The following is a 72,089-nucleotide window of genomic DNA, read 5'->3' as shown; positions in this document are numbered from 1 at the left end:
TGGAAAAAAAAAAAGCAAAGCAAAAAAAAAAAAAAAAAACACCATAAATTGCATACTTGATTTGGGGTTTTTTAACAGATTCTTGATGGCAATATAGGGTTTTAGATATTCATCGTGATTTGGGGTTTTTGAGCTGCTTTTGATCTTCGATCCTCTACTATTGCTTTTGATTTTAGGAGCAATGAGCAAGATGCTTTTGATTTTGGGAGCAATGAGGAAGAAGATGAGTGAGAGAAGAAGAGAGAGGAAGGTCGTGCAAGAAGGAAGAGGGAAGAGAGAGAGACAAGATAGAGAGAGATACCGAGATCTGTGGGTTTTTTAGATCGGTGGGTTTGGGCTGTATAGGGCAATAGGGTTTTAGACTTGATCTGTGGGTTATTTAGAGAGAGAGAGATGAGAGAGAGACGATGTAGAGAGAGGAGTTTCTGCAGCTTTGGATATTAGAGAGAGAAATGAAATTTTGAGAGAGAGAGAGAGAGGCACTTTGAGAGAAACATAAAAGGAAAACAAAAGTGTTGAGGGTGTCATTTTAGTTTTTGTTTGGGTAAGTAACAAATAGGCCTACGTAGAGTGGGCAATTTAAAATTTATGAAGGGCGCGGTTTGAATAGAGCCGAGGCTCTAAACAATCAAAGTAAATCTCACCTTCAAATAGTGTCGAGATATATGGTTTTCATACTGGAATCTTTGTGAAAGCTTTAAAATATATTTTTATATTTAATTATAAAATTTAAGGCTTAAAAAATAATGTAGATCAAGCAGATCTATGAAAATTTAAAAATCTTGAAATTGACGGTCCAAAAATGTGTTATAAGATGCACTATTTCCTAAACTTGAAATCCATTTTTTTCTTATGTCCATGCATCTTGATGCCGAGATGATCAATTTGAGGATATTTGGGTATCAAAACAACCTCTTCTAATGAAAGTTTTGAAGTGGGCTCTAATTTGATTGTTTAGAGCCTCGACTCTTTATAAACTTTTTCCATTTATAACTGGTTTGGTGTGATCTGCCCATATAGCTTTTTAAATAGTTGAGAAAACAAAAGGTCTTTTATGGCAATATTATCCATTTTCTTACTATCTAAGTAAGAGATTAATCTCTTAAGACAAAAGACAAAATAAAAATAAAATAAGATTTGGAGCCTTAAAATGTTAACAATTGTCTGATCCGCCCCTAATATTTATACATGTTGATACCTTGTACATTATATACATGACCCATTATTTTTATCACTTGGGCCAGCAAGGTTCTAAAGAGCTTTAAGGCGTTAATGGAGAGTTTAGTGGGCTTTTAGATATATTCTAACGGAAGGGCTGTGTGGAATGGTCTTGAACCATGTAGAGACTAGAAGGTTCCTAAACATCAGATGCCATCGGTTGAAAGGCCTAGGGCCTATATTAGGAAAGGACTCCTTATTTGTAACATACCTCAAAAGAGTGAGAAATACTTGGATTTTGTTAGCATTCTTGAGATATAATGGAATTCTAAAGGCTATTGAAACTCTTGTATGTGTACCTACTATCTCTTGTGCATGATGCATATTTGGTAGTGGTGCTAGTGTGGTTGGGGCGCACTAGTGCTAGACTTGTTGGTGTATCATTGTGCTCTTAGTAGGAAGGTTGGCTCGTCATTAACAAACCACAGGACAAGTGTCACATAATCGAAGCGGGGGCTTCAACTAGGGCCATGACAAGTGGTATCAGAGCAAAAATTTGAGGGAACCATTAGGCTTGACTCATGGGAGCTACAATTCATGTGGGCTAAGAGAGGGACACCATGGTTTCTGAAGTGATCAAGGATGACCTGGTTGGTGGGCAAGGTTGTGGCAACACTAGTAAGGAGGGAAAGAGGGAAATGGGTGGCGCAGCCAGAGCCAGCTATGGGCGATGGGCAAAACCGATTTGAGGAGATCGGTCAGGGCATAGAAGGCCTCAAGAACCTTAGGATTGGCATGTTGTTGACCCTGAATGAGATGTCAAGATACAAATCAAAACGAGAGGGCGTCCTTTGAGGACAAGATGATGGTGATCCTGATGAAACTACATGATCAAGTGGCTGAGCTAAAGGGTGACTTAGTCGTGCGTAAGAGGGCTGTGAGCAATGGGGGCGGCATGGCTCTTAAAGCTCTTAAGGTACGCATACCTAAACCAAAGACTTTCAAATGGGGTAAGGAATGCCTGGGACGTGGACAGCTTCCTATGGCAAATGGAGACATATTGTTAAACCATTTCCTTGAGGGATGAAAGGGCCAAGGTGCATACCGCCACTATGTACCTTTTGGATACAGCTACACTCTGGTGGTACGCCGATATCGAGTGGAGCATTTGCACCTTTGATACATGGGACAACATTAAGAGGGAAATCAAAAGGCAGTTCTAGCACAAGAATGTGGAGATCTTGGCTCAAAAGAACTTGAAACGGTTAGGGCACACATGGTCGATACATAATTATGTCAATGAGTTCTCCACTCCGATTGATACATGGGACAACATTAAGAGGGAGATCAAAAGGGCAAATCTGTCATGAGAATGTGGAGTACTTGGCCTGAAAGAACTTGAAATGGTTAAGGCACACAAGGTCGATAGGTAACTATGTCAAGGAGTTCTCCACTTTGATGCTAGAGATCCCTGACATGGCTGAGAAAGATTTATTCTTCAACTTTATGGATGAGCTGCAACTGAGGGCTGAACAAGAGCTTTAGTGACCTGGGGTACAAGACTTGGTATCGACCATGGACGTGGCTGAATAATTGTTTGAATTAAGGAGGAATAGCCCCTCTAAGCAGCGACCCTACAAGGATGATAATGGCTATGGTGGGGGAGACTAGGAGGAGCCCTCCAACCCCAAATATAGACATGGCAAGCCCTCAATTTGGAAGGACCACCAAGAAAGACTTAGCAAGTCCTCAGCTAGGAATAATGGCAAGGACCAAAGGGATGGGTCCAAGCGACAAAGCATAGAGTACTTCATATGAGATGGGTTGCATCAGGCACAAGATTTCCCTAAGAAAGATGTTCTTAATGTTTTAGTGGCAAAGATGGACGACCTTAAGGGTGGGTACGGCTCTTCAATGGTATGAAGGTTGAGATCGAGAGACCAAAGGCCCCAAGCAAGGTTCTCATATATACAAGGGTCCAAATCAATGGGAAGGCCACGAAAGCCATGATTGACATGGGGGCTAAACACAAATTTTTCTCCAAGGATGAGGCTAACTGGCTAGAGTTGTGGTTTGCCAAGGTGACAGGTTGGGTAAAGGTCGTTAACTCATAGCCCAAACCCATCCATGGTACAGCTCGTTGGGTGGATGATTACCAAGTAGTCTTTGGGATGGACTTTCTGAGCTGGGTAAGGGTAGTGCCCATGCCCTTCGTGAATTCGGTGTGCATCATGGAGGAGGACACTCCATGCATGGTGCCCGTGGTGCAAGGCACCAAGACCGCACTCAAGACCTTGTCAGCTATGCAGCTCACCATGGTTGGGGAGCTGGCTCATGAGGTTGCAATAGAGGGAAGGCCTAAAGAAGGGGGCTCTAAGGTAAAGCTGCTAGCCAAGGATGGACATGCAACAGAAGGATGCAACAGAGGGATTCGAGGATGAGATGTCACCTGAGCTATCTACAGGACTATCTCCTACGAGGGGAGTAGTCCATGACAAAGGGGCTCCTCTAAAATTGAAGGAGCCAAGGAAGAGACCTGGTCGGGATACTAAGGATTGGCAAGAGAAGACCAGATCAGCTCGCACCAAGGCTCTCAAGAAGAAACGACTGATCGAAAGACGCATAGATAAGGATCACACTGCGAGTATGTGACTAAGCGGAGTTCATCGGTCACCAAGGCAATCTGGGAGCATGCAGAGGCATCATGGGCAACTCGAGGACTAGAATGCATCACGGAAGGACTGTGACGAGAGCATCACCGCATTAGGTGGGGGAGAATGTCAGACCCCTAATATTTCTATGTGTTGATGTCGTGTACATTATGTACATAGGCCCATTTTGTTTTTTATCACTTGGGTCTAGAAGGTTTTAGAGAGCTCTAGGGCATTCATAAGGATTCTAGTGGGCTTTTAGATGCATCATAAGGGAAGGGCTATCTTGGATGGTCTAGAACCATGTAGAGGCTAGAATGTTCCTAGCCATTAGATGTATGTCATGTATAACAATCATGACCATCGGTTGAAAGGCCTAGATCTTATATAAGGGGAGGGCCCCTCATTTATAACCTATTTTATAAGAGTGAGGAATACTCAGACTTTATAAGCATCTTGAGATACAGTGGAATTCTAAAGGCTCTTGAGCTTGCTTGTGCGTGTCCTTCTCTTATCTGTGTTTGGCTACTATCTCTTGTTCGTGGTGTATATTTGGTGGTAGTGCTGGTGTGTAGGTGATGTGTACTAGTGTTAGGCTTATTGGTTCATGGTTGTGCTCATAGTAGGAAGGTTGACTTGTCCCTAACCGACCAAGAAATGAGTGCCGCACATTCAAAGCGTGGGGCTTCAATTGGGCCGCGATATGTCTGTATCGATTCTAAGCTGCTTAATTCAATGCAAGGTAGCTCAATAAGGTTTGCAAGGTAGCTCGATCAGGTTTCGAATTTTTAGAAACTTCAAATTGATTTGGAAGTTATGGAGTGACTTTAACCTTTCCTAATATTTTTGGGTTCTCAATCCATTAAAAAATAGAGTCTAAGGTGCACCTTAAAGGATTTAAGTTGCACCAGTGGTAAGCTTTCTTGTTTCTTTTTTTTGATGATTCAACGTTAGGAATCGATTTTGAGATGTCCCAATACTGATGCCAACTTCTACACTCAAGCCCAAGCCCAATTCTTAAGCCCAAGCCCAATTCCTAACTCGTACAAAACCCTAAATGCTCCTTTGGTGCAATATGAAGTGCGAGCAAGGAAGGGGCCTCTTTGTATCAATTACAAAAGATTTTTTTTTTTTTTTTTGTTTGTATTTTTAAGTTCTCATCAAATAGTTTTTTGATTAAATAAAGAAGGACAAGGAGAACTCTAGCCAGAGAGAGTAGAAAGGACGGATTATATGCACTTGAATATGTGAACCAAACTTTATTTTCTAATAAAAACAAGAGAACATCAGAAGATGTGTAGCATTAAAGGCTATGACATACTCAAAATAAAGTAGTCCATTACTTAGAATCCAAACAATTGATTAGTGTGGATGCATGAAATAAATATCATTTTATTTGTGCTAGTTGTCAGATGAGAAAAAATTATAAACTCCCGTTTAGTAGTACTAATAAGACCTCTACATAACCTCTTTTTAATATTCATTCATATTTATAGGGTCATGCTCCAATTCTAACTAATCAGAGTTATCACTTATATGTAGTATTTGTAAATGAGTATACTTGTTTTTCTTGAATTTATCTTTTGAAAAGAAAATCTGAATTTTTTCTATATTTATGAAATTTCTTCGTATGGTTGAAAGAAGATTTGAAAAACGAATTCGAAAATTTTAATGTGATGGAGGTGATAAATTTTCTAAAAAAGAATTCATTGCTCATCTCAGTGATAATGAAATTGTGCAACAAATATCATATCTGGGAACCTTGAACAAAATTAAATAGCTGAAAGGAAGCACAAAAACATTATAGAACTGGATCTTACAATGATGTTTTATGCAGGAATTCTTAAACTGTTTTTGGGGTGAAGCTTTTCGTATTGCAGTCTTTGTGATAAACATGAGTCCCTTTGCCACTTTAAAAATGGATTCACCGTATTCTTTATTATTTGATCGCCTACTAGTTCATTTTGAGTTTTTGAGTGTCGGTATTTTCCATACCTTTGAGACCACGTTGCAGATAAATTCAATCATCGTTCTCATACATGTGTATTTTTTGGAACAATATTCAATATAAGGGTTACATATGTTTGCATCCACCCATAGGGCAAGTCTATATCTTCATGCATCATGTACTTGATGAAAATGTTTTTTCATATGCTAATCTAAGTTATTGCATAAGTTCAGGGGGACTTGATTACTAATGCAGAATGGTCTGAGTGTTATGAAAATGATATACATATTTCTTTTTCTTTTGATTCATCACCTCCACATATACTTACTATATGGGATGGACAGAATGTGTCTATTCCTCCAACTGATTTGCCTCTCAATAATGATAGCTCTCCAACTTCTCTTGTAGAGTAAGATGCCACCACTATGATGCCATTACAAGATGTCCAAGACGATGCAGCACATGCTCATGGTGATAAAAATATTGTCACCCAAGAGACCAACCAATCTAATTTTTCACCAGCCCCTGAATATCCTTATCATCACGTGGTCACAAGAACTCAAGATGATAGTTGAAGACTTCGGATTCTCCCATCCATGGCAACAGTGTCATATGCACTTACTTTTAAAACTTTCCCTATTGAACCTAAGTCCATCAAGTCTTTCTTAAGTCATTCGAGATGGCATCGCACAATGGAAGATGAAATTGAAGCTCTATATGATAATTCTACTTGGAAGCTATTTCCTCGTCTTTCATTTATAAATGTTGTTGGTTGTTGTTGGGTCTATAAGACTAAATTAAGTCTAATGGTAGTCTAGAGAGACTTAAGACCAAATTACTTGTCAAAGCATATAATCAGGTTATTGGAGTTGATTTCTCTAAAACATTTAGTCCTGTTATTAAGCATGCTAGTATTCGAATTGCGATCACCATAGCTACTATTCGTCAATGACCTATGAAATAGCTTGATGTGAAAAATGTAATAAACCTGTATTTATAGAACAACTTCCAAGCTTTGTTAGCTCAAACTATCCAAATCATGTCTGCAAACTGAAAAAAGTTTTATATGATCTCAAGCAAACACCTCGGGCCTAGTTTGATCAATTTAGTGCCGACTTACTATCATTGGGGTTTTATAGCAGTAAAGGTGATTCATTTCTATTTGTTTGTCACACTCTTCAAGGTATCCTTCTCCTTTATGTTGATGATATTCTTGCTAAAAGTGATAATTCAAGTAATCTAGAATAATTTATTTCCCAACTTGGAAGAGAATTTGTAATGAAAAATCTTGGACCCCTTCACTGCTTTCTTGGCATATAGGCATCTTAGTTTTCAAGTGGAATCTTTCTGTAACAAAGCAAATATGCTTGGGATCTTCTTGCTCATGCCTAGATGCTAGGTGCTAAATTTATTTCAACACCAATAGCAGTAAAGTACAATGTTCATGGTAATTCTGATCCATTTCCTGATTGGAGCATTGTTGGTTCACTCCAATACATTATCATAACACGACCTGACCTTTCCCATAATGTTAATATAGTGTCAATTTATGCATGCCCCTACAATTGTACATTTGTAGGCAGTTAAGATTCTTTGATATCTCAATGGTACAAGTCTTATAGTATAATAATCTTATCTACTAGTTCCCTTGAGTTATGCGCATTCTCTGATGTAGACCAGGTTGGGTGTCAAAACACTCGTCATTCAACTGCTAGTTTTTGCATTTATCTTAGTTTCAATTACATATATTGGAATGCTAAAAAATTGTTGACTATGGCTCGTTCAAGTTCTAAAGCTGAATAGCGATATATGGCATCTACTGCTACAGAATTAACATGACTTTCTTTTATTCTTCAAGACATTGGGGTGCCACTTCCTCAGCCACCAACACTTTTCTGTGACAATATTAGTGCCCTCTACATGATAGTTAACCATATTTTTCATGCTAGGACGAAGCACATTGAGTGAGACTATCATTTTGTGAGTGACAATGTTGCTCTTGGATTTTTTGTCACTCAATTTGTTTCCTCTCGTAATCAGGTAGCTAATATCTTCGTCAAGCCATTGTCTCGAAATATTTTTTAAGATCTTTGCTTCAAACTCAGACTTCAAATGCCTCCTCAGTTGAGTTACAAGGGGAGTAATAAATCAAAAATCATAAATTCTAGTTAAATTCAAGAATCCTAGTTTTTGGAAAGGCAGCAGCATAAATATTGTTCATTCCTTTTGAGAGATTTTAAAAAGATAGGAAAGTGTACATTGCAAGTAACAAGATAGGAAAGTGTACATTATACTATTGTTTCACCATGACATAAACAATGAAAGGACCACCACAATGCAAGTGTAGGGAACAATTATTTTCTCAAAGAATTCCTCTCTCTAAATTTCTAGTATGCAATTATTTGCATAAGTGCTCATTGTGTTACTACGTACTTTTCATTGCATATTTACACGATTAGTTATACGATTTGCTATTTCATTTCTACAAAATGTTTTTTGGGTAATTCAATGGGATGACGAGCCCGCACAAGTGATGCTACCCACCACGGCTCCCTACTCTTTTGGGTAATTCAATGGGGATGACGAGCCCGCACAAGTGTTGCTACTACCACGACCCTAACCCCATTCTCAAGCTAACTTGTACTTTTTTCTTTTTTGGGTAACTCAGTAGGGATGACAAGGGTAATTCAACGGGGATGATGAGCCCCCTACTTATTTTTTGAAATCACTAGTAGTTTTTTAAATGAAAACTTAGACTTTAGCTGGGCACAAATGGTGTTACCACCTAGACCCAACCCCATTCTCATTTAATTAGTACTTTCGATACAAAAAGGTCACAACTACCATTACTATTAACGGTATATGTAAATTTGGTGTATTGTTGTCAACAGCTCCCAAAAGTTTTAAAGACACATCTGGAACAAACTATTATGAGGGCTAAAATGATTGTGGCAGTAGTACTAAAACTAAAGTGTGTGGTATTTAATCCCCAATACATGGAGTCGCTGGATGCCAATAGGCATGATTGTGGCCTTTCCCTAGTGTTTGCTCGATAAAAGTTGGCATGTCCCCAAACCCAAGTCACACTTATTAAATTTTGGTACCTCCATTAATTACGGGTTAGAGGGTGCATGATTTATAAATCATAAGGACCACGTATGGTTAGTATTTGAATGAGATAGCTTATTAAATCGTTGGGGGTGCTAAAATTATAGGGAAATTATCAAAAATGTATTTAATTTTATTTTAATTGCAAAAATCTTAACTTTAATAAATCTCGTCTACATGTTTCTATTTTTTTTTTGATTTTTTTTTTTACCAAAATAACATTCTTGGTAGTTGTATTAACGTGAAAAACAATATCGTATTTTTAGTACCATAATGTTTAGTTAATTTTATATGATACTTTAAGTATTGCAATGTTTAGTGCATTTTACAGGGTACTTAAAATACCCTAATGTTTGCATTTTATATGAAACTTCAACCATCTTTTAATGCCATAACGTTTCGCTCTCCTCTCATTTTCATGTCATATTTGCCAATCTTATGGCTATGAGTCCTCTCTCGCAATCATTACACAACCTTCAAATAAGCCCTGGACCAGAGCTTAGTCTTCGTTTCTCTCTCTCTAACCAGAGCTTAGCTTTCCCTTTTTTTAGAATTCCAAGCAAATTAGGCAGGTTTCACAAGCTTTCAGCAATGGGCTTTTAGAATTACAACACATAAAACCAAAACCAAGTTTGTTTCTCTCACATCATTATCTCCAATTTCATAGGTTTCCTCTCTCTTATCGCTATCACCAATTTCATAGTTGTTTTTCTCTCTGATGACTGGTTTTGATGGAATATGAAGGCTTCGAAAGATGGGGAGTTCTCTTTGTTCTTTCCTTTTATTTTTCTTCTTCTTCTTTTCTTTAATTATAGCCTTGTGAAGAAATTGGACCTTAGTTTTGATTGCAGAGGTGCTCCGACAAGCAAAATCCAGTAGTGGATAGAAGACAGAGAAGTCCCTGTTAGAAAGAGAAGTCCCTGTAATTTCTCTTATTATTTTAGAACTCCCTGTTAGAAAGAGAAAAAAATAAAGGACGAGAGAGAGACAGGAGAGGGATATCAGAAAATGAAGTGGTTATAGACCCACTGAACCAGGTCTTCACAGTTTAGGGTTTCTTTTCAGGTGCAGTTTCTTCTTCCTCAGATTATGTAACCCATGACCCAGCTCAGGCTATAGAGCTTCTCTGTCTATAAATCCTTTTTTGTCTCTCTTGTGTTGTCGGCCCTGTCGTGTACATCAAAGAACGCAAGTGTTTCTTTCGGTAATAGCATCACCACGTAGTATTACGGTAATTTGAGTACCGTAATACATAAAGGTTTTCTCACGAAATTTTAAATACTGTATAAAATAAGCTAAACATTACGGTACTTAAAATGTTTTAATCGTTTTTTATAGTAATATAACTACCGTGAATGTTATTTTAATCACAAAATGCCCAAAAATTTTTTAAAAAAAATGCGTTGATGAGGTTTAATTGAGTTTTTTTCTTCTAAACAAACAAAAATTAAAATATATTTATGATAATTTTCCTAAATAACATATGCTTAAGATTTAGTGGGGCTAAGAGTGGCAACGGGCTGGGCCAGCTTTGGCCTTTGCCCTTGTCCCAATAAGAACGGCCTAGGCCCAAGCCCGGCCTTGGCCCTATTAAGGCCTGATCGGGCCGAACAAAAAACAAATAGAAAATATGAAAAAAAAAACAAGAAAAAAAAGAAAAATAAAAAAAAATAAAAAGACCAAACGAGCCGAACAGAACCAGCATTGGCCCTAACCCGGCCGTCGGTCCACAACTCATGGCCTAGGCCTTGCTCTTTTAGGGCGAGGCCAACCAAGGGGTGCGGAGCTGCCCAGCCCTAGTGGGGCTAGATTTAAGACGAACTTGGTAATAACAAAGTTAAAGCAGATCCACATCGTTGGAAGGAGATGCTGGCTGTTGCAACACAACAATAGTTATTGTTATATCGAGATTACCAAACTCTATTTACCCAAAAATACGATTACCAAACTCTTGGGTAAGTTTTCAATTTAAACCATTTTGGTTTAAATTTATCAAGTTAATAAAATTAAATGAATGTCATGTTTATAATGTTGCATGTAATTGAGTCAATAGAAGGATTGCATTTTTATGCCATAACTATGAAGGGCTGCTTTGTTATTTCATCAATTTTCATGAGTATTGTTTTATGATGCTTTGTCATGCCGATCTTTTTTTCTTTTTTTCTTTTTTTGGGGGTTATTCAGTAGGGAATACAAGACTTTACCCGTTTTGTAAATGGTTAGGTTTTCAAAACTGGCATAAGGATCGGAGAGCACGACGTGGTACTGAAGTATGGGGGTTCAATATTTCGAAGGAGTCATGGTTGATTAGTGAGTTGAACCAAAAATTCAAATTATTTGGCATTTAAGTGGTATAGGTTTGAAAATATGTAATTATAGGTATTGCTACCATGTCACAACAGCATATTTCCAATCCATGCCGTTAGACAAATCTACAGTTAATATTTGATTCGAGCGAGACCTTTACTTACTCCAAAACTACTTTTATTTTCAGAAAGTGTTGAAATTTGATGAATAAATATAGTGTTTTAAATCGGTGGGACTGATTATTTATTATAGATTTAGGGAGGATTGTGAGATCCGCGATCTGAATATGGTTCGGATCTCTTTGAAATGATGATTTAAAAAATATTAAAAATAAATAAAATAAAATAAAAATAAGAGTTTATGTGGTGGGGATTTAGATAGGACCTTGAAAAATATTATATAAGCTTAAAAAAAATAAAAATAAAAAAATAAAAAATAAAAAAAAATAAAAAAAATACATAAGGTGGTTTGGGGGGAGGAACTATACGAGACCCATACTATTTGGGAACCGGTTCAATCCCAATTTATTCTTATCGAGATCTGATTCATATTTTACCAAGTTTTAGAAGACTAATATGCATAAATAAATTAAAACACGCAAGTATGTTGATATGAGAAAATATTAAGTAATTTTGGGCACCAGTCCATATTGGTTTATAGGTGTTGACATGAACAAAAATAATGAAAAAAAGAAAAGAGAAGTGAAGCGACTTTGTAAGATCCCATCCCGGTTTAAATCCATGGGTTCTGCCGTCAATCTTTTTCAAAGGGTCCAGATGAATAACTGTCGTACCCTAAAGGAAGCAACCACCCACCCTCTCTCTCTCTCTCTCAACCTTCATTGATGTTCTTTTCGTCATTTGCCAGCTCATATAAACCAAGATACATCCTACTCAATGTTGTCCAATTCGCTTTTGGGGGTTTGGTCAAAAAAATGGAGCAATCCAATGTTTTGGCTCATTCAGAAGATTTTGGATTAAAAAAAAAATTAATGTAAACAAATTTGATATTTATATATAAGATATATAAAATAATAAAAAAGTAAAAATAAAGATTTTAAAAAATACTTTTATATGGATATTTTTTTGCTTCAGTCGAAGAGGTCAAAGCTTCAGCCAACTGCAGACCTGAATCTGATTGAAGCAACCTAAAGCGGCCCGTATCTGACTGAAGTGGCAACACTAGGCTTCGCTTGGCTTCGGTTTAAACCTAAAATCCGAAGGTTTCGGCCTCTTCAGCCTAAACAGAGCGAATTTGACATCACTATTCCTACTATTAAAGAAAAGTATTCTAAGAGACCATTTACTTTTTTGTTACATTTACTCTTGTCAATTAGATTACAAATCTGATAGTCGTAAGAGTGTCATTGACTAGACTTAAAGTTTAAAAAGAATTTCTTGAATTTCATAAAATATGTCAAGCCATCCAATTTAATATCTAATGACTAAGAGTAATCGTGACTTCCTTACACCAAAGATGAATAATCTTGTAGTTGTTTTTTTTTTTTTCGAAAACGTTATGCAATTATAAATAGTCTCATAGTATACAATCTCTAGAAATGTGTGTTCCAGGGTAAGGCCACACTTTGTAGTTAAAAAGTAAAGGACGTTTTGGATGGTGGTGCTTGCAAGATGCTCTTGCACTCACCACTGTCAAAGTAATAGATGAGATTCTTCACCCACAAGTTTCTGTGATCAAAGGTCAAGATTGAGTCTCTTAATGAAAGCAAAGCCCTAGCCTTTATGTTATATATACTCTCTATTGGGGGGCTCATTACCCTTGGGCTTAGCCTCGCTCTCTCCCCCCCTCAACTATAGGGCAGGTACGCCCCTCTCTAATGTCTCTATGTCTCTCTCTTTCTAATTTAAGGTTTACGAAGAAAAAAAAACCCTTAGGTGGAGGTACATGCAAGCCACAAGAGGTTATGCTTATGTAGTTATCCTTGGTTTAGCCCTATCCTATATCATGGTCTTTGGTGGGTTTGCCTAGGCTTCTCAAAGTTATGAGACAAAATTGGACATAGATCATGTGCATCATTAAAAGAGGAGACCTTGTGTGGGTGTTTGAAGTCCTTAGGGGTAACCTGAAGCAAGGTATGCAATGTTGTTTTATTTTATGCTTTCGTCATTTTATTTCAAGCATTATGTAATTTTCATATCCATGCTATGAATGATTTTTTTTTATTTTAATGACAATCAAGTGAGAGTCATTGGCATTCTTTGTATTTTATTGATTCATATATCGTATTTGGACACTTGTAAGTGATTTGAGTGGTGGAAATAAAGAAAAAGAAAGAAAATTTGTAATCAGTATAGACTTGCCTAGGTTACATAGTCCTATTTTCAATCCGCTAGTTTCCTTGAGTTATATGCCTTCTCCGATGCACATTAGGTTAGGTGTCCAAACACTCAACATTCAACCATTAGTTTTTATACCTTATCTTGATTCAAATTGCATATCTTGGAATACTAAGAGATAGTTGACTATGGCTCATTCAAGTGCTGAAGTTAAATACTGATCTATAGTATCCGCTGTTGCAAAATTAACACGGTTTTCTTTTATTCTTCAGGACATTAGGGTACCACTTTCTTAGCCACCAACACTATTTTGTGAAAATATTAGTGCTCTTTTCATGAACAGTTAACCGTATTTTTGCTAGGACAAAACACATTGAGCTAAACTACCATTTTGTGTGTGAAAAGGTTGCTCTTGGATTACTTGTCACTCGATTTATTTACTCTCGTAATAAAATAGCTAATATCTTCACCAAGTCATATCCTCGAAATATTTTTTGAGATCTTTGCTTCAAACTTGGACTTCAGATGCCTCCCCATATCCAGTCAAGATTGAGGGGGATAATAAAAACAAAATTCATAAACGCGAGTTAAATTCAAGAATCCTAGTTTTTAGAAAGACAACAACATAAATGTTTCTCTTTCATTTTGAGATAATGTAACAAGATAAGAAAGTATATATTACATATAATATGATTGGAAAATTGCATGTAACAAGTTAGAAATGTGTATATTGCATATAACAAGATAGGAAACTGTCCATTATACCACTATTTTATAAACAATAAAAGAACCACCTTAATGAAAGTGTAGGGCATAATTATTTTCTCAAAGAGTCACACACTCTCTCTCTCTCTAAAACTCTGTAATGCAATTATTTACATGGGTGCTCATTGCATTATATCGTACTTTCCAATGCATATTTACCCAATTATTTATGTTTTTTTTTTCTTTTGTGCTTCGGGGGGGGGGTCAGTTGGGAGAGGGCATACCTTGGTAGGAATTGAGCCAAGGACGTAGCATTGCAAAACGTTAAGCACTAACCTATTAAGCCCATGCTCTTTTTTTTAAATATTGTTGTTGATGAGATAATCCAACTAGTAATTTTTTTGGGCAATTAATCCCACTAGCTCTTTTAATACAAAAAGTCACAACTACCGTGAATCATTGTGAGACTCTACTACTATAAATGAAGTGCCGTTGAATTCAATCCCGTACTAAATATAAAGTGTGGTGGTATTATAACCGATACATGGCTTCGCCGGATGGCAATGGGCATGATGATGCCCTAGGGTTTGCTCCATTGGAGTGGGCAGGTCCCCTAACCCCACGCACTCACTCAATTTTGGTACCTCCATTAATGACAACACATGGAGACGGGTTAGAGAGTACATAATTTATAAATCGTAAGGACCGCATATGGTTAGTATTTGAATGAGATAGCTTATTCGATATTTGGTGCTTAAATTAAATAGGCTTAAGATTTAATGGGGCTAAGGGTGGCCACTGGCCAGGCCAACTTTGGCCTTGGCCCAGCCCTTGTCCCCCTTGGGTCTGGCAAGGGCAAAAAATAAATGAACAAAAAATGAAAGAGAAATAAAAAAAAGACCAGGCCGAGCCAAATAGGACCGGCTGGCTCTTGACCCACAATTCGTGGCCTAGGCCTTGCTTTTTTAGGGCCGGCCAACCCGGCTGTGCTGCGCTGCCCAGGCCATTGCCAGCCCTAGTGCGGCTAGATTTAAGACGAAGTTGGTGTTGACGAAGTTGGTGTTAACAAAGTTAAAGGAGATCCACATCGTTAGAAGGAGATGATGGTTGTTGCAGCACAACAATAGCTATTACCAAACTCTTGGGTAAGTTTTCAATTTAAAGGATTTTGATTTAAATTTATTAAGTTAAGAAAATTAAATGAATGTCATGTTTGAAATGTTGCATGTAATTGAGTCACGAAAGATTGCATTTTTATGCCATAACTATGAAGGGCTGATTTGTTCTTTCATAATTTTTCATGAGTATTGGATGTAATATGCGTTGTCATGCCACTATTTATTATTTTACATTTATTACCAGATTAGTATTCAATATTTCAAAGGAGACGACCATTGATTAGTGGGTTGTACCAAAAAATCAAATTCTTTGACAAATAGCTGGTGCAGGTTTGAAAAGTTTTAATTATAGGCATTGCTACCATTTCACAGGAGCCGATATTTCCAATACATGCCGTTAGACTAATATGCACTTGACCAAGTTTCAAGGGTCTCTTTAGTTAGATCAAGACCTCTATTTCAAAATTATTTTATTTTTCACGGAATATTTTTTTTTGGGGGTGGTAAATAAGCGAAAAGCCCTCTTACCCATTTTTTATTAGTAGAAAATAGAAAAACATCTAGCACACAATTTCACAGTCCTACAATAAGGCATTTTTCCACAAAACATTAGAAGTTGATAAGTAAATATAATGTTTTAAAGCCTGGATAGGTGAGGCTGATTGTTCACTTACAAATTCATGTCGGATTGTCGGATTTGCAATCCAGATTGGGTTTGAAATGGCAATCCAAAAAATATTAAAAAAATAAATGAAATAAAATAAAATTAAAATTAAAATAAGGGTTTATGAGATGGGAATTTGTGTGGGACTTTATAAAATATTAGATAAACTCAATAAAGAGAAAAATATATATAAGGGACTATTGGGGGAGGAACCGTATTGAGACTCATATCATCTTAGAACCGATTAAGTTCCAATTGATTCTTATCTAAATCAATGATTTGATTTGGAAATTGCTTCGTTTTAAAATACTAATATGCAATATGAGAAAATATTGAGTAATTTCGGGCCAAGACCATATTGGTTTCGGGCCAAGTCTATTTTGGTTTATAGTCAATCCTAGGAGGCATGACATACCCTTGGACATAAGGCGTTGAGAACCAAAAATTAAAAAAAAAAAAGTGGAGCAACTTTTTAAGATCCCATCCCGTGTCAAATCGGTGGGCCACTGCCATCAATCTTTTTCAAAGAGCTTTCTGTTATTCCCCAAGGGAACCATCTCTCTCTATCCAAATGAATATATTTCGTGCCCTGAATAAAGCAACCCCCCTCTCTCTCTCTACTTTCATTGATGCTTTATTTTTATTTTATTTTTTTGTCATTTCCCCGCCTACATAACCACAAAACATCGAATAAGTGCTAGTAAAATCGATTGAGCACAAGAGCACCAAAATTTAAGATAGGGTGTCGTAAGGCTAGTGGTCACATAGCTCAGATTTAATCAAAATTTTTTTTTTTTTTAGAGAGAGAAGAAAATTTATATTTTACTGTACACTCTATAATTTTTTTTGTGTTAATTGTATCTTCTTCTTTTTGGCTTCCCATATTTATAGGAAAAAGATGGGTTAACGTTCTTTTTCTTCCAAGAGGTCTTTGAGAAACCAATTCCTTGATACGAGGGATACTCATCCATATGAACGTTGGAAAAAGCTTTAAAAAATAATTAATTATTAATATATATTACATTAAAGAATTTTCAGCAATGAATAAGCCTAAATAAACATGAAATTCCTTTCATAAAAATAGTGAAGTCCACAAAAATAGACAAGGTTATATGAGGCCTCATGGCTACACTTGCCAACAATAAGTAATTGGCATTGTTAGAAAGGTCGAGAATGAGGCACTTGTGCTCCAACTAAGGTCTAAGCTTCGATTCTTACGTGACACATTAAAAAACCACTAACGATTTAAAAAACTTAACTGGGGTATTTCCAAAGTAAGTAAAAAAAGATAGGACAATGTGAAAATAAGTATTTATGGCCAAAACATTTTCCAATCTTTGTCAAAATAATGTACCAATACCAACCATTCGGCACTCAGACCAAGTGTTCAAACACTGGCAATTGGTGTGCCTTTATAGTGGTGGTTACAAGATGTTCTTGCAATTACCACCATCCAAGTAAAATGGACGGTGGGGATGGTGTAAGGATTATATTTTTTGAAACATATATTAAAAAAGTATTACATTTCCAAAAATGTAATTCAAACTTTCGCAGCAGCGTGAAAATCTATTTTGGCTTTGAATCTAAAATATGAAGTTGTAAAAGTTGGGCAAGATCTGACAAATATGTGAACACAATGAATTAGTTAATGTGTTATGATATAAGCTATTTTACGGCTTGATATGGATCTGTGTTCAGATTCCTATTCGTCAAAGTAGTATGATCAATTTGAGGTTTTTAAATGAAAAAAAGAACAAATTATTTTAAAAGAATTCTAAACAAATTTGAACGAATAATTTTTAAATGCAAAACAAACAGTAATGCGTGATTTATGCGTATTAGTGTAAAATGTGTAAATATACAAGATTATTTTTAAAATTTTACAAGCAACATAAAACTTTTCTATTTAATTTTTTTGAAAAAATTTATTTTTTTTGAAAAACTAGTAATAATTCTTCATCATCCAAGATTCGGGAACGTATAAGATAAAATTTTACGGTGGCTTCTCTATCCAACACAACCCTACCCCTTGGTCCAGACTTCGGGCACCATGATAGGTTGGGGCCGACCATGGCGGAGCTCGGAAAAAAAAAGCAATAATTGTGTTGCTACACGTACCGGTGGTTGCATTCGTTAGAAAGGCATATTGTGACAAAGTCATGTCCACCTTTTTTAGCATGCCCTGCAACCCTTGCCTCTTGAAAAGACTCATTCATTGTTGACGTATCCTCATAAGACTCCCCATCAATGCCTAAGAAAGTATAGGAAAGGTAACACTTATTCTCGTGTTCTAGAACAATGTTTGAAAAAATCAGTGATTTAGATTTGAACCGATAGATCTAGATAGGGAATCGGTTGGATCGATATGGATGCTGTGAAATATTGAGAACTGGCAAGTTCCCTTAATGAAGCAGCCAATTCTGACTAGCTCTGGTTGGTTCGGTTCTATCGTAGAACTGCGCCACTTAACTTTTTTTAATTTTTGTAATTTTAGGTTCAGGGATTCGGATCACTAATCTTCTAAACCGAATGAAAAATGTGGAACAGCGATCTGTGTCCCTGATCCATTTTTTAAAGGAAAGTTTTTATATAAGTTCGAGGCTCTAAACAATCAAATTAGGGCGCACTTCACAAATTTCACTAGAAGAAGTTGTTTTGATGCCTAAAAATCATCAAATTGATCATCTCAACCTCAAGATGCATGGATATGAGAAAAAAATTGATTTCAAGTTTTGGAAATAGTGCATCCTATAATGCATTTTTGGACCGCCAATTTTCAAGATTATCAAGTATTTATAGATACAGTCGATCTACACTATTTTTGAAGCTTTAATTTTTATAAAATATTTTTTAAGACTATCACAAAGATTTCCAGTATTGAAACCACATTTATCGATACTATTTGAATGTGCGTTTTACTTTAATTGAGCCTCGACCTTATACAAACCGCACCTTTTTTTAATACCTTGTTCTAAACTGTCCATTTAGATGAACAGTTAATATTGTGTAAAACTCTGATACATCTTTAAAAACAATGTCAAACCTATTCCATAAAATTAAAATGGATAGTTTAGTGGAGCCTTTCTACAAATAGAATAACCCCATGATTTATTTATTTATTTTTCTTTCAGAGGAATTGTATATTGGAAGATCATTTATCTTTGGCACAAGTAACAAGCTTCAAGCTTCACTTTGGGTGCGTCACAAATTTCAAAATGTTTTATATTAATTTTTGAGCCTGATCATGATAAATAATAAAATAATTTTGTTAACCTGTAATTTTCTAGGTGCCAAGTTTTTTTGGGTCCGTTTATTTTGTTATTGACCAAGGCACAATATGCCAAACATGTCAATATGTACTTTTGGACATACAAAGGCTGGCATTTGCTCTTCTATTATTATTATTTTTCTCCTTTAGAGTTGTGTAAATATCCCTGATGTGACAAAACATGTCATAATTTATGTGATTCCATTCAAATATGTTGAAAATGAAATATTTCCTGAAAATGAAATATTTCCTCATATGACACGATGATTTAGCTTTTGTGTGATACCTCTCAAATATCTTAAAAAAATGGAAGAATTTTGTGTAAATCTCTCATGGTTGGTTCTCTTATTGCACCTTCAAATTGCCTTCACAAGAGAGAGAGGCCTCTGTGTTCAAACAATGTTGTTTTGAATTGCACCTTACAATGTTGTGTGAAGTATGACAAAGATGAATGTAACCTCAAACTAGCAAAATTTGATAAGAACATTGTAAGAAAGCACGAATTGGCCCTGGGTTGGACCAAGTAACTCCGGCCGAGTCTTTATAATTCGGCCGGAGTTGGACATGTCTTGGCCAGGCAAAGAAGTATTGAAAAAATAAAAAATATTATAAAAATCTCAATAAAATGAAAATATGTTTAAAACAAAAATTTAAAAAAACAAGAGGTTACAAAAGTAGTGAAAAAATAGATTTTTGAAAAAAAAATCAATTTGTTACTGCAGGTATTTTAAAAATAATGTAAAAAAGAAGGAAAAATGTAAATATATATATTCATAGCGAAAACAGTTTCTAATCTTTGCCAAAATGATAGAAAACATGAAAAACAAATATTACAAACAAATTTCTATTTTTTTGGATTTTTATATTTTTCTTAAATTTGTTTTTTTTTTTTTTTTACATCGCAAGCTTGACCACCAAACTTACGATACCACAGCTTGCATGGGTGGTAAGCCCGAGTTACTCCGGCGAGTCCGGGTTAACCCAACCCAATAGTCGAACATTGCATAATAAAACAAAAGCAAGTAATGAAAGCATCAAATTTAGAGGAGTCCGACTAGGGGTGACAATGGGTCTGGTATGGGTTGGGTCTGGCTGGACCTGAACCCAGACCAAAATGTATTCGAGTCCAAGTTTTGGACCCGGTGCCGACCCGTCGGGTCCAAAAGTTGGACACATACAGTACCCATCGGGGGCTAGGTCTATCCCGTCGGGTCCCGGGTCTGATCGGTCCATTGCCACTTCCTTTTTTATAGCTTACAATAGTGATATCTTTCTACAAAAAGTAAATGGATTTAATAAAAGGAAAAGTTTATATAAGGTTGCAACCTTAAAATATAGAATTATATATGCACCTCAATAATCTATCGAAAAAGGTTGTTTTAATGTTGAAAACCTCTCTATTTGATCATCTCGACGTCGAGATGTATGAATATATATAAAAAAATGGTTTTTGAGTCTAAAAAATAATACATCTTGCAACACATTATCTAAGCCGTTCATTTTCAATATTTTCATACGTTTATATATCTCATTGATTTTAACTATTTTTGGAGTTTAAAATTTTATAATTAGGTATGAAAATAGATTTTAAGATAATCCTAAAAAATATTTACACCAAACTTACATGTTATGATAAAATTTGAAAGTGCGGATTGTTTAAAGTTGCAACCTTATAAAAACTCCACCCTTTAGAGAAGTCTCTTACAAAGCACATGAAGTATACAACGAAAATAGCAAGTAATAGCGTAGGCCATTTCAGGTACAATTCACAATGATGTAAGTGGCACATCGCCTCGGCAAAATAACGAGTGTAAATATGAGCTTCGCGTCAAGTTATTTAAGCTGTTGTGACGGTTGACGGAGTATTCACACTAATGCACAGTTAATAATATTAAAAAAAAACAAAGGTTTATGCTTCTCCCAAAGCATAGAAGTTCTATCTTTTTCTTACCATTCAGCAGTCCAATTTTGATAAAGAGAGCCTCTCACCGTTTGATCTTAATCTGATGTCTCAAAATATTTTATTTTTAGTTTTTTTATACAAATTGTATGAATATGAAATTTGGTACGTGTCATCTTCTCATTAGAGTACACCTATAAAAAATATTAAAAATAATTTTTTGATAAAATATAATGACTAAAATACCTCTTGAAACTTTCAAAGTATTTTGGTCATTTTATTTTATTGAAAATATATTTTATTTTATTTTTCTCTAGTGCGAGTTTAATAGAGAAATGGAAGTCCAAAATTTGGTGTCAAAATAGTTTATAGAAAAAAATTTAAAATAAAATAATGTAGAGACGTGACATTGTGATTGGAGCAATCTTAGCCCTCCATTCAGAATGGATGGTTGGATAAGGGGAGGATAGAACTTCGAAGCTGTAGAGGAAACATAGAAAGCTTACCCTTAAAAAAAAGCGAAAGGTTTCTATACTCCCCCTATAGCATAGAAGATCTATGCTTCCCCTACCAACCAGCCGTTAAATTTTGATCAAGAGAGCCACTCACCATTTGATCTTAGATCCGACGTCTCAAAATATTTTATTTTTAGTTTTTTTAATGCAAGTTGTATGAATATGAAATTTGGTAGATGTCATCTTCTCATTGGGGCGCACCTATAAAACATATTAAAAATAATTTTTTGATAAAATAAAATAACCAAATACTGCTTGAAATTTTCAGGGGTATTTTGGTCATTTTATTTTATTGAAAATATTTATTTTATATTTTTCTCTAGTACGAGTTTAATAGAGGATTGGACATCCAAAATTTGGTGTCAAAATAGTTTATAAAAAAAAATTAAAAATAAAATAGTGTGGAGACGTGACATTGGGATTGGAGCAATTTAACCCCTCCATTCAGAATGGACGATTGGATAAGGGGAAGTATATAAGTTTTATGCTGTAGGAGAAGCATAAAAAGCTTGTCCGAAAAAATAATGAAGGCGTGCTGATTCCAAATATGAACTGTGGCAGGGCACCAAATAGTCACACCATGTGACTTGAGAATATATATTTTTCTCTCCAATCTCTATAAATAGAACTTAATTTTGTTCCTAAAACTAAACTCTTCTATATACCATTTGTTCTTTTACTTTTTCTCTCTAAAGGCCCAGGTAATTTTTGGCACTTCGAGTGCTTACATTCCTATGCAGTAAATAGGATAACTTTTGACAAAGTTTTATATTGGTTGTTTGCCTAACACAACTCAATCCCTTTGTCCGAAATTTAAAATCCTCACCCTTTGTAAGCCAATAACAAGATGGAAGTTTTCAGGTATCCCAAAAGACAAATTAACGTAAAGAACTATATGCATGTTAATGAAGGACATATTATTGAGATGTCATATTGAGGTGCCAGAATAAAAAAAAACATATGTTTTTCCCCACTTAATATTTATCAACAACTGCCACAATAAGACATATCTTAGCAACATACAATATAACAGCTTGTTTTCCATTTTTGTTTTTAAGGCTATTAGTGGTATGAGGCTAAAGCAACTTTTCGGCCATAATTTGGGTCAAATTACAACCATATATATAGATGATTGTTCGAGATTTATAATTAAAAAAAAGAAAGAGTGGTCCCTTGACAACAATGAACCACCGAAAAGTCATGGTTTCCAGCTACCCTCGCATCATTTCACCCGCTCTCTTCCCTCCCAAAGCTTCATGTCTTTAAACCAAACGATACACTCTAAAAGAAACAATCGATTTTTCCAGTTTTGACGGGGCAACTTTATCCTAGAATAAGGTGGCAACTTTATTATTTATTAATTTCCCCCTATTTATTTAATATAAGAAAAAGTTTATATAAGATTGCAATTTTAAAATGTAGAATTAAAAATACATTTAAAAAATCCATTGGAAAAAGTTGTTTTAATGTTGAAAAACCTTATAATTGATCATCTTGACATCGAGATGTATGCATATGAAAAAAAAAAAAAAAAAAAAGATTTTGAGTCCAAGAAATAGTGCATCTTGCAACACATTATCTAGACCGTCCATTTGAAAGACTTTCATATGTGTATAGATCTATTTGATATTAACCAGTTTTGGAGTTTAAAATTTTATAATTGCTTTTGAAAATAGATTTTCAAATAATTCTAATATTTTTTTACAGCAAAATTACATGATAAAATTTGGAGGTGCACCTTAATTGGATTATTTAAGGTTGCAATCTTATAGAAGCCTCACCCTTTTCATATCTAATTATAAAATTTTAAACTCTAAAAATGGTTAAAATCAAGTAGATCTATAAACATATCAAAATCTTGAAAATGAACCATAATGTATTGCAATATGCACTATCTCTAGGATTCAATTTTTTATTTTTTTTATATTTATAGATTTCGATGTTTAGATGATAAATTAGAGGGTTTATCAACATTAAAACAACTTTTTCTGATCGATTTTTGAGATGCATCTCCTAGAGATAGTGCATATTGCAACACATTATCTAAATTGTTCATTTTCAAGATTTTGATATGTTTATAGATCTACTTGATTTTAACCATTTTTAGAGTTTAAAATTTTATAATTAGATATGAAAATAGATTTTCAGATAATCCTATGAATTTTTTACTCCAAAATTATATGTTATAGTAAAATTTGGAGGTGCGCCTTAAATGGATTGTTTAAGGTTGCAACCTTATAGAAACCACACCCATTAAGATAATGTCAAGACAATTGGCATGTATTTTAAAATAATATAATGGGCGTGGTTTGCATAAAGTTGCAACTTTAAACAATCAAATTAAGACGCTCCTTCAAATTTTATCATAAATGGAATTTTGGTATAAAAATTTCTTAGGATGGCTTGAAAATTTATTTTGATATTTGTTTTAAAAATATTTAAACAAAAAAAATAGTCCAAATCAAGTAGATCTATAAACCATTGGTTTAAAAAATGCTACGTTGTCACGGAATTGCCCTGTCCGACTGGGGAATCGGTCACCGCTTTCTGATTCTACATATATAAAAATGGCTGAGTCTAGAAAGGAACAGGTGGTTCTGGAGAGTAAAACAACAATCCAGACCGGTTTTTGCCCAGTTCAATATTTTTTCACATATTTTTCGCCGGTTCACTATGTTTTATGTACAATAAAACGACGATTCGGACCACCGATTCACCGATCCAGACTAGTTTTTGGGGTGCTCAATCCATTTTTTAAATCAATGTTATAAACAGATGGAAATCTTGAAAATGGATGGTCAAGTTAATGTGTTGCACGATACAATATTTTTGGGACTCAAAATCTTTATTCTTTTTCATATTCAAACATCTAGATGTTGATCAATTAGAAGGTTTTCCAACATCAAAACACCTATTTATGATGGATTTTTGAGGTGTGCCTTAATTCTACATTTTAAGATTGCAACCTTATAAAACTTTTTTTTTAATAAAAAATCTATATTGTCTAAACAAAATAGATGGTGTTAATTACTACAAATTTATTTTATAAATCAGATGTCCACCTTATACCATACAAGTAAAGACCTCTATTTACCCAAAAAAAAGTAAGGTGCACCTCTAAATATTGCCGCAAGATGTAGTTCTGGTGTCAATAACCTTATGATAGCTTAAAAATCTATGTTCAACTCTAATTATAAAATTTAGAATTTTAAAAATAGTACGGATCAAATGTATCTATAAACAGTTGAAAATCTTAAAAATAGACCATCTACATAATTTATCACAAGATGTACTATTTTTAAGATTTAAATTTTATTCATATTTATACAACTTGTTAAGATGGTCAATTGGAAGGTTTTCGAACTTCAAAATACTATTTTCTAATGGATTTGTGACGTGCACCTTAATGTTGAAACCTTGTATGAACCTTTCTCTATCATGTAGAACAAATTCTTTGGAAAAGGAATAGGGGCCTAGAAATAAGGGTCAGCAATCATTAAGAGGGCATTTTAAGAGGGCATTGGTTTTCCACTCACATGGAAGCAAACAACCGTCCCCAACCCTGTGTAAGTGGCACTGTTGCTCCCAAAATATAACAATAAAAAACCTTTCCAATATTGACAGAGGCGATAAAAAGAGAAGAGAATTCCAGTTATCTCTGCCTTTCCAAATGGCGACAAATCCAAGGACGTCAAAAGCCAAGAGTATCTCGTTAGGATCCCAACCACTTTTTCGATGCTCTCTCTCTCCTCACAAGACGCGAATATCGTTTGACATGATAAAGGGGTAATATTTGGTTGAATATCTTTTGGCATAATAAAGGGAAAAATATTTGATCAAGCCTTACCTCAAGGAATTCGTAGCTCTAGCATAGAAAAACCTTCAAATTCGTCCTCTCGAACTTGACTCTTATGAAGTTCTAGCATAAAAAAAACTTTCGAAATTTACCTTCTTGACCTTGACTATTATGAGAGAATTTGTAGTTCTAACATCGAAAAACCTTCAAATTCATCCTCTCGACCTTGACTATTATAGGGGGAGTAGGGTTGGGTCGTGATGATAGTATCCACGACACCGTAGTCACCGGGTTATGGTTTTTATTCTCACTTATACCACCCCACTAATATTTTTTAAAAAAATTAACTCCTAAACTATTTGAAAAATTGGGTAGGAGCCATTTTATAATTTTAAGATAATTTATGTTATAACATATTATTTATACCATCTAGTTCATAATCCATGTGGGAATTGATTTTTTGCCCACGTGCTTCATACTAGGATTGAAGGTGAGGCTTTACTTTGTCTTTAACTTGCATCCATAAATAAAATGACCTCGTTTTTGGCCAAAAAAAAAAAAAAAAAATTATAATTGGAACTGCTCAAAATGTACCCAAATTTCTTATTACCAAAGAAAAAAAAGTTTATACACAGGCAAAGCCCTAAACAATCAAATTAGGACCACCTCAAAAATTCAATGCTAAAAAATTCGTCAAATTGAAATCACACCCGCAAGACCCTTGTCAAAACTCACCCTCGATTCGTTTTATTTCATTTCTTTATTTTCTCCGTTGCACTAATTACGAATAACAAACACAAAAAATAAAAATAAAAAATAAAAAGATCCCCCTCGCTATCGCTCGCGCCAAGGCATGGACGGCCGGAGAACAAACTTTCCGGTCGGTACGAAATAATAAGCCAGAGGATTCCAAGCGCCCAATTTCAGGCCAATATATGTGCCGGACAAATAATTTCCGGGGGTTGAAACCTGCATTTCTCAATTTCGCCGCTAAACAAATGGCCACGATCTGGTTTTTTGGGCAACTAAGAAGGGTTGAGCTGGAACCCTAATTTTCTCCCACTCTTCAATCTAAGAAAACTGTACAGTTTCTTGAGCTCCAAAACCGATTGAACCTCTCTTTTTATCACCCCACAATTTTCCGGCGATCCCTCTTCTGGCGAAGATTGCCTCTCTCCAAAGCCCACGCCTCTTCCGGCACGATTTCCGGCCGAATTGACAGCCAATTTACAGGAGCGGCTGCTGCTCTGCAACGCATTGATCACTGACTTTATGGCACGGCTTGGTGAGCTCTTGTTAACCATGAGGATCTCACCTATTTCAGCTGGTGTCAAAACCCCACCTGAATCGAACGATTCTTTGACATGGGGGAAAAGCTTATGATCTTTTACCCCCAAATAGCTATTCGCCATGGCTTTGAAGGCCGGAAAAGTACAGTGAGGAAAACATACCTGGACATCCAGGCGACCCGGTCTTAGAAAAATGGGTTCAATCACTTCTTTGTTCTCTGAACTCATGGTGAAAACCATGATCCTCTCTTCAACGCAGCTTGACCAGAGACCATCCATGAAGTTGAGGACCCCGGAAAAGCTAGGGCTCCCTTTTCCGGCGAGGTTTCCGCCCAAAAAGCGGTCAATGTCTTCAACAACGAGGATCGAGCGACCTGATGTTTGCATTAGAGAGAGTTTGAGATCTGAGTCGTCGGTAAGGTTAGAGAGTTGCAGGTCATAGACATCATAGCAGAGGAAGTTCGCCATTGCGGCTATGGTGCTCGATTTACCAGTACCCGCTGGCCCATAGAAAAGATAGTTTCGTTTCCATGGCCGGCCTAGCTTCTGATAGTAATTTCTCCCTTTAACAAAAGCTTCGAGGTCCGATTTGATCTTGTTCTTGAGATCCGCATCCATGGCTAGGGTTTCAAAAGTTGCAGGGTGCTTAAAGGGCACCGATCGCCATTGATTCCCAGAAGCGTTGGTATGAAGCCTCGGCTCGCGCCTTCGAGCCTCCCCTTCGTTGGCCATGGCTTGAACGTGTTGCAAATAAGGCCTCAGAAACCCTGGTTTTGAAGCTTTCTTGATCTGCAACAGAAAGGCTTTCTCCGAAACTGGGGCCTCATGTTTCCACCAAACTGTTGTTCCCAAAAACGAGTCTTTGATCGCATGGTTCGAATCAGGTTGGAGGAAAAACTCGCCAGAGTTCTTGGCGTAGAGATTGGAGAAATCGGCGTCTTCAGCTTGAGAAAGAGCGGTAACGTAAATCGAGACCTTCGAGTAAAGCGAGTTTTTCTCGTTGCTGATGCCATTGTGTTCAGGGATTCGGTATATTCGGCAAGAATGGCGTCGATTAATTGCAGAGAAGAGGAGATGAAGGAGAAAAGCACAAAGGGCGATCGCACAGAGGATAGGGAGGAGGTTGGAGAGGGTCATCATTCCGGCGACCGGAAAAACCAGAGACGCCGGAAAATACAGAGGCTTCTTAGGGTATTTGATTTAGGCGAGAAATAAATGATTGGAAAGGAAAATTAAAAAGAAATTGCTTCAAACTTAAGGTACTGATCACAAAGCAAGCTACAGGCACTTGAATGATCCTGATAAGGAACTGGGATATAATTTGTTGTCCTAAAGGATCACTAAAAGGGATATTTGCCTCAATCCCTTAATCCAAAAATATAAGCCAGAGCCTCTTACCCTATTTCAGAGGCCTCTAATAAAATCAAAGTACACATTTCTCTGAAACTTCATTCCTATACCTCAATTTACCCATTGAAACCAGACACGATCAAGCACCCTCCATTGAGAAGGAAGCAAATGCCCCCAGATCAATTTACTGAGAAGAGAAACCTTTATCGCCTGAATCGTCTGAATCAAACTCAGACCACAAGTTTCCGGCAAAAAGCCAGAAACTCGTGCCTCAATAGAAGCCAGGAAACTGGAGAAGATCACGGAAATCACAAATTCCGGCACCGTAAAAGCAAGTTGCAGAGTCCTGTTCTTCCCCAATTAAACTGACTACTTCCTCCTCAACAAAAATAAAGCCCTAAATAAACAAACCCTAAAGTAATCTTAAGAGCCATTAAGGATTAAGCTTAAATAGTAATTGCAATAAGAGACGGCATCTACGCACGCTGACGCCGGCCGTGATAATCTGAGTCAAATACCAAGCCAGGGCAGCCGCCTTGCCTATTCCTAGACGTCTGCGCATTTTATATTTGGGAAAGTATACTATGCTCCTCCGGAGCATACTATTCGTCTACTTCCTCGAGCCAAACACCTATTTAGAAAGATTATTTTACTCAAAAGTTCTAGGAGCCACAAAAAAACTATTAGATTATTATTTTCAAAAAAAGAATTTGAATTTTGATTTTTATGATACTTATATCTACCACTACAAATATTGGACGGCCTGTATTTAATCCCAAGACATTTATTTTTTTAAGAGTAACATACAAAGTCTATTTGAGATTTTTTAATTAAAATTAGCCAAGGTTTATGAAAACAAAATAAAACCTCACTTGAAATCCTCATTTAGAAAGTACTTTGGCAACAAACATATTTATGATGGCTCTAAAATCAATTTTCAATACAAATAATAAAATTTGAAACTAAAAAAATAGTACAAATTTTACGAATATGTGAACTCTTATTTTTAAAGTAAAATAAGTAATATAAATAATTTGTTATAATATACACTATTTTTAGAGATTGAAATACTAATGTTTTTCACATCCTTTGCGTTCAAGCCAAGATGTAAAAAATGAGGTTTTATCTATTTGGATAAGGTCAAATCACTCTCCACATGTACCCCTTAAAAGAACCCAATCTTTTAAGGACATATTATTATCATTTACGCCCACAGTTATGTTGCCAAATCCTAGAGAGGAACATTTTGATCCATATGAAAAAAAGGAAGGTGGAAAAGAATTGTATTTTGGTTTTGCAATGATTAGGTATTGGGGTTAAGAAATTATGACCCAACGTGATTTTCGGGAAATTCTTTTTATTTAAGGTTTATACCGCTCATTACATAGATCGCTATTTCGAGTGGAGGGGGATGATGACTGTAACACCCTATTTTTTTTGTCCCCCCATGAATATTGCCTTTGTGGGAAATGACCAAAACTGCCCCCAAATTTCGATGGTTATATTTAGAAGGGAAAAAGTTAAAAGAAAGTTATGGATACACCCTATTTGTCCTATATAGGGATTCTCACTCCAACACTTTTTAGTGGAATACTATTAACCCTAAAAAGTGTTTTTTTAACAACCACCCCCAATTATAAACGTCAAATAAATTTTTTTTTTGTATAAAAGGGTCACAATTATTATTTTTATAAGTAGATGTAAAATCCAATAAATGAAATTGTGTCACAATATTTGAGAAACTTTATCTTTAGATTTGTGTCTAAATAATAACACATTCTCAACCGTCCTATTTTAAATATAATGATGAACGATAATTGTAACCTTCTTATATCAAAAGTAAATGATCTCATTGTATATATTTCTTTTTTTTTAATCAAAATACGTTTTGTTTGCCAGGTTTCTCACTTTTTGTCTCTAACTCAGTTAACATTGAGCCTGGTGCATTTTAGAGCGGGCCAGGCACAAAAAAGTACCAAACCGATTTGTGTTGGACCTTAGGCGTCACATTGTGCAAACATGGGTTAAATGTAAAGTATTTTGGAAAAAAAATAACTTTTGCTCTCACAAGGGTAGTTGAAAAAAAGAATAGCAAAATTAATAATATGGTATAAAAATAAAAAAATTACAAAAACCAAGACTATACTTACCATGCAACTTACCCTTAATTTAACTTATCTCTTACTTTTTTTTCAAAAGTATATTTTCTATGCAAATACCACCCCAACCAAAAAAGTTTTTTTTTTTACAGAAATACCCTTCTCGTACAAAAATAATCAAGCTTACCACTTGCAAGGCCTTTACATGTGGTACTGCTGGAGCGGCAGTACATCGAAGCGTGGTCCGACAGTTTCAAAGCGCGGTCCGGCAATACATGTTCTGGAAGTACTGCCACTCCAGCAATTTCAATGCATGCTCCGGTAGTACCACATCGCTCTGGCAGTTTGAAAGCACGGTCCGACAGCTGTCGCTCCGGCAGTTACTAAGAGCACTCTGATAGAAAAGGTTCTATTAGTCATGCCGCTCCGACAGTTTCAAAGCATGGTCCAATAGTACATGTTCTGGAAGTACTACTGCTCCAACAGTTTCAATGCACGCTCTGGCAGTACAATATCACTCCGGCAATTTAAAGCATGGTCCGACAGTGGTCACTCCGGCAGTTTTAAATAGCACTGTAGCAAATAAGGTTTTGTTAGTCACAGCGCTCCGGCAGTTTCAAAGCGCGGTTCGGTAGTACATGTTTTGGAAGTACTACCGTTTCAGCAATTTCAATACACAAATCATGCAATACCACATTGCTCTAGCAGTTTGAAAGCATGGTTCAACAGTGGTCGCTCCGACAGTTGTAAAGAGTGCTCTGGCATATAAGGTTATGTTAGTCACAACGTTCCTGCAGTTTCAAAACGCGGTCTGGCAGTACATGTTCCGAGGTACTGCTGCTCTAGCAGTACCATATGTGGAGACCTTGTAAGTGGCGAAATTGATTATTTTTGTATAGAAAGGGCATTTTCGTCAAAAAATGAACTTTTTTGGTCGGGGGATATTTGCTTAGAAAGTATACTTTTGGAAAAAAAGTGAGAGAATAAGTTGGGTTGCGGTTAAGTTGCATAGTAAGTGTAGTTTTGAAAGTTTTTTTATAATTTTTCTATAAAAATATTAAAAAAAATATATATGCCTAAAAAAAGTACACATTAAGAGTACTATTATTTTCCCAAAATGTTACTAAGGAGATTATCATATTACCCCTTTCCCAAATTCCGTACCTAGCGTCCTGTATTTTTACCATGTCAAATTTTCCTGTACCCCCTCCGCTTGCGCCCTCATTTTTCTTTTTCGTGCTCCCAAATTATACTCGATTGAATCTGTCAATTCCATGCATCTTTTTCGTATTTTTGCACCTATAATCCACTGGTTCATAATTAAGCACAATACTACTACTACTAATACCCATCTCCTTTACTTTCTTGATGAATTTAGGGTCCGTTTCGTTTTATGGAACTAGGCGGGAGTCTAATTTATGTGTAGAGACTGAGTCGGGGACTATTAATAAATCGGTTCACCATAAAATTAGAAAAAAATCGTTTTTATTTTAATAAGTCGGATGAAAAAATCAGGTAAAAATTACGGATCTGCAAAAATACTTCATGTAAAGATATCGCCAATATATCGAACTAGCTCAAAAAATCGGAATATAAAATCGGATAATTTTAAAATATTAGAAATTTTGAAATTCTAAAAAATAAAAATTATGTCAAAGCCATCAATATCTAATCCATCCATAAAAATATACCATATAAATTTGTTCATTAAATACTTTAACAAACATCACACGTACTTAAATTTGTTCATTAAATACTTTAACAAACATCACACCTACTTAGTATGAACAAAAAAAAATACATTAGTTTTTTTCTCATTAAAATGCTTTAATTATGGTATAGTGACTATGGTCACTCTATAACTATGGTTAAAGTTTATATGAAATTTTTTAATTGGTGTGGTTTGTGTAGAGCCGAGGCTCTAAACAATCAAAGCAACGCATCTTCAAATAGTGTCGAGAAATATGATTTCAATACTGAAAATCTTTGTGATAGCCTTAAAATATACTTTTATCTTTAATTATAAATTTTAAAGCTTTAAAAATAATGTGGATCGAGTAGATCCATGAAAACTTGAAAATCTTGAAAATAGACAGTCAAAAAATGTGTTACAAGATGCACTATTTCCAAAACTTGAAATCCATTTTTTTTCTTATGTCCATGAATCTTGATGTCGAGATGACCAATTTAAGGATATTTGGGCATCAAAACAATCTCTTATAGTGAAATTTTTCAGGTGGGCTCTAATTTTATTGTTTAGAGCCTCGGCTCTATGTAATCTTTTTCCTTTTTTATTTGAAAACAGGGCTGGTTAAATACACATTTGGGTTCGAGTTCTCTGTTTCAAAAGGATGTTTCCAGAGAGGGAAAAGGGGTTCTAGTTCTTTGTTTGGGTGCTCTGAATTTAAAGGATTTTACAAGAGCATCTCTTGCCCTTCTTTTTGCGATCGAAGAATCCATGGCTCTTCGATCAGCTTCACCCCTACCAGTCATTGCAAATCTATTCATAGAGAGAGAAGAAATTTGAGTGGCTGCTACAATAGTCTTTGCAGTTGAGAGATTCATGATTAGTCTAAAATTAGGAGATAGAACACAAGTTCCTATCAACTCCCCACCCTTTCTTATTAGAATCACCATTATTTGTGAAAGGAAAGTTAGGGTTTGTGTAGTGAGCGCAGGCACGCAAACATTCAAGAGAAACACAGGTCGAATGTGAAACTGAGACACACATTAAGCACTTAACGCCATCAATTAATGGCGCCTCCTCAATGTAAACTTCAAAGCAACTAGGGCAAAACAATTCTAAGTAGGATTTCAATAAGCAAGAAGTGCAGGGATGGCAAAGGTAACTTTGGGCTTAGGCAAAATTTGGGATGCTGATTTTTTACTTGGGGATGCTGATTTTTAGGGAGAGAAAAGGATAGAGAATTCGAATAGAAAAAAAAAGAAAGAAGACAGGTAAAATAATATGATTTTTTGGTCTGGTTTAAATCGTTTTATGAAAAAATAGTGTTTTAAACGTTTTTATGAAAAACGCGCGATTTTTTGCTGAACTTTTGAAAAAGACAGTTCTAAACTGTTCCAATAAAGTCGCCGATTTTTTTAAAATCGCCAATTTATCGGAGATTTGTTAACTATGGTAGAGACCAATTTCCCTGTTTTAAACTTTTTTTTTTTTTTTTATGGAAATGTCAATTTTACCAAAATACATGGATTTAACATTTCGAGGAGATTGACAGAGAGCCAGGCACCCTAAAAAATTGCGGTAAGTTATACTTTATAGGGTTACGGTCCGCCCAAAAAAGGTACCTCAAACGCTGGAGCTATAATTGTTATAATAATTGATATTTAATAATTAATATATGATAAGTACATATTAATTAATAGGTGTGGTTTGTAGAAGGTTGAGGACTTAAAATAGTGCCGAAAGATGATTTTCAATAAAAAAAAAAAGCTTTGTTATGGACTGAAAAATTATTTTCATATCTAATTATAAAATTTAAAGATTCATAATACACTTTTTTCTTAGACTTGATATTCATTTTCTCCAGGTCTCTACATCTCGAGATTGAGATGATCGATTCGAGGTTTTTTTTATGTAAAAAAAAACTTCTTCTAGTGAATATTTGATGCGCGCCTTAATTTGATTGTTTAGGACATATTGTTTAGGACCTCAAACTTATAAAAATATTTTTCTTAATTAATATATTATAGAATATATAGAATTATCATGGTAATTAATTTGTAATAAATTGTATAAGTATATATAGTTATAGTTATTATGTATTATATATTATAACTATAATTAATTATGTGTTAATAATAATTAATATTATTTATTAATACAGTATAATCTAATATTTCTACAATAAAAAAATTTAATTTTATTAATCTTAACGACTGAACTCTCAAGTAGCTTAACGACTGAACTCGTTGTAGGTTGAGTTAAGTTTAGTTTAGGTTTAGTAGGTTCAAGCTAGTAGCTAAGGCAAGCAAGCAGGTTCAAGTAAAGCAAGCAGGTTAGTGTATGGCTGGTAGCTAGTAGCAGCTAGTAGCTAGGTACTAGTAGCTGCTAGTATAGTACCTTGTTTTGTTCGCCTAAAACAAGCTTCAAGTACTTGTAGGTAGCTGGTAGGTTTCAGTACTAGTAGCTTGGTTCAGTACCTTTTCGCCGAAAACAAGCAAGCGTAGGTAGCTGCTTGGTTTCAGTACTAGTATAGTAGCAGAGTACTAGTAGCTTTAGTTAGGAAGCTTTTAGGTAAGAACTTGTAGTAGTTAGGAAGCAGTTCAGTTATTGATATTACTAGCTAGCTTTAGCTACTCACTCGCTACTAGCTAGCTCTAGCTACTCACTCGCTACTAGCTAGCTCTAGCTACTCACTCGCTACTAGCTAGCCAGCTCCTAGCTCTAGCTACTCGCCCGTACGGCCGTGCGCGGAGTACACGTGCATGCGCGCGGACGCGCGGAACAAAGAAAGCTCACTGACATAGAATTTATACATTCGATACCTATAGCCAGACGCTACTAATAGGGTAGGGGCGACCGGTCATCCAAATTATGTCAACAAATAAGGGTGGGGGTCAGAGGTGTAGAAAAAATACGGGCAAAACATTCTATTAAATTATATTTCTAGTATTTAAAAGAAAGTAAAGAAGTTCTTAGGCTTTATTCATTTCTTTCGCGGGACGACCTCTCCTATCGATTTAGTCTGCTCTTTCGGGGTTACTTAAACAATCAAATATTTTATTGGCCTTTCCCTCTTCCAGTAAGAAAGCCGCAACAACGGCTTTCGCACGCCGCACGCTCACTTTTTATCGGCCAATTTTTGTAGTAAGCCTCAACCATAAGTAGCTTTGAGAGAGTGCGCTAGCGCTATTATTTATTCGCTCCTTAAGAGCAGCGGCTTTCTTGCTCGGCTTTCACCCGCCGCCGCTCCCCCTTTGCTGCTTATGCTGCTTACCTCTTCTCTTTTATATGAATACCGGGCTTTCACTCCTAGATGGATGAATAAGAATGTTTGCTTTGAAAGTCGTTCATCCGGTTTTCAAGCATTGAAATAAGGCAAGACATAGGGTAGAGGTTCAAGTGAGATCCATTCCCCTGACTCGTATTGCAGGCAAATTCCCTTTAGAAAGGGAGGCTGCTTTCCCTCCTCACTCACTAGTAAGCGCTTTCAACTCTCCCTGTTCACTCGTCTTCCTTACCAAAGGGCCACTTCGTTCACTTGTCTTTAGGCACTCCAAAAAGATAAGAAAGCATACTAAGATAGGCTGATTACCAAAATTCAAGTTCCAGAGGCTTAACGAATACCTTATTTGACACTTTAAGCCAATCAACGATTGATCTATCATAAGGGGTCAGAAAACGAAGAAATTGATAGAGAACAATGGCCTGTGCCCTTCTTTCACAAACAACCTATCTGCTCTTCCTGGTGCTCTCACTTCCTTGCTTCGAGGAGCATAATGCATAGTATAAGAAGGGACATAGAAGGAGCTGCTAGTAGTAGGATGCACAGAGGGACTTTAGTATCATATTCATGCCCAGAGTAGGCTGCTATTGAATCATCTCTTTGAAGGCCAAATGCCACATCAGTAAGAGAAGTGGGCAAAAAAGCTGCTCTCCTAACCGCCCGTGATCAATCCATAAAAACTTATATAAAATGAATAGGAACTCAAAAGAAGTACATGCTCGAACATCATTGACCCACAACAACTAATAGGGTTATACAACCCAACATTTTAGAACAACTTGATTTTGGTAACTACATAAACTACCACATATGCCTTTCTAGAGCTTCAGTAGTAACCTCGTGCTATAAGGGCTAGTGTCCTCCGCTGCCCTGGGTGACCAGCCGTGTATCATGGCACTCCCTTAATATCTCCTTCCTTAAGTGAAGTCTCCAACCTTGGGCACGTAGAGGCAATTCCCTCTGGTGATCAAGAGCCCATCCTTGATCCAAAACCTACTAGTAGCTCCCGACTTGGCCTGTTGCACTAGCCTAGCCACCTTCAAGGGGTCTTTCTCTAAACCTTCTCCTCTCAGGCAAGGTCCCTTGTATTCTGCAATCAGAAATGACTTGAAAGGTTTGGCAGGCTAAACGCCCGCATGAACTGCCAGATGAGATGGTTACGCGGACAGATTGGCCTTCATATCCAGGGGGTGAGGCAGCGCACATGAACTCATCGAATGGCACATAAATCATATATCTGCATTCATTGTTGAACGTCAGCTGCCATTTCATCAAATGCAATGCGGACCGGAGGACGCCCACCGTTTTTTCCTAACTAAACTAATGGGAGGGGGAGATAAAGAGCACGTAGCTCACCAAATCTTAAGAAAGCCCCCACTTGCTTATTGATATGGATCAGACTGATCTCGCTAACGCGCTACACCACCACTACACTATAGATAGGTATATCGGCAGCGGGAACACTGGTAGAACATTCCCATCAGGCAACAACGGGCGGGAGAAAGAGAGCACTTTTGCTTCCAAACAAACATAGGTCATCTCGGAGACTATGTCAAGCCCCTTTGTCTGCCCCAGAAGGAGCTGTAATCTCTTATGTTGGAGTGAATGATAGAACTGACATCTCCCTATGCGGCTCCCCTGCCATTCCAGCCAGATGAAGCAATGCAGCAGGGATAGATCTACGGAGGAGGAACCTGCTTCCAGCAACTACTCAGGCCCTGTGTAAGTCAAGCCCTCCAGTAGGTAGTTCTTCTTCCTAAGCTACAAGCGTGAGACCGCCAGGGGAACTCAACTAAATTGTTCAGTCCCCAGGAATGACCAAGAATTCCCAAGCGTTAACGAAGAAAGAAGCCTACTTGAAGAAGGCTGCTAAGAGGAGCAAGCCTACATGGAGCAAGTTGACTCACTTTATGTTATGTCAAGAGTTCGCTTCGCTATTACAGCCCAGTTCTTCCACGAGCGAATGCCCGTCAAATTGAGGATCCTCATTAACGCAATACCATGGATGCCCGGATACAGCTATTGCAACAGCTTTCTTGAATAGTCCTACTCCATGGATACAGCTTCAGCGGTAGTGGCTTTAGCACAGAAGATCCGTTTGAAGCTGGCCCGTGCTTAAGAGTTCGCGATAAGAGCGAGCGGAGGTCATGACTTACACAACCATGGGCCACAATTGCTGGCGGAAAGAGATCAACCCCAATGCAACGAGTTCAATCATTAAGCTACAGGAGTCTATAGGTTGGTGTTCAGTGGACTTTAGCATCACGAATATAGGCCAAGCAAGCCGCCTATAGAGTTTGTCTTTCCTTCAACTAGAGAAAGAAGCGTGAAGGCCTTCTATGAACTGATTGCTAAAACTACTCTACTATTACTTACTATAAATTCTCAATTTCCTTTAGTGAGTCTATAGAATCAAAAGGTATCTACGCATCTATCTATAGAACTGAGGAAGCTCCCAGCTACCTTCTAGTCAAGTGAAGTGAACACCAACCCAATCTTGAAGGATTGATGAAGGATGCGTCACGACAGTTGGAGTGGCGCATCCTTGGTTGGAAGCAAGTTATAGAACTGAGGAATTTGTTTAGAGTCAAAAACTTTACTTTAATAGAATATCTTCAACTTCCTTTTCCTGCTTGATCTCCTCCTTTTTACAAGAATCTGACTTGCTTGCTTCAGAAGGTGCAGGGGTGTCGACTGGAAACTTTGTTAGACTTGCTCGGGTCGGAGGTTTTTCCCTGACTGAAGGTGCTGCAGAGGTCAGTGCTGGGGCAGGTTCTGTCTGATCTTGAATTGAATCACTCTGGGCTCCTGTCTTCCAAGCTCAGTAACGTTGTCTGCTTTCCAGGAGTGCTATACGTGGTCTCTTGATCACAGTCCGACCTGCTCTTGCCTGTCTGCTTCTAACCATGTCTTGCTCCCGACCGGAATTCATCTAGAGTCTTTTGGCCGAGGCTAGCGAAAGGTGGCTTAATCATGCCAAAATTCCTTGTCCCTGGGGACATAGTCATTGGCTGGTATAGAGGGTGAGGTCTGCTTCCCTACCCACAAGGTAGGCTTGGCTGAGCCCGTCCGCCTCAGCAAGACCTGCTTACCGTGCGTATATCGGTGCGGCAAGGCTACATAGCGACCGTTCCGCGCCTACATACCCCTGACCCGGCTAATAGACCAATTTCTGCTACGCAGGTAAGTAGGCAAATCGAACCGGGGCGCTTGCTGTGCCTGCTGAGCAAGGCAAGCAACCGCGGTTCGAGGCTGTTATGCAGGTCTAACTGACTTGCGCGACCCTACCCGCTAACTTGCTGTGCAAACCCTTCGCAAGCCTCGAACGGTTAGGCGTGGTATGCAAATCACGCGAGTAAGCAAAAAAACTAGCATAGGGTGCAAGTTCTTCTTAAAGTAACTATTGCGCACAAGAAAAGTTAGCTTTAGCCGCCTTGAAGCTGCCCGCAAGCAAACACAAAACAAACAAGAGTTTGATCTTGGCTCAGAATGAATGCTAGCAACAGGCTTAACACATGCAAGTGGAACGAGCATGTGAAGATTTTCATCTGCAAGTCGCAAACGGGTGAGTAACACGTGAGAATCTACCTAGCAACTCGACAGAATTTCAGTAGATAGTATTTTTAAAATGCTTATAATACCGAATAAAAGAGATGTTCATTTTTGCCCTCTGCGAAATTCATAGGCTCAATAAAGCTAAGGCGATTTGCGCTACAAAAAGAGAGCATAGAATACAGATAAAGGCAAAGTTCCGTTGTTAGATGAGCTCGCGCAAGATTAGGTAGTTGGTGAGGTAAAAGCTCGACCAAGTCCGAGATCTTTAGCCAATTTGAGAGAATGATCCGCCACACTGGGACTGAGACACGGCCCAGACACTTTTTAGTGGCAGCAGTGAGGAATCTTGGACAATGAACGTAAGTTTGATCCAGCCATGTTGCACGGGGGATGAAAGCTATTTGGGTTTACAACCCCTAATTTAAGAAAGAATCGAAACCGCGACGATAAGTTGCGATTGCGATGAGAGTGGATAATGACGTACGCTTAAAAAACAGTCCCGGCTAAAAAGAAACATTGGCTTATACGGGAGTGATCCCGTGTCAAAAACTTGGCTCATAACGGTGAAATACTGAATTGCCCAGAAAGATTGTGATCGAATTGTTGGCTGACCAGCATAGCCGGTAGCGAAGTAGATTTGTTGATCTGCAGAGCAGTAACAAGCTTCGCTGGTTAGCGTAGCGGTTACTGCTTGCGCCGATCCAGCGGACACATTATGGTGCTTGTACTAATTTGCTATGCAGGCTAGTGCAAAAAGACGCAAAGCTCGCCAATTTGACGAGTAGCGGCAAAGCAAGAATTTGGTGAGGACAATACCGTGGGAAGTTTCTCTAACAATAGCAACGTGCTTGCGCTAAAAGCAAAGCTAGCTTACTAAGCTAGCTTTACTTTCGGTAACCTCAAACCTGTTTAGCAGGTACCGCTTCGCCAACCAGCGTAGCTGGTCTACTGCGAAGCTAGAGCTAGCTAGCGCCGCTACTTGCTAAGCAGCTACACAACTACCGCAAACCAGTACTTGCATAGCAAGTTAGCTGGTATCGTGGCGGGGTGGTTTGGGTTTAGGTCTGTTGGTACAGGTCTGGCAAGAGGCTCCATGGAGAGCCCAAAGTTTGAGCAAACACCTTATTATATCTGCTGAGATAGAGAGTATGCACAGATTACAGAAACCCCGTAACGACTAAGGTATTTTTTAACACCGATGGCAGGCAAAGTTTGTTTGCAATACGCCGAGCTCTTGTTTTTGATAGTGCTTGTGCTACCTACGAAGCAGGTCTTGCAGCTTTTTGGGCCTTAGCAGCACCGGACCAGCTTTGCTGGGTTGCGATGTGGATACTGCTTTGTAGGTACAGCTTTAGCTGCGCTCAAGCAAAAAGAGCTAGCGAAAGCTAGTTCAAGCGAGCTTTAGCAGAGGCTCAAAGAGAAACTAAGATGATGGTATAGTCTATGCCCTAAGAAATTAGAGAGAGCTTGTGTGCGCTACAAAGCCACTTCCAGACACCACATTTTGGTTGGCTTTGTCAGTCAGGTTAACCTTGATACACAAGCTACATGAACTCCGTGCCAGCAGCCGCGGTAATTCGAGGGGGGCTAGCGTTATTCGAAATGATTGGGCTACTAGGGCATGTAGGCTGTCTATAATCTTCATGTGGCAAGGTTGTTATTTTGAAAGACAGCCTTTGTGAAATCCCTAAGTTTCTTTTAGGAAGCGCACTTGTTAAAAAAAGATATAGACTTGAGTAAGCAAGAAGAGAGTGGAATTCTTAGAGGAGAGGTTCAATTTGTAGATACTAGGAGGAACTCCTAAAGCGAAGGCAGCTCTCTAATGCTTGACTGACGCTGATATGCGAAAGCGTGGGGAGCGAATGGGATAGGATAGATCTGACCCGCTCAAAAAAGATAGGTCAAAGGTGTCCCCTCGCATTGTGAAGTGCGAGTGCACATCCAGCTATATCGGGGGATATTGGGCATTCCATACAAAACAGAATGCAAGCCATGCCTACACAAGTGCCGCGACCTGGCAGGTAACGGCAAAGCTCTGGGCAAAGGGCAAACCTCCATAAGAGGTAGAGCAAAAGCTCTGGTCGTGTGAGGGAGGAGGGCGCTCTTGCTTCCCCCGGCTCGCGTTCCTACCAGCTCAAGCTCCTCTCCAACAATCCTGTAGAGACTACATGATGTCACGAAGTTTTTATTAACTCACGTTCGTAAAACCTCCTATCCTTCTATACCCCTAGACCCTTTGTTTAGACCCCTGTAGGGGGTTGTAGTTGGGGGGTTGGGGTTGGGGTTGGGGTTCGGGTGAGGTTCAAAAACGCTTGTTTGTGAAAACAGGATTGAGCAAACAAGCGTTTGCTTTGTAATATCAAATTCTACAAGATTGAACTCTTGTTTGCTCAATCCTGCCTGCCAATAGTTGCACCACGAACCTGGACTGTTCCATTGTTCTCTTTCTTTCATTTCTCGAATACTATCTGCTACGGTACAACCAAACCAATCAATTAGGAATTAGAACAAAAATACCTTTAGAACAAAAATACCTTTTTTACTTCCTTTCTTATAAAGTACAGCTGTCAAAGTTCATTTTTACTTTTATAAACAAAAAAGAATAAGGTATAGCGGGCATTATATTCTATATTATATTAGATTCTATTTCTAGTTTGAAAAAGACAGTTCTTTTCTATTAGATTTAACTGTCTTTGGGTTCTCTGCCCGTCTAGAGAATCAGTTCTGGTATGTTGGTCGGGGTTCTCATTCCTTCTCTACTTTCTACTACGTTGATTTTTTCTACGTTTTATTTAAAGCTTCCGAGTACTATTTCTATAAAGAAAAGGTTAGCAAAGCTTTTCTTCTATATCACGTTTCTCGTGTTTTTTGGACGCAAGCCAATTCAATTCATATCATATAGTATCTGCGAAAGCCAACTATATAGAAAACCTGCAAAAGCAACTGTGTTCTTATTCTTATTTACTTCTTTACTTCTTTCTTTTTGAACTTTTTACCGCTTTCTTTCAGTGATGTTTGCCTAGCGAGTGAAGCTAGGGCTTTCTCCGTCTTTGACAGGTGTAATCTCTTCACGAGCGGATAGGTAAGTGTAAGTACTGCTTACTTATATATAACTTGACAAATATCTTGATTGAAAGTAAGAGTAAATAGTTGAAGTTCAGAAAGTCAGGAGAAAATAAAGCTAGGATTGTTGGAAAGCAAGGGTAGTTGGTAGCAAGGTCAGTCAATCAGGCATTCCACCTCACCCAATAGGCCTACCGCTTGAGAGTATAGCTGTTTTCGTTCGGTTAATAAAATCACTAATTGCTTGTTGGTTTTTTCTATTCACGTCTTATCTTCCAGTTCTCCGCTTAGAAATTACTGAAACGGAGGAGTTGAAGCTTCTTCCAGTGCTTCAGTAGTGAAGTGAGGAAAGTCACAGAAAAAGCAGTCAAGTGAAGAAATGAAGTACTTTCTATTAGTAATTATGTAAGGAGAAAATATCTATTAAAGGACTTCGGCGAGACAATAGCCAGTCCTGACACGAACGTCTAGGCGAGTTAATACAGATCATCAAGCTCAAGGCAAGGGAAGTCTCATGAAAGCTATGTTTACGATCTAGGTACCTCAGGCGAGGGATTCATGAGAACTTTGCTTTAAGATAGCTAGGCTTATAACAAGGGGTAAGGACTTCAGTTCGGATGAAGTAGTCTTTCTTTCAATCATCTATTTCTTTTGGCTATTCCTCTTCTTTCGTGTCAAAGAATCAAGGGGAGGACAGAAGGCTTGGGGTGATGGGTTTGAAGACAGGTTAGGACCAACGAGTCAAAACTACCATCTTTAGCTGGTCAAGCATCAGACGAGTCTTAAGCTTGTAAGGCAGGTAGGACAAGCAAGTTTCATACATATAAATATTATTAACCTTTGGCTTTTGGTCAGTTGACAGTCTCGTGCTGCTTAGGTGGATAGTCTTATGAATATGAAAAAGGTGACATAAAGTCGGGATAGGCAGCTTTTTATTCCCATGCTAGTTGTGGCAGAGGGATAAGGATTCGAGAGATTGGAATCCGTAGTTTCGGGTGAAACGGGAAAAGTGGCTTACGATTCGTGAGAAGGACCCTCTCAAGACGCTGCTCAAGAGATTGGCTATCTCTCTCTTTATACGCAATTTCTTCTATTCAATATGTTTGCTTAGTCCCCATTCCTGGTAGTCTAGCTTAGTCTGTCCCTTGTCTGTCCATTATTCCTTTAGTTTGTCATCTGTATGTCTATTTGTCTTTAGTAAGAAAGCCTGTTAAAGTCATCTGATGAGTAAGGTACTAGGGGTCAATTCAATGCTCTTCGGAAGCTTTCGAGAGTCTCGCTTGATTGAGGTACGCAAGTCTGTAGCTAGACTAAGGAATGGACACAGTCCGATGAAGCTTTCGAGTAAGCTCAAAAGGAAAGAAAAGCGAAAGAACTAAGCGAAGCTTTTTTCCTAGTGTTTCACCTTGGTATTACCTATTCAGTGTCCTCAAGGAAAGCCCGAAGTCTGTAGCGTAGGGATGCGAGAGTTGCGACAGAACATAACAAATGAGCGATTGCAAGAGATACTGATTCCTTCCCAAGCAGAAAGATAGGAAATATTGAAAGAAAGATCGATTAGATATCTCTTTTAACGAATTGTTCGATTGCGACAGCTTATCGAGAAAAAAGACCAAGAAAATTTCGCTTAAAGAGGGCTTAAGTTTAAGGAAAAGAGACCATAGAAAAGAAGCCCTGAACTCTAGAACGAAGAGGATAGATTGAATACTGAAATCGTGTTTCACTACTGAAAGACTGAAATTGCTAAACTCATACTTCAATCGTATTGCAACTGCAACAAGAAAGATTCCAGATGAGCGTCATAAAGACTATACAAGAGAAATGAAAAATGAACGAAATTTATTCCAGGCTGACTCCCGCCTCGCCTATCTCTCAGAAAAAAGTATCAGAAAAGTGACGACTATTCGTCCTCCTTAACTGTAGGAATGCTGACCTCTGCCCCTATCTGCCGGTTTATGACCTCTAGTATTTCTTGCGTATATTCTAGTTATTTCCTTACTACTTTAATAACGATAGTGGAATTCCGTCCTTATCCTCTCTCTTTAAGCACTTTATGGCATGTTAATTAAGCCTAGTACCTTGTGACCTTATTTGATCTATTTCAGAGGCATGAAGCTTAAGGAAAAGCGGCCATTTTGACTCTCCCATCAGTCAGACAGATGCGATCGTAAGAGATTCAAGATTCCCGGTTGGTGTTTTTTATATCAATTCAAGCGATTGAAAGAGGAAAGACCGATTGATAGAGGTTGGACGGATGACCATGTTACCAGATGAGCTGCTTTTCTAGACTTGTCTAAAGTGGAATTCACTTCCTAGCCTAACTAGCCTAAAAAGAGATCCCTTTTTATCGAAAATTCAGGTTTATCAGGTATATATAGTACTATATAGTACGAGATTTGAGCTAGCAGGACGAAAAGAAGACCTCTGGCCTGGAAGGGATTGCTAAAATCTTTTCTTAGAATGGTTTTTTTGATGCGGACTCTTTCATTCTATATGAGTATAAATAGTCCTTATGCCAAGAAACTAGATTGAAAAGGCAAGAAATGAAATCGAAGAATTGTATGCCCACCGCCCTCTCTTTCAATTGAGCTGATCGCCTCTCTTCGCTAGTTAGAATTGTACTCTTCCTGAGCTGATTGCGTGCGCCTAGAGCTGTGTTGACGGAGCTACTTCTTCTTGCTGTATGCCCGGTGCCCACCAAAGCACAGACTCTACTCACCCACTACTGGACTATTCTACGGGCTGGTGATACTATTCCACTACAGATTGATGGACTTACTAATTGGCTGACTGATTCAAGGAGTTAAGACTGACGGTTCGGTGATCGAGCGAAGATAGACGACAACTGTAAGCTCTATTGTGCTCGCTTGTTTAGGGTAAGGGGCTACTCATTCCCATTATAGTCAATCAGTCATCCCAAGAAAAGTCCTATACATATCTAAACACCGGGAAAAAAAAATACGCGAAGGATTGAAACTCTATTTATGTAATTCTTTCAATCTAGAATATATTGCTCTAGCCTAGCTAGAGGAACAGAAAGACAAGGAGACATGATAACGAGGATCGTCAACGGAACGAAATCGAATGTCATCAAGCAATTCAAGGATTCCAGTTTCACAATGTGAAGAGCTTGGAGAATGAAAAAAGGGTTGCTGATACATATGATAGGTTTTTTTTCTTTTTTGAAAGGGCTGGTCGTTAAGGTGTCTACAGCTTTCTCGGTAAGGAAGGGTGGGCTTGGTAGGTCTCATTAGCTTTTTCTTAACTAGGCGATAAGAGAAAATAGATAGGCAAACAGGGCCTTGAAAGGGGTCAAGATGGGAGGTTTTTTTCTTTTGAATCAAACTTTGCTTTGGGATTTTAGTACGAATAAGAAGTCAACCCGTGCACGCATAACATAGCATAGACCATATACACGTGAGAGATAAAGAGTCGTAGGCGTATGTACCTGTGTGAGATAAGAAGGCTAGGCACCTCGTTTGCTTAATCACATGTCTGAACCTATTGACTTGCTAGGGGGCTTTCACCCTAAGAAAGAGTCTCCTCCGGACCTAATCTAGAAGAACAAAAAAAACTGAATAGAAGTCAACTTGAAAAGCCTCGGATTAGACTTGAGAGAGCATAGTTCATCCTGTAAATCCCCTTTTCTTCTTCCTGAATAAAGGTGCAAAGACGATGATTCTCCTTTTAGGATAAGAGTTCTCACTCTTTTTGGAATCGATGGGTTTGATTCCCTTAGGTAGGGGCAGTATTAGCGCATCTCTTCATTGAGGTAGTAGTTGCGACAGTGCATTCCTCTTGGGTAGTCGAGAGCTTGTAAGCCATGTTGGTTTGTTTTTGAGAAGCCGGTTATATGTTCTATTAAAAAAACAACAAAAATAGATTCATCTTCGATCAACAGTCTTGACAACCCTGAGAGTGGGATGGTTTTTTCGCCAGTTGATACTGGGTGGTAGAGTCCATGTTTGTCCAAGAGTAGGGACAACGGCAAAGGAACGGAATAGTCAAGACGGATATGCATGGGAGTTGTGTTCAGAGTCGGAACTCCCTTTGGGCATCATATCCGAACCATTGTCATCGGTATGGATCTTCTCAAGTTGCAACAACTTCATCTCCAATATATCGCTTACCCAGTGATTAAAAACATCAACATGTTTAGATTTCAAGTGGAATGTAGAATTCTTACTGAGATGAATAGCACTCTGACTATCGCAGTAGAGAACGAACTTCTCTTGCTTCTGACCCAGTTCTTGCAGGTTTTTATAATTTATCATCCATAAGACTTCTTTGCAACCTTCAGTAATTGCAATATACCCGGCTTCAGTGGTAGACAAAGCAACACATTTTTGTAATCTTGATTGCCATGAACCCCCAGCAAAAGTAATCAAATACCCCGATGTGGACTTCCTAGAGTCGATGTCACTAGCCATGTCTGCATCTGTATATCCATTCAACACAGGTTTTCCATCACCAAAACATAGACAAGCTCTAGAAGTACCTCTGAGGTATCTGAAAATCCGTTCTACAGCTTCCCAATGCTCCTTGCCCGGATTAGAAAGAAACCGGCTGACTACACCAACTGCATGAGCAGTATCTGGCCTTGTGCATACCATAGCATACATCGAACTACCAACTGCAGATGCATAAGGCACCTTCTTCGTCTGTTCCTTGTCTTGTTCACTTTTAGGACATTGGCTTCGACTAAGCTTGAAATGGCTTGCAAGTGGAGATATGACAGATTTCGCCTTGCTCATGTTGAATCTCTCCAAAACTTTTGCAACGTACCTTTCCTAAGTATTTCTGACAAAATCCATCTCTCTCAGGTAGATTCCCGCTAAACCGTAGCCTTTGTAGTTGACTTTCAGTCTTCTTACTTCTATGTGATAAGGACAGTAGTCTCAGTAGTAACTGGCGAAACAACATCCATGGCAGTAGCAGTATCAGTCGCAGTAGTAGGAGCAACGGGAAGAGCATCACCTGGGGCTTGCTATTCTCAATCGGCAAAGCCTTGGTTTACGTCTTTGGACTTATCAAGCCGTTTTGCTCGTATTTACGCCGTGACCTTCGATTGATTCATCCTCTTCTTAGCGTGGTGAGGAAGAAAAGAAGTGGCCAGAGTCTCCCGTGTCTAGCTCAAACTGTGGTATAGACGGAGTTTCCTGCCTCCACAAATCCAGAAAAAGGGTAGCGAGTGCCCCTAAATCGAATGACTTGAAACACTTCTCCGGAAGAAGCAGTATTGGATTGGCTGCTTACACACTTACTCCTAGTCTTGTCTTTGACCTGGGCTTTTGAGGGATTCCCTGAAACCAGAGCAAGAACCACTTTCGCCGTTGGATTCTTATTAATATTATAGCTCCTCGGCTTCAGTTGAAGCTCCTCCTGGCCTATTGGTTGCTGATAGGGTCGGCCCAGGCTTGCTGTCGGATAGGTTTAAGCAACTGCTTGGGCAATTGGTCCCCTTAATGGGCTCTAAGTACGATCAAGGAATTCGTGGTTATACTTTTGATTTGAAAGGAAAGATTCTGTTTCTGTTAGAATATAATGCTATCCGCTGGCCGGCTTGCTTTAGAGAAGAAAGGCGTTCTTAGCTCCTTTTCTTTGGTCTTAGCTGCTTTCTTGTCTTAACAATCCACTTATTCACCAATTGTTACCTTTCAAAGACGACTTCCTTAATGGGACTAGAGTCCATGTAAGGGTACTGACTCTCAAGAAGGAAAGAGATTCTAATTATAGAGCTTTAGCTCGATTCAGCTGGCTGTGTTCAACTTCTCCGGCTTGGTTGGAAATGGTTCCTTGGGTGTAAATGCGATCATGGTGGAATTAGATATGGTTATTTGGTTGATGTTCAGTGAGTCTATTGGACGAGATTCCCATTCTAATTATGGAACTCGATCTCTAGCTGCTGCTTCTCTTGCAGCTTCATTGGGGCTTGAAAACCTCTTTTTTGAGTCAAAAGTCTACTACGAAAAGTACAAGTCACCAAAACCCGAGATTTTTTATTATTTTAATAAGAGAATCAATTGGATGGCTTATTTACCAAAAGGAAAGGATCAGGGCAATCCTCGAGCTGCTATTCCAGCTTTGACGAAGCGGGGTTCCCTCCCCTTTCGACTGGATTGGAAAGGAAGTGTTTATACTCCCACCCTTAAGCCAGATTCTCAACCACTAATAAAATTAATTTTTTATTATTGTAGAAATATTAGATTATAATGTATTAAAAAATAATATTAATTATTGATATAGCATCTCTAATATTATATAATATTATATTGTATATAAAATAAAATTATATTATAATTTCCTATTATTATATAATATTATAAAATTTTAATACTATATAACATATTATAATATTTAAATATATAATGATTAGTATAACATAATATATAATTAATATTAATTATAATTAAATAATTATAATTACATTTAATTATATATTACTCTATATATGTAATTTGTATACTATTACAAACATATAATATTATAATATAAAATTAATAAATATTATATATAATAATTAATATATTTTTATAACAATATATGTATATAATGCTGCTCGAGGTTCACAGCGACCCCCTTGCGCCTAATGTATTCACCCTTTTTTTTCCAATCGTTTGAATCTCCCTCCAAGTCAAAGACCAGGATATAATATTATATGATTATAATTTCAAGGAGACACGTCTTCCAAGCAATTCAAATATTGGACCAGCATCTTTTAGGTATCTTATCAAAGGGTACGTTTTGTATAGAGCCTAGGCTGGAATTAGAGCCTACCTTTAATTGGTGTCAAGAAATATGGTTTCAATATTAAAAATCATTGTGATAGCCTTAAAATATAGTTTTATCTTTACTTATAAAGTTTAAAGCTTCAAACTAGTGTAGAGGTAGATTTATGAAAACTTGAAAATATTGAAAATTGGCAGTCAAAAAATGCGTTACACAATACACTATTTTAAAACTTGAAATCCATTTTTTTCTCTTGTCCATGTATCTTGATGTCGAGATGATCAATTTGAAGATATTTAGGCATTAAAACAACCTCTTTTAGTGATAGGCTTTAATTTATTGTTTAGAGCCTCGGCTCTATATAAACTTTTCTCCTTATCAAGTGCTAGACATCTAGTTTCTAGGAGATGCGAACTGCAGGAGATACCAATTCCAGTAGAGGCATTACCCTAGGATATCCATTTCTAAGGAACTTAAGGTGCTTCTTATGGAACTTTTTCATGGATCTGATTCTATTGCTATCACTACCACAAACCCAGAATCTTGAGATAGGAAGAGTCCTAAATTATTGGCTTTGACCGTTTCAATAAGCTAGAGTAAAGCTTTTACATATGGCCTATGGGGTGAGGCTTGCATAAGGTTGTCTTTTTATAATGCAAAAGTAAGGCGCACTTATAAAGTTTATTTAGAGATGACGTTTCGGTGGTGAAAACTTTATGATGGCTTCAAAATTTTTTTTTTATCCTAAGTTATTAAATTTAAAATTCAAAAAATGGTACAAATCGAACAGATCAAAAAACAATTGAAAAATCTTAAAAAATAAATGGTCCAAATAATTTATTACAAGATGTACGGACTTATAATTCTTTTTTTACTTCATGTCCATTTATCTCAAGGTTGAGATGATCCATTGGAGGGTTTTCTTATGTCGGAACGCTCTCCACTGTAGGTTTTTTGAGGTGCGCCTTACTACAAATGTATAAGGTTGCAACTTTATATAAACTTAAGGGAGAGGAGTTAAAGAGTGTTTGTGGGGTTTTAGGGTCTTACAAAAGAGGAGCCTCAAAAAGAGACTTAGAATATTCATGGAATAAACTATAATCATTAGCGTATAAATTGGGAGACAAACAACAAAAAGAGGAATAGAATTTCCTGGAAAGGGATAGATGAATTATTTGGGGAATTCCAGTGCCGCTTGAAATGGAAAGAAACAGAGACGCTTTTTGTAATTGCAACGTTTGTTTGGGAGGTAATACGATAATTTCCCTTGTTATATGGCTCGTGTCAGCACGTATTTGAAATATATGTAAATATATTTGAAATATAAAAATTAAGAGAATTGATCATATAGGACCCTCATCCATGTGTGTAAGACTCCAAAAGAGCATCATTAAATTTGGTACGGATCTATAGAAAAGTCAAGTTCTACACCGATGTGATAACTTTTTAAAATATTCGTGTCAATTTTAATGGTGATCCTTTGGGGAGTGAGGGTCCTATAAGATCATTACTCAAAAAATAATAAAAAATATAAAATAATAAAATTTATAAAAAGCATATAGATTTAATAGAAATTATTAGAAAGCTAAAGAACATGAAGAATACTACAAATTATTAATTACTGAAAATTTTGATTTAGACGTTATTTATTTCAGACAAACTAAAAAAAGAAGAAAGAGTTAAAACACTATCAAAGTCATCTAAAATCTAGTTCTAAGCAAAATATATTGGTATTTTTATCCATTAATTTTTTAAATATTTTTTTATTTGTTTCAAGGGTGGTTTTAAGGGACACACCTACCTCACCTAGAATGTGACAAGGCCGAGTTACTTGACTGAATCCAAATTTACCTAAAAACGACCGATTTTGTGCCAGAAATCCAACAATCTACCAAAACCTATCTTTTTTTTTTCCTTAAAAATATATACATTTCCACATGACACGGAATGTCATCCATTATCGGGTTCAAGGTAACTATAACTTGGAGTATTTCTTTTCAATGGCATTCTCTCCTTCTCACCCTTTTTCCCTCTTCGATTCATTTAAGCTCTTTCACTTTATTGTCTCTCACTTTCTCCTCTCTATCTCTCTCTCCTGCCTCTCTTACTTGTTACTTTATTGGGTGCCATTTTAGTATGTTTGTGCACTGATTCATGTTTTTTTTTTTTTTTTGTGTGCACCGACCAAATCCCGGCATATGAGGTCATGATTGTTGGGAATGCGTTTACGGAGTGTCCAATGAATAATTTTGAATTGGAGAGTCAAGGTTTTATGGGGGATGTCTCTAGAAGTGCTTTGTGTGGTTTAGTTGGGGTCTTAGGCGATTGTGGGTCATCCTTGGGAGTAGCTAGTATTAAAAAATTGTAACAAGATAGGAAAGTGCATATTGCTCTTTCCTTTTGAAAAAAAAATGTAACAAGATAGGAAAATGTATATTACCATTATATATACAATGAAAGTATCGCCACAATATTTTGTGTGTGGGAACAATTTTTTTTCAGAAAAAATTCATTTCTCTCTCTAAAATTTTTTTCATGGTATTAGAGCATTATTGATTCCAATCTCAGTTTTCAGAGCATCATCGATCCCAAACTCAACTTTTCTTTCGACTTGGTGTAGAGTAATCACCATTAATGAATCCAAAAAATTCTTTACTCTCAATGAGAGAGAGAGAGCATTTAAGTTTCCCATAATAGATAGTTATAATGTTTCAACTTAATTGACACAACGTGTCCCACATTAATGGTGAAGGGATAGGCATCCATGGGCACTGACGATGAATTTAGAGATACATGGATGGGAGTAATTGAATGGAACATGGCGTGAGGGTTAAATTGAATGGAAGAAGATGCGAGGGCGTGAAGGTTAAATTAAAAGAGAGAGACGAATAAGGGTTTGGAAAAGAGAGAGAGACGTATAAAAAGAATTAATGATGGATAAGAGATTTGCCAAGGTTTAAAGATTGATGAAGAGGGATATTACTAAAGTGTAGAACTTGGATTAATATAAGAGAGAAAGTGATATTGGTGAATGATAAAGTTGGTGATGGTGAATGGTTAAATGAATTGGTGCACACGATCACCAAAATAAAATAAAATAAGTATAGAATGGAAGAGAAAATATAGCGCTTAGCTTTGGGGGGAGCTGTCCACTTATGCAGAATGGTCAGAGGATTATGAGCTTGATATATAAATTCCTTCCTCTTTTGATTCATTACCTCCACCTGAACCACCTATATAGGATGCCTTTGATGTATCTGGTCCTTCAGCTCCTGCTTTTCCCATCACCAATGATACCTCTCTAACTTCTCTTATAGAGGAAGATGTCACCACTGCAACGCCAATTAGAGATATCCATGATGATGCAACACACATTGATGGTGATGAGCATGTTGCCACACAAAAACCAACAAATCTAATATTTTATCAGCCTATGAGCATCAGCATCATCACATGGTCATAAGATCTCAAGATGGTACTCGAAGACCTCGAATTTTCTCATCTATAGCAGTAATATTAAGTGCTCCTACTTTTGAAGTTACCCCTTTTACACCTAAAACCATTAAGTCTGCCTTGGGTCATCCGGGTTGGTACTGTGTGATAGAAAAGGAAATTGAAGTCTTACATGTATGGTATCAGAGCAATATGTTTAAGATTCTTAAGAAATTTAAAATATTTTTCAATAATCAGGTACACAAATTTAGAGGACTAAATTTCTTTAAGGGGGGAAGAATGTAACAATCCTAAACTTAAAAAAAAAAAAGAAAAAAAAAGAAAGAAGAAAATAAACTTTTAATACATGATAATTCGTTTGAACATGATGGTCTTTAGGGACCATCTCTACTTTTCAAAGCTTTTCGTTTAAAAGCTTTGTTGCTTTCTTGCTCTTGCCACGTCCACTAAAGGACGTGGGCTTTAGGCGTTTAAAGCGTAAGCTAATGCTCACACCTGTAACGTAATAAAAGAATAAAATATTATATTAGTAGAATTTAAATTCAGAGAGGTGATGACTCCTACTTTAGAAAACTTATGGATTTTTCTCTCTGGTCGAAACATAGTGAACTCCTCTCTCTAGCCGAATTTTTATCGGAAGCTCCCTCTCAAGTATTTGTGTGTAAGTGACATCATCTTCTTGAAAAATAGTCTTTTTTTAATAAATAGTGATATTTCCGTCCAGGATCTTTATTTTATAAGTTTTGTGTGTAAGTGACCTCATTGTCGCGAAAAATAATCTATTCTTTTTAAAAATAAAATGAAATAATTATTTCTGCTTATTATCATGAATTTTAGGCGCGATAAATTTTATGCGCACACGACCTCATTATCTTGAAAAATAATCTTTTTAATAAAAATTGTGATATTGTATCTATAATAGAAATTTTAAATGCTGTAAATTCTTAAAAAAGTAAATTTATTTATTTTTCTTGTCTATTGTTAGAAAATTTTAGATACTATCAAATTATTAGAAAGAAATGTGATATTTCTGCTTTTAGTAAAATTGTGATATTTCTTTCTACTGTTTTGAATATTTAGACATTATAAAATTCATGTGCAAATGACTGCCTTATTATTTAAAAATTGACATTTTTGCAATTGATTATAGTATTGTTGTGAAATGTTTATTTGTGGATTGATATCCCATAAATTGTGATAATTGCGTATTTTTGAATTTCTGTAAGAGTTTTTCTATACATATTAAATTGGCAATTATGCTAGAATGCCTTTACAAACTGCTACCTTTCTAAATTTGAGCCCAAAATATTTGATTGGTTATTTTTGAAATGTTATAGAGAGTGACTGTTATTAATGGTTTAAGTGAAATTCATATTAATGATTTCAGTAATATGTTGAGTACATGATATTGCTGCTTTCGAATGTTTAAAGAGATTTAGAAATAATTTAAGTATGCAAGTGGACTCATCTGGTTCGCCGGTGAGGTATAAGTGGACCTATCGACGCCGGTAGGGATTAAGTGGACTCATCAGGTACGCCAGTGAGGTATAAGTGGACCTGCAGGGATTAAGTGGACCTATCCGGGACGTCGGTAGGGATTAAGTGGACTCATCCGGTACGCCGGTGAGGTATAAGTGGACCTGCAGGGATTAAGTGGACCTATCTGGGATGCTGATAGGGATTAAGTGGACCCATTAGGATGCTGATGAGGTATATAGGTGACCTACTTGGGACGCCAGTAGGGTATTTTGTGAAATCCTTTGAATTATGCACTGCCATTAAAATGTTATATACATTTCAATTATTCTTATTATACTTAATTATGCATTTTTTGAAGTAAAACTGTTAATGCATTTCTGTTAATAGATCTCCTTTTTTAAAATATTGATATCTTTCAACCATGATTATTTTTAGGATTATGATGATCACTTACTGAGTAGCCAAACTCATCAAACTATGGTAAACATTTTTCAAGATAACTGCGGTTTCATTTGAGTACTCGTCAGAATCAACTTTGGGAAGATATTAGAGTTGTGCTTAAACTTTCTTTTGTTACTTTTTAAAAATTCGCCATTGTAAATTTTTCCTAAAAAGAGATGTATATATATGTTCTGACTGCCACATCTCAGGAATATCAGTATTGTAAATTCTTGGGGTGTGACAACTTCGGAACTAGTTCCACATCTTCCAGGTATGAATGTTGTTGGTTGCTGTTGGGTTTATAAGACTAAATTAAAGTATGATGATAATCTAGAAAGACTTAAGGCCAGACTAGTTACTGTATGATACAATCAGGTTGCTAGAATTGATTTATCTGAAACATTCAGTCGTGTTATTGAGCTTGTTAGCATTCAGATTGTATTCATCATAGCTATTGTACAACACTGGCATATCAAACAATTTGATGTGAAAAATGCTTTTCTACATGTCTTTTTTAAGGAACATGTATTTATGGAACAACCTCTTGGATTTATGAGCTCAAAATATTCAAATCATGTCTGCAAATTATAAAGAGCTTTATATAGTCTCAAGCAAGGAACTCGGACATGGTTTGATCGAGTTAGTGCCTATATATTATCATTGGGGTTTATTGCAGTATAATTGATTCATCTCTATTTGTTTCATGCACTACTCAATGCACTATTATTTTACTTCTTTATGTTGATGATATTATTTTTACTGATGATGATTCAGATCTTCTAGAATTGTTTATTTCCCAACTTGGAAGGAAATTTGCAATAAGAGATCTTGGACCTCTTCACTACTTTATTGGCCTAGCGATATCTTATTTTTCAGATGGGATTTTTCTATCACAAAGTAAATCTGCCTGGATCTTCTTGATCGTGCTCAGATACGCGGTGCCACACCTATTTCAACATCAATAGCAATAAAGAATAATATTCATGGGAATTTTGATCCATTTCCTGATCTATTACTTTATCGGAGTATTGTTAGTGCACTCCAATACATTATCATACACGACCAGACCTTTCCCATAGTATTAATATAGTGTATCAATTTATGCATGCCCCTATTATTGCACATTTTTAGGCAGTTAAGCGGATTTTTTGTTATCTCAATGATATACAATCCTGTGGTATAAGAATCTTATCTACCAGTTCTCTTGAGTTGTATGTCTCCTCTGATGCCGATTGGGTTGGGTATCCAACCACTCGTCGTTCCACTACTGGTTTCTACACCAATCTTGGGTTCCAATTGCATCTTGGAGTGTTAAGAAACAGTCAACTGTGGCTCGTTTCAGTGCTGAAGCCAAATACCGATTTATGGCAACCATCGCTGCAGAATTGACATGGCTTTCTTTTATTCTTTGTGACATAGGGTTGCCACTTCTTCAGCCACTAACACTTTTTTGTAACAATATTAGTGCTCTCTACATGTCAGTTAATCGTGTTTTTCATACACGGACAAAACACATTGAGTTAGACTATCATTTTATGCGTGGAAATGTTGCTTTTGGATTACTAATCACTTGTTTTGTTTCCTTTCGCAATTAAGTAGTGGATATCTTCACCAAGCCTTTACAACAAGATGATTTTTGAGATCTTTTCTTCAAATACGGACTTCAGATGCCTCCCCAGTTGAGTTTGAGAGGGAGTTATAGAAAATTGTAATAAGATAAGAAAGTATATAGTGCTATTTTCTTTTGAGAGGAGAATGTAACAAGATAAGAAAATATGTATTAAATCATTGTATTGCCATTATATATACAATAAAATCGTCACTACAATATTGTGTGTGGGCATAATTATTTTTCAGAAAAAATACATTGCTCTCTCTAAAGTTTTCTTCAGGGAGGGAGTAGTTCGTGTATTCTTCTATTTTTTCTTCTATATGTTTACTGTTATACTCATGGAGCTCTACTCCTTTATATAATAAAATTACTAACTAACATTAAAAAAGAAAAAAAAGAAAAAAAAAAGAATTTTATTCGCAAAAGACTTATCATTTTAAAGTTACAGAAGCTATTCTGGGTGCTAAAACTTGTATTAAATGAAATAGAGAGAGAGAGAACATGGAGACTTTTTGAAAAGTAGCCTAAAAATCTCCACTATAAGTAATTAGGAAAGTTATTTATGAATATAAAAACGAATGAAAAATATAGAAAGGTCTATAGTTTTTAAAATATTATGTACATGGTTAGCCTTTTAGTGTTTTTTTATTTTTCCCAATCGATTGTAATATATATATATATATATATATATTTTTTTTTTTTCTTTTTTTTTCTTTCTCAAACATAGGGTTGTGACCTGATATTTAGGTCACTTCTAGACTGGTCCGAGGTCAGGGACCTCAGGCCGCTATTATGTGGCTTTAGGCCATAGGCAGAGCGGTCTGAGGTCTAGGACCTGAGGCTGTTTGTACTACGATTTTAGGTCACAAAGAGCAGTCTGAGGTTAGGGACCTCTATACCTTAGGCCACATATCCAAGGTCAGAAACATCAAAATGCTAGTTTATCCCACATAGCGAGCCGTCTGAAATTTCAGAAATAAAATAAAATAAATAAATAAATTAAAATAAAAATTGAACCGATGTTAGTAATATTAGACCCAACAAAATAGGGAAAAAAATGTCAAGGACATCTATCCAATACGTAATATCTGAGAAAATATGTACATTTCCGTATGTTTCCATTAATGTGTTTGTCCATACATAACTTTCCCCGTAATGATTTTCAAGGGTCACATTTTCCAACTCACGATGATGTCAATATTCTTAGAGCATTGATGCTGAGAACAAAGTCCATGACTTGTGTAAAAAATTGAATGTTTGCCACATCTAACTAATATTACATTTGGTAGTAGGGGCTAATGTCTTATATGTCTTCTCTGATGCATACTGGGCAGGGTGTCCAACAACTCATTGTTCCATCACTGGTTTTTACTCCAATCTTGGTTTCAACTACATATCTTGGAGTGCTAAGAAACAGTCGACTGTGGCTCATTCTAGTGCTGAAGCAAACTATTGATCTATGGCATCCACTGCTACAAAATTGACATGACTTTCTTTTATTCTTTAAGACGTAGGGTTGCCACTTCCTCAGCCACCAACACTTTCTTATGACAATATTAGTGCTCTCTAAATGACAGTTAATCTTGTTTTTCATACACGGACAAAGCACAGACTATCATTTTGTGTGTGAAAATGTTGCTCTTGGATTACTAATCACTTGTTTTGTTTCATCTCATAATCAAGTAGCAGATATCTTCACTAAGCCTTTACCACGAGATGCTTTTCGAGATTCTTTCTTCAAACTCGGGCTTCGGATGCCTCCCCAGCCGAGTTTGAAAGGGAGTAATAGAAAATTGTAATACGAGAGAAAATTATATATAACTCTTTCCTTTTGAGAGGAGAATGTAACAAGATAGTAAAGTGTATCTTACATCAGTGTAGTACCATTATATATACAATGAAAGCACCACCACAATATAGAGTATTGGCATAATTATTTTTCAGGAAAAGTACCTTTCTCTCTCTCTAAAGTTTTCTTTATGGAGTGGGGAGTAGTTTGTGTATTCTTCTATTTCTTCCTCTATGTGTTTACTGTTATACTCCTGGAGCTCTGCTCCTTTATATAATAAAATTACTAGTTAACATTAAAGAAAAAAGAAAGAAAACGAGTTTTATTCACAACAGACTTCTCATTTTAAAGTTAGAGTCTAGGTGCTAAAACGTGTATTAAACGAAATAGAGAGAGAGAAAGAGAGGGAGAGAGAGAGAATATGGAGACTTTTTGAAAAGTAGTCCACTATAAATAATTAGGAAAATAATGTATGAATATAAAAACTAATGAAAATATAGAAAGGTCTATATTTTTTTAAAATATTATGTACAAGGTTGGCCTTTTTCGTGTTTTTTTATTTTCTCAACCGATTATAATTTTTTTTGTTGCTTTCTCGAACATATTGTTGTGACCTGAGATTTAGGTTACTCCTAGACAGGTCCGAGGTCAGGGACCTCAAGCAGCTAGTATGTGGCTTTAGGCCACAGATAAAGCGGTCTAAAATCCAAGACCTTGGACTGTTTGTACTGCGGCTTTAGGTCACAGAGAGAGGTATGAGGTTAGGGACCTCATTTTGCTATGACTTTAGGCCATCTAAGGTCAAAAACATCAAAGTGCTTGTTTATCCCATATAGAGAGCGAGTCCGAGGTCCCTGTCCAGAAGTGACCGATATCTTAGGTTACAACCTTAAGTTTGAGAAAATAAATAAATAAAAAAAAAATATAAAAAAAAATCGGACATATGTTAGTAATATCATACTCGACAAAAGAGGGAAAAAAAATATCAAGGACATCTATCCAGCAGGTAATATCTGAGAAAATATGTACCTTTCTGTATTTTCCCATTAATGTTTTTGTCTGTACATAACTTTCCCCGTAATAATTTTCAAGGATCACATTTCCCATCTCACGGTGATGGTAAGATTCTCAGAGCATCGGTGCTGAGAACGAAAAAGCCAGTGACTTGTGTAAAACTTTGAATGTTTTCCGCATTTAACTAACATTATATTTGGTAGTAGGAGCTCATCTCTTATATGAACAACAATAAAAAGAATAAAATGGAAAACACAAAACAAGAAGGCCTTCTTTGGATTATCCAAATGTAATGGTCTTCAATCTGTGGCTGGGAGACTGTTTTGAGATTTATACTATGAGACCATTTATCTTCGATACAAGGAGGTCATAATTACTTACAATAATTTAATATGAAATCTAATTGCTTGGGTGTGTCATAAATTTTTTGAAATTTTTCTTTGAAGTTTGAGCTTGATCAATGGAATAAATACAACTATCCAATTTCACATCTAATGGTCAAGATTAATTGTGACCACCTTGTAGCAAAGGTAGATGGCCTCATTGTATATATTCCCGACTGTTGTTTGTTAATATTATCCTTGCAATAGAACACTATCAGACCATTTAAGCAAAGGATGGGGTGTTTTAATAATGGAAAAAGTTTATGTAAGGTGTCAATTTTATAAAGGCATCGATTTTCTGGGAAGAGGTTTTTCTTCTTCTTCATTTTCTTCTGTATATGAGCTCAATGTACATCGCAGACAAGAAATAGAAGTAAAGTGAACACTTAAAAGAAAGGAAGGACACCCCAAAACCTATTGGAATAGGTTGTTTTGATGTTGAAAAACTATCAACTTTATTTTTTGAACCTCAAGATACATGGATAGAAAAAAAATAGAAAATAATTTTATTTATGAAACTAGTTCATCTTCTAATGTATTATTTGGATCGGCTATTTTAAAATTTTTAGTTCTTTATAGATATGGTCAATTTGTATTATTTTTAGAGACTTAAATTTCATAATTAAAGGTGACTAGTTTTTATGTCGTCATAATGCTTTTGACATCATTTTGAAGTGCACATTACTTCAATAGTATGAGATTGACACTTCACATAAACCTTATCTTTTAGTGATAATATGGATATGTATACAATGAGATAAGATGAAGGAACTTCGGTGTGGCTACAATAGATGATAAAATGAGTAGAAGTAGACTTAGAGGGGCTTTCCATGTACAATACAGATCTAATGCAGCATCAATTCGGAGGTGCAATTTGGTTTAAGTAGAAGACTCTAAAAGACCGAGGAAAAAGCCCAAAAGAACATGGATAGAAGTAGTGATAAAAGATATGGTGACTTTTGGTCTTATTGAGTACCATTATCTTACATCATTGTAGTACCATTATATATACAATGAAAGCACCACCACAATATAGAGTATTGGCATAATTATTTTTCAGGAAAAGTACCTTTCTCTCTCTCTAAAGTTTTCTTTATGGAGTGGGGAGTAGTTTGTGTATTCTTCTATTTCTTCCTCTATGTGTTTGCTGTTATACTCCTGGAGCTCTGCTCCTTTCTATAATAAAATTACTAGTTAACATTAAAGAAAAAAGAAAAAAAACGAGTTTTATTCACTAAAGACTTCTCATTTGAAAGTTAGAGTCTAGGTGCTAAAACGTGTATTAAACGAAATAGAGAGAGAGAAAGAGAGGGAGAGAGAGAGAATATGGAGACTTTTTGAAAAGTAGTCCACTATAAATAATTAGGAAAATAATGTATGAATATAAAAACTAATGAAAATATAGAAAGGTCTATATTTTTTTAAAATATTATGTACAAGGTTAGCCTTTTTCGTGTTTTTTTATTTTCTCAACCGATTATAATTTTTTTTGTTGCTTTCTCGAACATAGTGTTGTGACCTGAGATTTAGGTTACTCCTAGACCGGTCCGAGGTCAGGGACCTCAAGCAGCTAGTATGTCGCTTTAGGCCACAGATAGAGCGGTCTAAGGTCCAAGACCTTGGACTGTTTGTACTGCGGCTTTAGGTCACAGAGAGAGGTATGAGGTTAGAGACCTCAAACTGCTATGACTTTAGGCCACATATCTAAGGTCAAAAACATCAAAGTGCTTGTTTATCCCATATAGAGAGCGGGTCCAAGGTCCCTGTCCAGAAGTGACCGATATCTTAGGTTACAACCTTATGTTTGAGAAAATAAATAAATAAATAAAAAATCTAAAAAAAAAAATCGGACAGATGTTAGTAATATCATACTCGACAAAAGAGGGAAAAAAATATCAAGGACATCTATCCAGCAGGTAATATCTGAGAAAATATGTACCTTTTTGTATTTTCCCATTAATGTTTTTGTCTGTACATAACTTTCCCCGTAATGATTTTCAAGTATCACATTTCCCATCTCACGGTGATGGTAAGATTCTCAGAGCATCGGTGCTGAGAACGAAAAAGCCAGTGACTTGTGTAAAACTTTGAATGTTTTCCGCATCTAACTAACATTATATTTGGTAGTAGGAGCTCATCTCTTATATGGACAACAATAAAAAGAATAAAATGGAAAACACAAAACAAGAAGGCCTTCTTTGAATTATCCAAATGTAATGGTCTTCAATCTGTGGCTGGGAGACAGTTTTGAGATTTATACTATGAGACCATTTATCTTCGATACAAGGAGGTCATAATTACTTACAATAATTTAATATGAAATCTAATTGCTTGGGTGTGTCATAAATTTTTTGAAATTTTTCTTTGAAGTTTGAGCTTGATCAATGGAATAAATACAACTATCCAATTTCACATCTAATGGTCAAGATTAATTGTGACCACCTTGTAGCAAAGGTAGATGGCCTCATTGTATATATTCCCGACTGTTTTTTGTTAATATTATCCGTGCAATAGAACACTATCAAACCATTTAAGCAAAGGATGGGGTGTTTTAATAATGGAAAAAGTTTATGTAAGGTGTCAATTTTATAAAGGCATCGGTTTTCTGGGAAGAGGTTTTTCTTCTTCTTCATTTTCTTCTGTATATGAGCTCAATGTACATCGCAGACAAGAAATAGAAGTAAAGTGAACACCTAAAAGAAAGGAAGGACACCCCAAAACCTATTGGAATAGGTTGTTTTGATGTTGAAAAACTATCAACTTTATTTTCTGAACCTCAAGATATATGGATAGAAAAAAAATAGAAAATAATTTTATTTATGAAACTAGTTCATCTTCTAATGTATTATTTGGATCGGCTATTTTAAAATTTTTAGTTCTTTATAGATATGGTCAATTTGTATTATTTTTAGAGACTTAAATTCATAATTAAAGGTGACTATTTTTTATGTCGTCATAATGCTTTTGATATCATTTTGAAGTGCGCATTACTTCAATAGTATGAGATTGACACTTCACATAAACCTTACCTTTTAGTGATAATATGGATATGTATACAATGAGATAAGATGAAGGAACTTCGGTGTGGCTACAATAGATGATAAAATGAGTAGAAGTAGACTTAGAGGGGCTTTCCATGTACAATACAGATCTAATGCAGCATCAATTCGGAGGTGCAATTTGGTTTAAGTAGAAGACTCTAAAAGACCGAGGAGAAAGCCCAAAGGAACATAGATAGAAGTAGTGATAAAAGATATGGTGACTTTTGGTCTTATTGAGTACCATTATCTTACATCATTGTAGTACCATTATATATACAATGAAAGCACCACCACAAAATAGAGTATTGGCATAATTATTTTTCAGGAAAAGTACCTTTCTCTCTCTCTAAAGTTTTCTTTATGGAGTGGGGAGTAGTTTGTGTATTCTTCTATTTCTTCCTCTATGTGTTTGCTGTTATACTCCTGGAGCTCTGCTCCTTTATATAATAAAATTACTAGTTAACATTAAAGAAAAAAGAAAAAAAACGAGTTTTATTCACTAAAGACTTCTCATTTTAAAGTTAGAGTCTAGATGCTAAAACGTGTATTAAACGAAATAGAGAGAGAGAAAGAGAGGGAGAGAGAGAGAATATGGAGACTTTTTGAAAAGTAGTCCACTATAAATAATTAGGAAAATAATGTATGAATATAAAACCTAATGAAAAATATAGAAAGGTCTATATTTTTTTAAAATATTATGTACGAGGTTGGCCTTTTTCGTGTTTTTTTATTTTCTCAACCGATTATAATTTTTTTTGTTGCTTTCTCGAACATAGTGTTGTGACCTGAGATTTAGGTTACTCCTAGACCGGTCCGAGGTCAGGGACCTCAAGCAGCTAGTATGTGGCTTTAGGCCACAGATAGAGCGGTCTAAGGTCCAAGACCTTGGACTGTTTGTACTGCGGCTTTAGGTCACCGAGAGAGGTATGAGGTTAGGGACCTCAAACTGCTATGACTTTAGGCCACATATCTAAGGTCAAAAACATCAAAGTGCTTGTTTATCCGATATAGAGAGCGGGTCCAAGGTCCCTGTCCAGAAGTGACCGATATCTTAGGTTACAACCTTAAGTTTGAGAAAATAAATAAATAAAAAAAAATATATAAAAAAAAATATATAAAAAAAAATAGGACAGATGTTAGTAATATCATACTCGACAAAAGAGGGAAAAAAATATCAAGGACATCTATCCAGCACGTAATATCTGAGAAAATATGTACCTTTTTGTATTTTCCCATTAATGTTTTTGTCTGTACATAACTTTCCCCGTAATGATTTTCAAGGATCACATTTCCCATCTCACGGTGATGGTAAGATTCTCAGAGCATCGGTGCTGAGAACGAAAAAGCCGGTGACTTGTGTAAAACTTTGAATGTTTTCCGCATCTAACTAATATTATATTTGGTAGTAGGGGCTCATCTCTTATATGGACAACAATAAAAAGAATAAAATGGAAAACACAAAACAATAAGACCTTCGTTGGATTATCCAAATGTAATGGTCTTCAATCTGTGGCTGGGAGACTGTTTTGAGATTTATACTATGAGACCATTTATCTTCGAGACAAGGAGGTCATAATTACTTACAATAATTTAATATGAAATCTAATTGCTTGGGTGTGTCATAAATTTTTTGAAATTTTTCTTTGAAGTTTGAGCTTGATCAATGGAATAAATACAACTATCCAATTTCACATCTAATGGTCAAGATTAATTGTGACCACCTTGTAGCAAAGGTAGATGGCCTGATTGTATATAGTCCCGACTGTTTTTTGTTAATATTATCCTTGCAATAGAACACTATCAAACCATTTAAGCAAAGGATGGGGTGTTTTAATAATGGAAAAAGTTTATGTAAGGTGTCAATTTTATAAAGGCATCGGTTTTCTAGGAAGAGGTTTTTCTTCTTCTTCATTTTCTTCTGTAGATGAGCTCAATGTACATCGCAGACAAAAAATAGAAGTAAAGTGAACACTTAAAAGAAAGGAAGGACACCCCAAAACCTATTGGAATAGGTTGTTTTGATGTTGAAAAACTATCAACTTTATTTTCTGAACCTCAAGATATATGGATAGAAAAAAAATAGAAAATAATTTTATTTATGAAACTAGTTCATCTTCTAATGTATTATTTGGATCGGCTATTTTAAAATTTTTAGTTCTTTATAGATATGGTCAATTTGTATTATTTTTAGAGACTTAAATTTCTTAATTAAAGGTGACTATTTTTTATGTCGTCATAATGCTTTTGACATCATTTTGAAGTGCACATTACTTCAATAGTATGAGATTGACACTTCACATAAACGTTACCTTTTAGTGATAATATTGATATGTATACAATGAGATAAGATGAAGGAACTTCGGTGTGGCTACAATAGATGATAAAATGAGTAGAAGTAGACTTAGAGGGGCTTTCCATGTACAATACAGATCTAATGCAGCATCAATTCGGAGGTGCAATTTGGTTTAAGTAGAAGACTCTAAATGACCGAAGAGAAAGCCCAAAAGAACATAGATAGAAGTAGTGATAAAAGATATGGTGACTTTTAGTCTTATTGAGGGTATCTCACTTGGTAGATGAGAATGAATGAACATGATTAATGTAGGTTTTGATGACGATGATGATAATGATACAATAAGACCATTCAATTTTGATATAGGGAGGTTACAATAATCATTGACTATTAGATTTGAAGTTGGGTAGTTGAAAATGTGGCATTGTTTTGGCACATAGTCCAAAATAAATTTTCTTGAATATTGTGCTATACTTTCATTTATAGGATTTTACATCTAAAAGGCAAAAGCGATTTGTGACCTCTCTGTACAAAAAATGAATGAGAATGTATACAATGAGACCAGTTACTTTGGTTACAAGGCAGTCGCAATTAATCTTGTCCATTGGGTGGAAAACTAGATGGTCACATTTAGACCATGCACAAACTTCAAATTTATCGATATAAAAAAGGAAAATGATCTCAGTCACGAAACTAGTTCATCTTGTAATGCATTATTTGGACATATTATTTTCAAAAATTTAGTTCTTTATAGATATGCTTGATCTGCATTATTTTTAGAACCTTAAATTTCATAATTAAGTGTTACAAAATATTTTTTATGTAGTCGTAATGCTTTTGACATCATCTTGAAGTGCACATTACTTCAATAGTGTAAGATTGACGCTTCACACAAACCTCACCCTTTAGTAATAATATGGATATATATATACAATGAGATAGGATGAGGGAGCTTAGGTGCGGCCACAATAGGTGATAAAATGAGGAAAAATAGACTTAATTCGGCTGGTCATGTAGAGTGTAGATTTAAGACATCACCCGTTAGGTGGTGCAATTTGGTTTAAGTGGAAGACTCTAAAAGACTAAAGGGAAGGCTCAAAAGGATACGGATAGAAGTAGTGACAAAAGATATAGTGACTTTTGGTTTTACTGAAAGTATGACCATTGATAGGTAAGAATGAATGAACATGATTTATGTTGCCGACTTGAAATAATTAAAATAAGGTTTCAATGATAATGATGATAATGATACAATGATACCATTTAATTTTGATATAACGAAGTCATAATAATCATTGAGTATTAGATTTAAAATTGGGCAGTTGAAGATGTATAAAAAATACTTTCATCTATAGGATTTTACATTTAATAATTAAAAGTGATTTGTGACTTCCTCGTATCAAAAATAAATGAGAAGGTATACAATGAGACTAGTTACTTTTGGTACAAGGTGGTCACAATTAGTTTTGAACATTCGGTGGAAATTAGATGGTCGCATTTATTCCATTGACCATGTACAAACTTCAAATTTATCTTCTCAACTTCAAGATATATGGATATAAAAAAAAGAAAACAGAGAAAATGATCTCAGTCACGAAACTAGTTCATCTTGTAATGCATTATTTAGACTGACTATTTTCAAAATTTTAACTCTTTATAGATATGCTTGATCTGCATTATTTTTAGAGCCTTAAATTTCATAATTAAGTGTTACAAAATATTTTTTATGTCGTCCTAATGCTTTTGACATCATCTTGAAGTGCACATTACTTCAATAGTGTAAGATTAATACTTCACACAAACTTCACCCTTTAGTAATAATATGGATATGTATATAATTTAGTAATAATATGGATATGCATACAATGAGATAGGATGATGGAGCTATAGTGTCGCTACAATAGGTGATAAAATGAGGAAAAGTAGACTTAATTCGATTGGCTATATAGAGTGTAGATTTAATGCAACACCCATTAGGAGGTGCAATTTGGTTTAAGTGGAAGAATATAAAAGACCATAGGGAAGGACTAAAAGGACATGGATAGAAGTAGTGATAAAATATATGGTGACTTTTGGTCTTATTGAAATGATTAAATAAGGTTTTGATGATGACGATGATGATAATGATACAATGATACCATCTACTTTTGATGTAGGGACGTCACAATAATAATTGAGTATTAAATTTAAAATTGGGTAGTTGAAGATGCATCATTGTTTGGGACTTTAAAAATCTTTTGATTAATGTGACATACTTTCATATGTAGGATATCACATTTAATAGCTAAAAGTGATTTGTGACCTCTTAGTACCAAAAATAAATGAAAAAGTATGCAATGCAGCCAATTACTTTTGGTACAAGGTGGTCACAATTAATTTTGACCATTGAATGAAAAATTGGATGGTCGCATTTTTTCCATTGACCATGCATAAACTTCAAATTTATCTTCTCAACCTCAAGATATAAGGCTATAAAAAAAAAATGATTTTAGTCATGAAACTAGTTTATCTTGTAATGCATTATTTGGACCGGCTATTTTCAAAATTTTAATTCTTTATAGATATGCTCAATCTGCATTATTATTAGAGGCCTTAAATTTCATAATTAAGTGTGACAAAAGATTTTTTATGTCGTCATAATGCTTTTGATATCATTTTTCAAGTGCACATTACTGCAACAGTATAAGATTGACCCTTCACATAAACCTCACCCTTTAGTAATAATATGGATATCTATTCATTGAGATAAGATGAGGGAGCTTAGGTGTGACTACAACATGCGATCAAATGAGAAAAAGTAGATTTAGATGGGCTGGCCATGTACAATGTAGATTTAATACAACACCAGTTACGAGGTGCAATTTAATTTGGTTTTAGTGGAAGCTTCTAAATAAACAAGGAGGAGCAAACGGACATGGACAGAAGTAGTGTTCAAAGATATGGTGACTTTTGGTCTTATAGAGGATATAACCCTTGATAGGAAGAATGAATGAACATGATTCATGTAGCTGACTGAGGTTATAACCTTTGATAAGAAGAATGAATAAACATGATTCATGTAGTAGACTTAAAATAATTGGGATAAAGTTTAGATGATGATGATGATGATAATGATACAATGAGACATTTACTTTTGATATAGAGAGATCACAATAATCATTGACTATTAGATTTGAAATTGGGTAGTTGAAGATATATCATTGTTTTGACACAAAATCCAAAATAAAAATTTTCAAATATTGTGACATACTTTCATGTATAGAATTTCACATCTAATAGCTAAAAGTGATTTATGACCTCTTTGTACCAAAAATAAATGAAAGGTATACAACGAGACCAGTTACTTTTGATACAAGGTGGTCACATTTAATCTTGAGCATTGGATGAAAAATTAGATGGTCGCATTTATTCCATTGACCATGCACAAACTTCAAAAGAAATTTTTTCGAACTCGCGACCAAGCTATCAGTCATCGGATGTTATAAATAATTGTGACCTCCTCGTATCAAAGTTAAATAGTCTCATTGTATACAATCTCAGAATAAATAGTCTCATACTATACAATCTCTAATAAGATGGGATTTGTATATTATGAGACCATTTATCTTTGTTAGAAAGTGGTCACAATTACTACCCATCAGATGTCAAATTAGATAGCTTAGGCTGTGACACAAGTTTAAGAAATTTTTTTAGAACTTTAAATCTAGTCATCGACACATTCACAACCACCTGATTTGAAATTTGACAGATAAGAGTGACTATAACCTTTATATATTAAAAGTAAAGACATGGTTTAGGAAAAGAGCTTGGGCTTAATTGGTTAGCGCTTGACGATTTCCAATGCCACTCCCCACTGACTGACAAAAAAAGAAGAAGTAAAGATACAGTTTTCTATGAGTCTATGTAGAAATGAATCACCTCTTAAAAATCCATTTTGAGATGGATTTTTGGATTTAATTTTTAAGGATATGTAATCTCTAACGTGGAGGTCTATTAAAAAAACATTAGGAATTTTAGTTTCAATTGTTTTTAGATAGACCATCTATTTGCATCCATCTTTAAGATGGATCCTTTATATCCGACGACCGCAAATGTAGAAATGTGGTCTCCTCCGCATGAAACAATTTTCCCAAAAGTAAGTGGTCTCTTTGTATATATTTTCCCTAATAATATATATAACTTTCTACCAGTTAGAAGAATGGTGAGTTGGTTCCACAGAGCTTCTCAATTCATTACACGTATGTTGGTCCACTTGATCCCACATACGAAGAAACTAGGAGTTAGCATTTTTCTATCACCAAGGAGCGCCTCATATAGGAAAAGAGCTGCGGCTTAATTGGTTAGCACTTGACGATTTGCAACGCTACATCCTAGGCTTAATTCCTACAAAGAGTAGGCCCTCTCCCTACTAACTCACCCAAAAGAAAAAAGAAAAAAAAGGAGCGCCTCATGTTATCTTGTTTTGAAAAATAATAAACGTGGTTGGAAGTAGTCCGAAAAAATGTGGGGACTTGTGGCTTCACTGATGATATGTCTTTTAATAGAGCAGAATAGAGCCGACCCCAATTAATTGAAAAAAAACTAAAATGACAATGATGCACATTCAATGTTAGGCAACGATCATTCAATTTATTGTAATTTTATGGCTAAATGGACGGTTCAATCCCAATGTTGGGGAACCAAACATTCGATTTGATCATTGACCCTTGGATTAAACATTCTGCTTCAACTATGAAGATTGAGAGAGATATCAAATGTCAGGAAGGATGCACACCATTTGGTTTGGTTAAAACACGCCATTATATTAAAATTAAGTAAAGGATGGGCATATTAGTATTTTTTAATGTACCGTCCATTTCTTATTTGTGGACTATACACTTTGAATAATATCCATCTTTAAGATTCACTTTTACAAGTCAACGGACTCTTGCACAGATTGACTCATGAAACAATTTACTTTAAATAAAAGAGGAATATGGCTTATATTCAAGAAAATACGGCCAAATTTATAAAAAATTAGGACAACGAAATTGTTAGACAAAAGTGCCAGCATCCATGTAGGGACGGTGATGCAAAAATTGCCCCCAACATGCTATTTCCTCTTTGTATGAGGGTATTTTAGTTATGCAAAAATGACCTTCTATTAAGGCTTGTAAAAATTTCATTATGGAGAGAAAAATAAGAGAGTGAAGAGAATTTATTGGGAGATAGAGACTGGGGGCTTTGCATTCGGCCAGATTTTATTAGCATTTTTTTGCATTGATGGAGTTGGTCGAAGATGATAAATAAAATAGTTGACGATGATAAAGAAAATAGTTGATTGGTGATGATATTGCAGTAGGAAAAATCAATTTAAGTCTTTTTTTGGTCATTATGAGGTTATCTCTACAAAATCTATAAAACTTAGGATGAAGCCCAAATTGGGTGAACCACATAAATTGGTGTGTGCCTCTTAATTTTGATGGTATCGTCGTTTAATAGTTTCTCATATTATTTGTTTTTGTTATTTTTATATTTTTTTTCTTAAATCTATTACACATTTTTGTTCTCAAGCATTATATTTTCTTAAAATCGATTTGTTGATGATTCACGAGTACATTTTGAGGTATTGAATTTGTTATTGTGGGAGCTCACCAAATCAAGTAGGGATTTGGGTTATCCCAATTTGCCACCGCAACACACACGATAAGAGAGAAGGCTGAGAGAGGATATACTTGATGGCATGCGACGAAGTTTTGAAAACTAAAAAGGATATACATGATGGCATGCAGTGAAGTTTTAAAATGTAATACATACGACGAATGGCACATGAGAGAGAATATGGGAGAGAAGAGCATAGGGGAAGTAGGGGTGGGAGTTGGGTCCGGTCGATCCGGGACACTATGGGACGACATGACTGGGTTTGGGTCTCGAACCAGATTTTGGATACGACTGGTTGGATATTGGACCTTTTCAACTTGAATTTGACTTGGGGCCTATCTTGATCCGGGGCTAGGTCCAGCTTAGATCTTGTCGGGTTGGTACGAGTCTGGGTCAGAGTCAGCTAGAGCAAACACGACCTGGTATAGATTGGTATAAATACATATTAATAATATTAAGTATATAATATATTATATTATATATTTTGTAATATTTTTTATTCATAGACCCGAACCCCTTGGGTATAATCGACTTGGAGCCAACCTAGATCCGAGTCGGGTTTGGTTCCATTTGACCTTGGTTGACTGGGGTCCCGGTCCAACTTATAACTAGTTAGGTTGGGGTCGTATGGAGCTTGACCTAACCCATTCCCACCCCTGGTCAGAGGACCAGAAAGAGAGCTATATGATGGTGTAAATCAAAGACTATCACCGTATTAAGAGTTAGACCTGACTGGTCTAACTTCAATCGATGCCTTGGCCTACTTAGTCCAAAATAAAATTATAATTTGGAAAAAAAAAGATAAGTAAAGTCAATGTCAGGCTTGCTTTGGAAAATTAGATCTACCATTTGACTGATTGGACTAGTTGAGATGGGGTTCGAAAACTTTTTTTAAATTATTTCATACTTTTAAGTTATTATTTACAATTTTTCTTCAAATATATATATATATACACACACACATTGAGGTTAGCCCACTAGCTCATATCAACATAAGAGCCCAACGGCCTAGATTGAATCTAGGCCGATTTGACGGTCACAATCTCATTTCGTATTTAAATTTTAATTTTTCTTTTACAAATCCAAATAAATTGAAATTTTAGGCGTGCATTCTTTGTAAATTGGGAAATTTAATAAAAATATCAAAAAAATAATTACAAATAAATAAATTGACCAAAATACTCCAAAATATTTCAAAGGTATTTTGATCAATTTATATTATGCGAATTGTATTTTCAATATGTTTTATTAGGTGCGATTTAATGAGAAGAATGGATGCTTAAAGTTTCATGTAATTTGGAATTGCAGAAAAAAAAAATAAAAAAAAATTACGAAATGAGGTCATGACTGTCAGATTGACCCAAATTAAATCTAGGTCATTGGGCTCATATGTTCATATGAGCTAGTGGGCCAACCTCTCTCTCTCTCTCTCTAACTATATATATATATATATATATATATATATATCAAAGATGCTAGGGTGAGCCTATGGGCTTGTAGAACACTGTAAGTCCGATTGCCAAGATTAAATCTGGACCGATTAGACGGTCAGGACTGTATATCAGTAATATAATTTTAAAACTTTTTATATAAATCCAAACAGTATGAAATTTGTAGCATAAACTCTTCTCATCAAGGCGCACATAATAACAATATTAAAAAAATAATTCACATAAAATAAATTGATCAAAATACCCATCGAAAATTTTCAGAGATATTTTGGTCCATTTAATTTATGTGAATTATTTTATTGATATTTTTATTAGATTCAAATATTCTTGAAGAATAGGCGCTCCAAATTTCAAGTAATTTAGATTGGTAGAAAAAAAAATTAAAATTCAATTACCAAAAACAATTATGATAATTGGATCGGTCCAAATTCAATTTGGGCCATCGGGCTTACACTGTTCCATGAGCCCATGGGCTGACAAGAGCTTTTTCATATATATATATATCTAAGATGAAATTATCTTCTTGGGTAAGTGTATGAACATTATGTGTTGATATTGGACAACTACAATTATCATTATCTTTTGAACTTACGGACTCTGTATCTGAAGAATTAGTGGAGTCAGAAGATTCTGTCCACATTAAATCATCATCTTGGATTTGATCTATATGGGAATCAGAAGAGGTGGAGGATGAAGAATCATAATTAATTATATTGTATAATTTTGATTTTATTGTTTCATCTATCTGCAAGGCTTCTATTTTCTTTTTTAATTTACATTGATGCTTATAATGCCCTACTTTACCACATTTATAACAGACTGGTAATTTTCTCTTTTTCTTTGTATTGGGAGAAAATTTATTGATTAGTTTCCTTTTAGATTTTTTATAATATTTTCTATCTTTATCCTTATTTTTGGATTTATACTTTTCTTTTTTGTATTTTTTCTTTTTCTTATAGAGATTGTCAGGCATATTTTTCTTTTCAAGGTAATAACCAAATTG

General features: G+C 36.0%; 1 protein-coding gene across 1 annotated transcript; it reads right to left on the bottom strand.

The window, feature by feature from the left end:
• Nucleotides 1-26,018: 26,018 nt before the first annotated feature.
• On the bottom strand, nucleotides 26,019-28,355 carry LOC18438953 (P-loop containing nucleoside triphosphate hydrolases superfamily protein). Its single transcript, XM_006849127.4, has one exon. It carries the CDS (start codon nucleotides 27,862-27,864, stop codon nucleotides 26,461-26,463), a length of 1,404 nt encoding a protein of 467 aa, XP_006849190.2. The 5' UTR covers nucleotides 27,865-28,355; the 3' UTR covers nucleotides 26,019-26,460.
• Between the last annotated feature and the right edge of the window lie 43,734 nt (nucleotides 28,356-72,089).

This window comes from Amborella trichopoda, chromosome 9, assembly GCF_054954075.1.
Source record: "Amborella trichopoda isolate Santa Cruz 75 chromosome 9, AtrichopodaSantaCruz75HAP2 v2.0, whole genome shotgun sequence".
In the NCBI taxonomy this organism is placed as follows: domain Eukaryota; kingdom Viridiplantae; phylum Streptophyta; class Magnoliopsida; order Amborellales; family Amborellaceae; genus Amborella; species Amborella trichopoda.
This window is presented reverse-complemented; position numbering and strand designations above follow the sequence as displayed.

Excerpts from the sequence above, each read along its gene's own strand:
- LOC18438953 (XM_006849127.4), bottom strand. The coding sequence starts at position 27,864 with ATGATGACCCTCTCCAACCTCCTCCCTATCCTCTGTGCGATCGCCCTT.